The sequence below is a fragment of the Cricetulus griseus genome, chromosome 6 (genome assembly GCF_003668045.3).
Source record: "Cricetulus griseus strain 17A/GY chromosome 6, alternate assembly CriGri-PICRH-1.0, whole genome shotgun sequence".
In the NCBI taxonomy this organism is placed as follows: Eukaryota; Metazoa; Chordata; class Mammalia; order Rodentia; family Cricetidae; genus Cricetulus; species Cricetulus griseus.
The window spans coordinates 59327329-59379419 of record NC_048599.1 but is presented as its reverse complement, the minus strand read 5'-3'; the positions used below and the strand labels follow the sequence as shown (position 1 = coordinate 59379419).

General features: G+C 42.6%; 2 protein-coding genes across 2 annotated transcripts; one reads left to right on the top strand and one right to left on the bottom strand.

Annotated features, from left to right (window-relative positions):
• Window positions 1-1230: 1230 nt before the first annotated feature.
• On the top strand, window positions 1231-24632 carry Rad51 (RAD51 recombinase). The gene is made up of 9 exons (NM_001246757.1): window positions 1231-1317; window positions 5597-5734; window positions 13362-13479; window positions 14640-14731; window positions 17794-17888; window positions 21336-21449; window positions 23533-23662; window positions 23835-23956; window positions 24509-24632. Exons 1-9 carry the CDS (start codon window positions 1231-1233, stop codon window positions 24630-24632), a joined length of 1020 nt encoding a protein of 339 aa, NP_001233686.1.
• A 3713-nt stretch (window positions 24633-28345) lies between these two features.
• On the bottom strand, window positions 28346-50592 carry Rmdn3 (regulator of microtubule dynamics 3). The gene is made up of 13 exons (XM_027422180.2): window positions 50445-50592; window positions 49954-50147; window positions 46702-46894; window positions 46175-46318; window positions 38480-38765; window positions 37504-37606; window positions 34597-34657; window positions 31893-31968; window positions 31673-31750; window positions 30665-30763; window positions 30367-30420; window positions 29766-29846; window positions 28346-29099 (listed from the first exon to the last, which is right to left on the bottom strand). Exons 2-13 carry the CDS (start codon window positions 50138-50140, stop codon window positions 29046-29048), a joined length of 1416 nt encoding a protein of 471 aa, XP_027277981.1. The 5' UTR covers window positions 50141-50147; window positions 50445-50592; the 3' UTR covers window positions 28346-29045.
• Between the last annotated feature and the right edge of the window lie 1499 nt (window positions 50593-52091).

Below are 52091 nucleotides of genomic sequence, written 5' to 3'. Positions count from 1 at the left end.
TTTTGATTATCCACCTCTGATTATGTATGTGGCAAATATTTTTTTCTACTGTTACGATTACGATTTTATTTTATTTTTTATTTTTTTGGTTTTTCGAGATAGGGTTTCCTCTGTGTAGCTTTGGAGCCTATCCTGGCACTAGCTCTGGAGACCAGGCTGGCCTCAAACTCAACAGAGATCCGCCTGCCTCTGCCTCCCGAGTGCTGGGACTAAAGGCGTGCGCCACCAACGCCCGGCTAGAAGTTTTATTTTTATTTATTTATCGAGACAGGGTTTTAGGTAATCCAGGCTAACCTCAAATTTGCTATATAACAGGATGACATTGAATTTCTAATCTCCCTGCCTACCTCCTAAATGCTGGGATTACAGGCATGCCCACCATATCTGGTTTTATACAGGGTTAAAAGCTTAAAGATCTTTTTCGTAGTTATTTAACCTGCTCAGGGACCTGAATTCCATCTTCAGGATGGAATTGTGCTGAAAATAAAATATAGTCAGTTTTTTTCATTTGCTTTGTGGTGCTGAGGATTCAACTCAGTGCCTTGTTCTATTCTATACAAGAACTGTACCACTTGCCATATTGCTAGCCTGTGTTTTCCTACTAGAGTGTTGTTGCTTTGTGTATCATCCTAAGAACATAAAACTATTCTGGGCTGGGGAGATGGCTCAGTTTCTAAGAATACTGGCTGCTTTTCCAAAGGACCCAGTTCAATTCCCAGTTCATAATATTAACTCCAGTTCTTGGGCATCAGACACCTTCACACAGACATACATGTAGATAAAATGCCAGTGTACATAAAAATAAATAAAATTAATAGTAAAAAAGAAAATACTCTGATTTGAAATTTTACTCACTATGTAGTATGGGAAGGCTTAGAACTTGCTGCTTTGTAAAAATATATCTTTAAAAAAAATCAGTTTGAATCAGCTATCCTTGGCTGCATGCAGCCCACAGTTGTTAGACACACCTGACTTTTTAAAGCTTATTTTTATGTGTATGAATATGTTGCCTCTATGTCTGTAAGCATAACGTTCATGTCCAGTGCCTGGAACTGGAGCTATAGACAGTTTATGAATTTCCATACGGTTGCTGAGACCTGAACCTGGATCCTCTTTAAGAGTAGCAGTTGCTCTTTACCTGTGGATAGTGTTTGTTGGAAAACTAACTTTTTACCCAAGAGTATTCCCCTAGTGTTCATTCATACTGATGCCTATCTGTATTTTTTAGTAATGGCTATGCAGATGCAGCTTGAAGCAAATGCAGATACTTCAGTGGAAGAAGAAAGCTTTGGTCCACAACCTATTTCACGGTTAGAGGTATGTTCTTAGTTGCTAAGTATTTATTTACTTACAATGCTGTAATACATTCTTGTATGTAATGGAACAAGTTAACCGTTACAGAAATTTCAGGAGGTTGTCAGTTTCTATGAAAAAGCACAGGATTGTTATATATGTCTTGTCTGGTCAAGTCTCTTTTGACAATTCTCTTCCTACTCTATTTTCTCCCTAAAAGCTGAACTTTAGAAACAAGGGTCTGGGATCCCATGGAATCATACTGCTGCTTACACTAAATATAAAAATGCTGATTAGGGAATTAGTGGTGTAACCCAGGAATGCATGTAGGAAAGAGGAACAGCTTCTCTCCATTGGCTCAGGTGGAAGATACTACTGAGAAGGCTGTTGTAAGTCAGGTTGAAGGGTGTAGGTTGTTAAGATATAAGATCCAGCTCTATGTCAACATTGAGAATATGAAGCATTAGCTGGGTGTGGTGGCTCACAGTCATAATTCTAGCATTTGGAAGGCTGAGGCAGGAAAATCTCTGTTGGAGGCCACCCTGGTCTACATAGCAAGTTGTTGTTTAGTGAGACCTGTCTCAAAAACAAACAAGCCACAAAAAAGGCAGCAGAAAAACCAGAGACTTGGGGAGATGCTCTGTGTATAAAGTCCATGTCATGCAAACAATGAAGACCTGAGTTTGGATCTCAATCACCCATAAAAGCCAGGCAGAATGACATATGCCTGTAATGCTAGCATTGAGGAAGTGGAGACAGGGGGATCCTTGGGGCTTTTTGGCCAGCCAGTCTGGCCAGTCTGAGAATCAGGTGTAGTGATGTTAAACTGCCTGAGGCAGACACTCAACATTGCCCTCTGGCCTCTGCATGTACACTCAAGCACACATGAGCACATGCACATACAACACACACACAAACAAAAGCAAAACGTACTAAATCTGTGCAGTATTTCTTCTGTCTCAGTTTATATACTTTTCCAATCTGCCCAAACTTTTAAGACTTTGGAACTACTTAAATGAGCTGAGCTTGGTGGCACTTGCTTCCATGGTGGAACAGAAAGAATCAGGAGTCCACAGTTCTTTGCTCCTATCAGGTTTGAGCTGCATGAGACCCTCTCTAACTTTGTGGCACTGCTTCTCTCGTTCCACCTTTACTTAAATGGGGTGTGATCACCCTTCAGAGTTCATGGTCATTTCTTTTTAAAGATTATTTGTGTATATTTGGGGCTGGAGAGATGGCTCAGTGGTTAAGAGCACTGCTCTTCCAGAGGTCCTGAGATCAATTCCCAGCAACCACATGGTGGCTCACAACCATCTATTATGAGATCTGGTGCCCTCTACTGGTGTGCAGATATACGTGGAAGCAGAATGTTGTATGCATAATAAATAAAATCTTTTTTTTAAAAAAAAAAAAAGATTATTTGTGTATATTCAGGTAAGCCCATCTAGGTGCTCATACCCAAGGAGGACAGAAGGGGGTGTCAAATCTATTGGAACTTGAGTTAGAGGGGGTTGTGAGCCACCAAACAGGGATGCTGGGAACTGCATTCCAGTTTTCTACAAGAGCAACAAGCACTCTTAACTATTGAGCCATCTCTCCAGCTTCTATAATGTTTTGTTTAAGATTGATTTATTAATTTTTTAATAGGAAGATGAAATAAATTTTCCACCAAGTAATTTTATAGGACTTTTAAAGACACTGGGACTAGTGCTGCACAATCCAAGTTTAGTATATTGAAATGAAGGTTTATTGAAGGAAATGGTGCTAGCTAAATAACTTTAGTTCCTAGCTCTTCATTGTAAATATATAAAATTGTCATTTCTAACAGGTTGTATTATCTCATGATTATTTGATTCATATTTTTTTTTTTTTTTTTGTCCTGCTCCTTTATTATTTTTCTTTTGAAACAGAGTCTCTACCTGGAACTTACTATATACACCTGGCTGGTCTTGAACTCACAGAGATGCCCCTGCCTCTTCCTCCTAAGATTCATTTTGTTTTTTTGAGACAGGATCTTACTATGTGGCCTTGGCTGGCCTGGAACTCACTATGTAGAGCGGGCTGGTCTCAAACTCATACAGATCCACCTGCCTCTGCCTCCTCTGCTAGAATCCTTCTCTGGCTGGAGATTTATTTATTTTCATTTAATGTGTGTGCTGGCTAGCTTTATGTCAATTTGACACAGCTATAATCATCTGAGAGAAGAGAACCTTGATTGAGGAAATGCCTCCAGAAAATCAAGGTGCAGGCAGCTTGTAGGGCTGCAGCAGTTCCTTCCTCCAGGTCTCTGTCTCTGTTTGAACTTCTGTCCTGACTTTTGTCAGTGATGAACAGTGTTGTGGAAGTGTGAATCAAATAAACCCTTTCCTCTCCAAGTTACTTTGGACATATATAATAACCCTAAGACATTATATATGAGTGTTTTGCCTGTATGTATGTATATCTACCACATGAATGACTAGTGTTTGTGGAAATCAGAAGAGGGCATGGGATCCTCTGGAACTGGCGTTACCAGGTAGTGTGAGCTGCCATGTGTTTTCTGGTTACTAAACTTGAGTCCCCTGCCAAAGCAACAAATGCTTTTAACCATTGAGCTACCTCTACAGACCCCATCCCCAACTTGACACAACCTAGAGTCATTTGGGAAGAGGAAACCTCAACTGAGAAAATGCCAGTCCCAATTCTGTGGGGCATTTTCTTTTTCTTTTTTTTGTTTTTTCAAGACAGGGTTTCTCTGTATAGCTTTGGAGCCTATCCTGGCACTTGCTCTGGAGACCAGGCTGGCCTCGAACTCACGGAGATCCGTCTGCCTCTGCCTTCCCAGTGCTGGGATTAAAGGTGTGCACCACCAACACCCTGCTCCTGTGGGGCATTTTCTTAATGATTAGTGTGGAAGAACATTGGGTGGTGTCACCCCTGGGCAGATGGTCCTGGGTTGTATACAAAAGCATACTGAGGAAGCCACTAGGAACAAGCCAGTAAGCATTCCAAGGTCTGTATTTTGATGTAACATGAATTAATAAAGGACCCAGAGACAGATATTGGGGTTTAAGCTGAAGATCAGGGAAGCAAAGCAGCCAAGCTTCCAGAGGGCTGGGGTATTCCTGTTCTCAACGTGGCTGGAGAATGAATGCCTGATACTGACCTTGCTCCTGTCTTACATACTTCGCCAATTCTCGGATTAAAGTTGTGTGATCCCAGGTGCTGGGATCAAAGGCATGAACTGTTTCTCTTAAGGACTGGCTTCTATGCCTGACTTTGCTTTCTGAATCCTCAGGCAAGCTTTAATAAATCATAAATAGAGGGCTGGAGAGATGGAAATAAATACAAAATCTTTAAAAAATAAATCATTAATAATATATCTTTACAGTTCCCCTTTTTTTGTCTAATACAAAAAGAAGGCTACAACTGACATAAGAAAAACTATTTATAGAAAGTACAATATATAGGCAATAGGTTCATCAACAATGTATAGTCCATTTGCATTTGACAAGTTCAGAGAAAATATTTAGTCCACTTTGATTCCTGTCCTGTCTTCCCTCAGGACAGATTATACGTTGTAAGCTGAAATAAACACTTTATCCCAAGTTGCTTTTGGTCATGGTGTTTATCACAGCCTCTATTTATTTTAGTTTTGAGACAGGGTCTCATGCAACCTAGCATGGCCTTGAATTCTCCATGTAGCTCAGGATAACCTTGATTCCTGATCCTCCTGATTGCACTTCCCAAGTGTTAGGCATGTACCAGCATAGCTGCTTTTGTTTGTGTTGTTTTATTTTTTTAGATTAGTTTTATTATTTTATGTATATGTGTCTAGCTTTCATGAATGTGTGCATCATCTATGTGCCTAGTACCCTCAGAGGTCAGAAGTGGGCATCAGATCCTCCTGGAACTGGAGTTATAGGCAGTTGTGAGCCTGTAACACATGTGCCTGGGATAGTACATGGGAGCCAGAGGTCAACCGCAGTATTTTTTCCTCAGGAGCCATCTATCTATCTATTTATTTATTTATTTATTTATTTAAGATACACACTTTTTGGCCTGGAGTTTACTGGTTAGGCTAGGCTGCCTGACTAGTGAGTCTTAGGGACCCAAGTGTCTCAACCTCCTCAGGGTAATAGCAGACACTATCTCCCTAGCCTAAAACTTAGTTTTGATGATGAAAAAGTGTATAGCTTGTTATTTAATAATTCATATGTAGACAAGTTTTTAGAGGCTTTTTGTGTATTAGTGGTCTTCAAATACCTAAGTTGTAATATCCGTTTTAGACAAGAGGCCTAAGTTACCCATTGTTTTCTTACAGCAATGTGGCATAAGTGCCAATGATGTGAAGAAATTAGAAGAAGCTGGTTTCCATACGGTGGAGGCTGTTGCTTATGCACCAAAGAAGGAACTCATAAATATTAAGGGAATTAGTGAAGCCAAAGCAGACAAAATTCTGGTAAGTATAGCTATGTGATGGTGGGGGAGGACAGATGCATTAGTGAGAATAATTACTGCAAAACAGTATATAGTGAATGGTTGTTTGCTGTTTCAGGGTCCTTGGTGGTGGGGCAAGTAGACACCAACAACACAGGAACAAGTTGAAACAACAAAGTGAACAATAAAGCTCACTTTATATGCCTCCCACTCTGCCCCAGGGGGTGGATCCACTGAGCTGGCATCTGCTGAGGATGTAGTCACTGTCCATAGGTCTACATTTTCTCTGGTTAGACTCTGCTGCTGTTGTCCAGGCCCTCTGGCAGCTGTCAGGAAATATCTACTGCACATGCTCTTACTATCTGTCTAGGCCAGCTGTCAGACACATTGAGGCTTAGTTATCCCACCATTTGCCTCTTCCATTCTCTTGTCATCTTTCTAGAAGTGACTGTTGGCAATTTTTGTTTTTCAAGACAGGGTTTCTCTGAGTAACAGCCCTGACTGACCTCAAACTCACAGTGATCCTCTTGCCTCTGTCTCCCAAGTGCTGAGATTAAAGGCAATGCCAACACTGCCTGGCTGTTGGGAGTTTTTATCTTAAATTCAGATTTCCTGTAGGAATGCAATATTGTGGAATTTGATACAAATGCTGCCAAAAATACTGTTTAACATTCCCAGTAGAAGTGATTGGTATGCACCTTACTATTTTGAATATGATCTCTCCTCATAAAGATTTTTCCTCTTTAAAATTATTTTGTTTTATGTGTATGGGTGTTTTGCTTGCATGCTTGTCTGTGCCCCACATACATGCCTTCAGAGGCTAAAAGAGTGTGTTAGATCCCCTGGAACTGGAGTTACAGATGTTTGTGAGCAAACATGTGGGTCCTGGGAATCAAACCTTGGTCTTCTGGTAGCACAAGTGCTCTTAACCATTGAGACATTTTTCCAGACCCCAGAATATGTTTATTATGTATGTAGCCACTAAAACAATTTAGAAGAATATTGACGTCACATCATTAGGTGCAAGCCTGCAGTTCAAACTACTGTGGGGTCTATGACAGGAAGTTGGAGGCCAGTCTCTGACATAGTGAATTCATCAAGGCCAATTTGGACAACTTAATTTAGTGAGACCCTGCCTCAAAGTACAAAGAGACTGGGTATATAGCTCAGGGGAAAGTACTTGCCTGGCATGTGCTAGGCCCTGGGTTAATTATTAGTACTTCTAAAGAAAAAAAGAGAGAGAGGTAATGATATTGATAACATGTTTATATAAGAAGGCAGGTGAGAGTTGGGAATGTAGCTCAGTGACAGAGTGATAGCTTGGTGTGCTGAAAGCCTTGGGTCCAATCACAACAACAAAAAAATCACGTTAACAATATACATTCATATCTCTTCTAATGCTTTCCTTAGCCTATATTAATGCATATTATTACATTTTCATCACGCATATATTTTCATCACACATATATTTTCATCATACCCTATCATCCTCAATTGTCTCCTTCCTACTCTTGATCCCCTTCTTTCCCCTGAACAACTACTTCCGTGGCCTTGGGGGTTGACGTGATGCAGTGAGTTTCATTATACAGTGCCATGGTGAGCATTTGCTCACAGTAGCTACACCACTAAAGAAAACATTTCTTTCCCCCATTAGCCATTAACAGTATATAAATCCAGGAGTGGGGGTAGGGCCCCATTAAAATATGTGTATTTTGTATGCATGTATAGAATGTGCACTAGAATAGATGCACTAAAATATTAATGTTGTTATTCCTCCATGGTAAGAATATGAACTATGGGCTGGCGAGATGGCTCAACTGTTAAAGCTTAGGCTCACAACCCAAAATATAAGAATATGAGCTGCATATTGTTTTGATTTGACTTTTGTCTCTGGGCTGGGAATTGAACCCAGGATTTCATGTAGGCTTTAAGTACATACTCTGCTATTGAGCTGTGCTCTAGACTTCTTTCATTTTTAAATTTTATCTGTTTTATTTTATGTGTATGAGTGTTTTTCCTGCAAGTGTATATGTTGCGGAAAAAATTTTTTGTACACTGTGAAGATGTGCCACTGTTATTGGTTTAATAAAATGCTGCATGGCCAATAGCTAGACAAGATTTGCAGGCACAGAGAACACTGGGAGAAGGGTAGAGACACCAGGAATCGCCAGCCAACTGAGAGGACACAGACATGAAGAAGAAAAGAGGTAAAGCCACAAGTCACATGTAACTGATGAATAGAAGTGGACTAATTTAAGTCAAAAGAGCTAGTTAGAAACAAATCTGTTATTAGCTGAGCCTTCATAATTAATAAGTCTATGCCAATTTTTTGTGAGCTATCGGCCCAAATAAAAATCCATTTACATGAATATGTACACCATGTGTATGCTTGATGTCTGCAGCTGCCAGAAGAGCATGTCTGATCTCCCTAGAACTGGAGTTAAAGACATTTGTGAGCCACCATGTGGGTGTTAGGAAGCAAACCTAGTCCTCTACAAGAACAGCAAGTACTCTTAACCACTGAACCATCTCTAGACTTGTGTCCTTTTTTTAATTTATAATTTTCTGACATCTACATTTTCCATAGTAAGTAGGCATTACTTTCTCCAGGTGGTGGTGGCACATACCTTTAGTCCCAACACTTAGGAGGCAGAGGCAAGCAGATCTGTGAGTTCAAGGCCAGCCTGATTTACAAAGCTACACACAAATCCTGTCTTGAAAACTCCAAAAGCTATTTTATTGCTTGGATATTAAAATCCTATATGAAGTTCCAGTGTGTATACTCTATAGCTTATTTTATCAGAGACAGTGTCTTCCTGTCATGTGCTTAGAGTATTTGTTTGTTTGTTTGGTTGGTTTTCCTAGATAGGGTTTCTCTGTGTAGCCTTGGCTTTCCTGGAACTCACTCTGTAGACCAGGCTGGCCTCTAACTCACAGAGATCTGCCTGCCTCTGCTCCCCCAGATGCTGGGATCAAAGGCATGCACTGCCACCATCACCATTTGTTTTATTTTGAGTTTTTTGTTTTTTAACAAATGACGAATGTTTTTATTGAGATGGGTGGAACATCAATACTTGGAAGGCTGAGGTAGGAGGATTGCCTAGAATTCAGAGTCATCCTGGGCCACATAGTTCTAGGCAAGTTTAGGCTACAGAAAGAGATCTTATCTAAAAGAAAAAAAAATAGAAAATAACATTTAGGTGGGGTGATAGGCATCTATAACCTCAGCACTCAGAAGGCTGAGGCAGGAGAGTTGTCAGTTGGAGGAAGCTTGCTATACAAGATCCTGTTTCAAAAATAAAAATAAAAATCACTGATGGTATTATTGTCTTAGCTGTATATGGGGTAGTAGTTCACTGTCCCTGTTTTAAAAATAGTATTTAATGCTTTCAATACTATCAGATTATTAAAAAACTTTTTGTTGCTGCTGCTGAGCTGTTATTGTTTAGACAGGGTCTTATGTAGCTCAGACTGGCCTCAAACTCAAGGTAACTAGAAACAACTTTGAGCTGGTCATTTTCCTGTTTCCACCTCCCTGGTTCTGGAAGTACAAGGGTCCACCATCATGTCTGTGTTTATGCACTACTAGAGTGAGCCCAAGGCCTCATGCATGCTAGGTGAGCACTCTACTAACAGAGACACATCCCATCCCATCTCTCATATCCTTGTTTTGCCTTTATAATGGCACTACGAAATAACACAGAACCAGTATTTTCTGTTTAGCAAATAAGGAAATCAACCAGGAGTGGTAGTGCAAAAGGTGATTTGAGATATGCAAAATAAAGTAAACTTAGATGTCATTTTTAGATGTCATTTTTCTGTCACCTTTGCTTGTAGACATATGAATTTCAGGTTGGTAATGATTATGGTTTTACTTAATTTTTGACAATAGAAATTCTTGAAAATGAATGACAATATTGGAACGTTAGAGAAGTAATTATATTTTTAGTACACCATTTAGGGTTTGGTTTGGCTTGGCTTGGCTTGGTTTGGTTTGGTTTGGTTTGGTTTGGTTTGGTTTTTCATGACAGGGTTTCTCTGTGTAGCTTTGGAGCCTATCCTGGAACTCACAGAGATCCGCCTGCCTCTGTCTCCCGAGTGCTAGGATTAAAGGCGTGTGCCACCAACGCCCGGCCACCATTTAGTTTTATAGTAAATTATGTTTACAAAGTAAATTTGTCTATTTACAAAGTAAATTTGGGAATGTGTAACTGAAGTATTAGATATGCTTATATAGAAAAGTTTAGAAAATAATACAAGTTGGACAGTGGTGGCACACAGGTAGATCTGTGAAGGTAAAGCCAGCTTGGTCTACAGAGCAAGTTCTAGGACAGCCAGTGCTACACAGAAACCCTGTACCAAAAAAGAAAAATAAAAATGAAAGTAATATTAATATATTTAAATGTGAGTGTGTGTAATTAGTTTTAAATTTACAAGTTTGGGACTGTGGAGATAGCTTGACTTTTAAAGTGCTGTCACAAAAGCATGAGAACCTACATTTAATCTCTAATACACAAAAACCCATGTAAGCCAGTATGCACTTAAAATCCCAGCAGCACTGGGGAAGTGGAGATGAGGAAACCCAAGGTCTAGTGGCCAGCCAGTATATCCTAATTGGTAAGTCACAGGTCCCAGTGAAAGACCCTGTTGTAGGTAGGGCACTCCTTTAGTCCCAGCACTTGGGAGGCAGAGGCAGGCAGATCTCTGTGAGTTTGAGACCAGCCTGGTCTACAAGAGCTAGTTCCAGGATAGTCTCCAGAGAAACCGTGTCTCAAAAACAAAACAAAAAAACCAAAACAGCCCAATGTGGAGGGGCTGGAGAAATGGCTCAGTGGTCATCCTGCATAGGATCTGAGCTTAGTTCCCAGAACCTATGTCAAGCAACTTACAGTTTCCTGTAATTCACACACACAGATTTGTTAGAGCAAGAGACAGATAACATGTACAAATTCTCTGGTGTTTTGTTTGTTTGTTTGTTTGTTTTGTTTTGTTTTTGTTTTTTTGGGTTTTTTTTATGAGAGCTAGAAATATACCCCTTTTTGGCCTGAGGGCAGATGTGTGAGAAGATACTGATAGTTTAGAGCACTTCTATCACGTGTAAGATCAAAGACACTGGCCAAAATAAATCCTACTCCTTTTTTATTTTATTATTTTATGTATGTAGGCGCTTTGCCTTCATGTATGTTTATGTACCCCATTTGTGCTGTGCGTTACAGGTAGTTGTGAACTACTATTTGGGTTGTGGGAATTGAACAAAAGTCCTCTGGAAGAGCAGCCAGTGCTTTCAGCCATTGAGCCATCTATGCAGCCCCAAAATCCTACTCTTGACTCACATGAGAATTTAATAGTGGAGCTTTATGTTTTAGAGTTAATTTTGTTTTCTGGACTAGTAAGCCAGCTGATTGATTCCTTTTCAGACATAAGCAAAACCTATAGGTACCCGAACATAGGAGAAATCAACAGAGGTATTGGAAGAGAAAAGGAAATCGAAGCTGAGTATGGTGGTACATGCCTTTAATCCCAGAGATAGGAGGCAGAGACAGGTGGAATTCAAGGCCAGCCTGGTCTACACAGTACATAGTGAGTTCTAGGACAGCCAGCACTATATAGTGAGACCCTGTCTCCAAAAAAAAAGAACAAAAAGGAAATTGAAGGCAAGCATGCTGATAGATAAATGCGTTATTTTCCTCTCTCAAGTTCATGTTTGACATTCAAATACGTGTATGATTTTGTTCTTAATTTTTTTAAGGATATTTAGTGTTTTGGTTGCGTGTATGTATGTACATCATGCCCACACCTGATTTCCTACAGATGTTGTAAGAGGGTGGTGGATCCCCTGACACTGTAGCTTTAGGTGGTTGTGAGTTACTAGGTGGGTGCTGGAAACTGAACCTGGGTCCTCTTCAAGAACAAGTACTCTTAACTACTGAGCCAGCTCTCTAGCCTGTAGATACATAGTTATTATGTTATAATATATATAATATAATATAACTTACTGCTTTTATATGTATGATTTGTGTGCATGTTTTTAAGTGGTATGTGCTTGCCTGGTGCCCATGGAGGCCAGAAGATGGTTCTGGGTCCTCTACAGCTAGAATGATGGACAGTTGTAAAGCCTCTACGTGGTCTTTTGCAAGAGCAGCAAATGCTTTTCACCACTGAGCCATCTCTTCAGACATCTGAATGTTTAGTTTTATTGTCTCATTAAACTGATTTTAAACTGATTTTATTCTACCTATAGTACAGTTTTTGTTGCTAAGGTGAGATAACAAATGTTATTTGTATGTACTTAGAAAAACATAATTTGTCATATATTTATCACTTTTGCTCTGATATTAGTAGATTCTTTGGTTATTCACATAAATAATAAACTGTAAATGTTTATATGCTAAGCCATATCATTAAATAATCAAGTATTTAAAAATAGAAAATGTGAGGCTCCAGAGATGGCTCAATAGCTAAGAGTACTGACTGTCTTTCCGAAAACCCAGGTTCAATTCCCAGGACCCACATGGCAGCTCACAACTGTAATTCCAAGATCTGACACCCTCACACAGACACACCTGCAGGCAAAATACCAATGCACATAAAATAAAAATAAATTATTAAAAACAAAAACAGACAAGGTGGTGGTGCTCGCCTTCAATCCCAGCTCTCAGGAGGCAGGTGAATCTCGGAGTTCCAGGACAGCCAAGGCTACATAGAGAAACCCTGTCTCCAAAAAACAAAAATGTATACCTGATAGGAGTGAAGAATTAGACATAAATCGGGAAAAGTATGGAATGGCATGTGTATTGTTTTGCAAGGCAGAGTGTTAAGGGATGACAGAAGAGGAAATAAGGTATAAAGACATATTACATTGAGTTGGAAAGATGGCTCAGAGGTTAAGAGCACTGGCTGCTCTTCCAGAGGTCCTGAGTTCAGTTCCAAGCAACAGCATGGTGGCTCACAGCCATCTATAAAGACATCTGGTGCCCTCTACAGGCCTGGGGGCAGAACAGTGTATACATAGTAAATGAAAGTGGATCTTTTAAAAAAGACATTACATTGTCACAAAATAAAAAAGTCACATATGTTAAAATTTTTTTTTTTAAGTTCCTGTGGTATTGCACACCTGTCATCCCAGAACACAAATTTTTTCTTGTCATGTACCTGGACTTGTCTTACTATACATGTAGGTTGATCATCTCTAAAGCAAAAATAAGAGGTGAAAAGCCAGGCGTTGGTGGCACACGCCTTTAATCCTAGCACTCGGGAGGCAGAGGCAGGCAATCTCTGGGAGTTCAAGGCCAGCCTGGTCTCCAGAGCGAGTGCCAGGATAGGTTCCAAAGCTACACAGAGAAACCCTGTCTCGAAAAACAAATAAATAAATAAATAAATAAATAAATAAATAAATAAATAAATAAATGGGGGGTTTGAAATATGCAGAAGTCTGAGGTTTTTTTTTATCAGAAACCTCACACAACATGTTTCAGATTTCGGAATATTCAGTGAATTTTCAGTGAAGGATGTTCAATTGTTAAAGTCTATCCAAGTGCTCAAAAATCTACAAAAGTCACAGTCTAAAGCATTTTGGGTCCCAACTTTTCCAGATACTGGTTTCTTTAATTGTGTTACATTATTGGTTTAATTTTTCTTATTTTTCTTAGGCTGAGGCCGCTAAATTAGTTCCAATGGGTTTCACCACTGCAACTGAATTTCACCAAAGGCGTTCAGAAATCATACAGATTACTACTGGCTCCAAAGAGCTTGACAAACTGCTTCAAGGTATAGTAATCACTTATCCTATTCTGTAAACCCTAATTAACACAGTTTGTAGGTCAGAACAACTCAGTGTTAGTGTAGAGTTCATGTGAGATGTGAGTATGATGTAGAGAAGTATGGACAGTAGATTTCTTCAGGGCCTTGACTGGCTTGTTTTGTAGGTTTGCTTTTATAAATTCTTTTAGTTTAGGGTTTTGTTTGTTTGTTTGTTTGTTTGTTTGTTTGTTTGTTGGCTTGTATTGACATATTCCATGTTCATTTCAATGTATTGTGGATTATAGAAATGCCAGCTTTCTCATAGATGATACATTATAGTTCGGAAGATGTTAACAGTGGAGGAGGCTAGGTGAAGAGTACCTAGAATTTCCTTGTATATTTCTTTGTAACATTCTATAAATCTAACATTTTAAAGATAAGCAGTGATTTTAAGGTTTTTTTTTCCTATTTTTGGTGGGTTTAGGAATTTAATTAGGAGCCAAGGATGTCCTTAAATTCTTGGTCTTCCTGCCTCTACCCCCCAAGTGCTAGGATGTGAGATCATAGGCATGAGTTAGTCATTCTGGCACTGCCTTGTAAGTACTGAAATTGCCTGTAAATTAAATAATTTAATCTTTTCTTTGTTACTGTATTTAGAGCATAAGTTCCCTCTGTTTAAGTAATAAGTATGAGAGAGAGAGAGAGAGTGTGTGTCTGTCTGTCTGTCTGTCTGTCTGTGTGTTCTAACAGAAGATGGAAATTTGATGGCTGGTTAAATACAATGGAAGAAGACAGAAAGCTCAGCAAGTGGTTGCCTCACAACTCTGATGACCTGAGTTAGATCCCTGTGTCCTCCTTATGTGAGCTGTGACACATACCTGCCCAAACTCACAAATATCATACACACAGTACACACAGTACTGATAATAACAAACATTTAAAAACAAAGTCGGTGGTAGCACAGACATTTAATCCCAGCACTCAGGAGGCAGAGGCAAGCAGATCTCTGTGAGTTTGAGGCCAGCCTGGTCTCCAGAGCGAGTTCCAGGACAGTCAGGGCTGTTATACAGTAAAACCCTGTCTCAAGAAACCAAAAGAAAAAATGGGAATTTTATGTGCTCCAAGAACATTCTGTGATTATAGTTTCTAAACAGTTACGTTATATGAGGTACTTTTGACTTTTATAGGTGGAATTGAGACTGGATCTATCACAGAGATGTTTGGAGAATTCCGAACTGGGAAGACACAGATCTGTCATACATTGGCTGTAACATGCCAGGTGAGTTGTTGGTGTTCTGGCTAATCAGATCAGCAGGCATCAGATGAACATGAAAGGTACTTTCTCTAGAGTCCCATAGCTAGTTAGAAGATAATTCCTGAGAATCATTCTACATCATAGAAAGTTTTAAATGACTGATTCGAAACATTTTCCTACTATTTTTTCTGGATTTACCTGCCTTTCTTCATTGGTCTAATTGTATGGATGTATGTGTTGGTGTTTTGCTTGCATACATGTCTGTATGCCATGTTCATGCCCGGTGTCTTAAGAGGCACCAAACAACCACCACCACCACTACCAGTACCCCAAACTGGAATTAACAGTAGTTGTGAAGCCACCATGTGGGTGCTGGGAATCAAACCCTGGTCCTCTAAAAGAATAGCCACTGCACTTAACTGAAAAAGCCATCTCATCTCCCTAGCCCTCCAGTCTACACTTTATGTCTCAAAAAATATATAACAATAATAACCTGACATGACTCATTAAACACAGTAAGTATCTGGTCTTTTTTAAATAGAAACGTTTTCTCTGTAGTTTACATGTCTGAAGGGATCAAGGGCATGAGCCACCACCACCTGGCCATAAACAAAGTCTTAAATAACAGCCTTTTTATAAATATTCTGAGGTGCTCAGTAGCTATAGATCTTTATTTTTTTTCACAGAATGCTAATTCATTAATAGTTGGAACAATTGCATGTTAGTAGTCTAATAGCTGGAACCAGAAATATGGGAGAGCATTAGTTCACTACTTAAATTCAAAAATTATTTGTTACTATTTTTTTTATTTTCTTAATGAAATGAAACTTCACCGTATTAGATCTCTAATAATTTAAGTTCTTGCCGGGCGGTGGTGGCGCACGCCTTTAATCCCAGCACTTGGGAGGCAGAGGCAGGTGGATCTCTGTGAGTTCGAGACTAGCCTGGTCTACAAGAGCTAGTTCCAGGACAGCCTCCAAAGCCACAGGGAAACCCTGTCTCGAAAAAAAAAAAAAAAAAAAAAAAAAAAAATTTAAGTTCTAGAACATTTCACATTTGTCCAAGAATAAATGTGTGAAGAATTTATACCATAGCTTTATTAAAATAGTAAAAGTGATAAATAGCACGCTTCTCTATAAAATAGAGATAAATTACAATATTAAGTATTTATGGGGGCTGAAGAGATGGCTCAGAGGTTAAGAGCACCGGCTGCTCTTCCAGAGGTCCTGAGTTCAATTCCCAGCAACCACATGGTGTCTCACAACCATCCATTATGAATTCTGGTGTGCAGATATACATGGAATGTATACAGAATGTTGTATACATATAAGTAAATAAAATTTTAAAAAGTATTTATGGAAAAACTTCTAACCTAGCCAATCATGATGGTGCACACTTACAATCCTGGCACTCAGGAGATCATGAGTTTGAGACTAGCATAGGCTCTGCAGTGAATTCTGTATTAAAGCATCACTAGAAACACTAAAAAACACCACCTGCCCTTGGAAGGCAGAGACAGGCGGTGAGTTCAAGGTCAGCTTGGTCTACAGAGCTAGTTCCAGGATAGCCAGGGCTACACAGAGAAACCCCGTCTCAAAAAACCAAAAATAGATAAATAAATGATGTTTGTATCTCCACCTTATTCCTTTTAGGCAATCTTTTTCTGAACCTGGAACTCATGGGCTTTTTGTTTGCTTGTTTTTTTTTTTTTTTTTTTTTTTTTTTTTTTTTTTTTTTTTTTTTTTTTTTTTTTTTGCTAAACTGGCAATCAGCAAGCTCAAATTCTGCCTCTGCTTCTCACAGTACTGGGATTACAAGTGCCTTTGAGCCACTATACTCAGGAAGGATGGCCCTGTTTGGAGGCATTGTCTTCTTATGTTGCCAGGACTGACTTCAAATTACTACATAGCTGACCTTGTACTGATTCACTTCACGTGTGCTGACATCAGACAGATGGACTATCATTGCCTGTTACCAAATGTCTGGCATTTGAACTGATGAGTCCTCATGTGTAGTTTATCTCGTACTTTGGACTGTTACAAAGCAGTACAACTCTGACCAAACACTAGCTTTATGGGCTTTGTGTCTGTTACCAACTTGTATCCTGCTGCCTCTGATTGTCATTTTTATTTTGTTTTAATGTATATTGATGTTTTGCCTGTGCATGTGTGTCTCTGTATGTCTGATGCCCATGAAGGCCAGAATAGTATGGGGATCCACTGGAATTAGAGTTACAGGGTTATGAGTCACCAGCTGGGTTCTGGGAATGAACTTCTGAAGTACAGGCAGTGCTCATAACTGTGGAGCCATCTATACAAGCCTTGCTGTTTTCTTTTTTAAATTATTTATTTGTTTAATGTGCATTTGTGTTTTGCCTGTGTGAATGGCTGTATGAAGGTGTCAGATCTTCTGGAATTGGAGTTATAGACAGCTGTGAGCTACCATGTGGTTGCTGGGAATTGAACTGGGGACCTCTGGAAAAACAGCCAGTGCCCTTAACCACTGAGCCATCTCTCCAGCTCCGTGCTGGGATTTTTTGTTTTTATTTTCCCCTTGTTCAAGGCTTACACTGAAACCCAACCTGTCTTGGAACTTAATTTGTGGTCCAAGCTGGCTTCAAACTCATGGAGATCCTCTTGCCTCTGTCTGCCTCCTGGATAGGAATACAGATAGGTGTGACCGACCATTCCCAGTTCATTATTTTTTAAAGTTGGTTTTTTTATTTTTCTCATTTTTTGAGATTACAATATAGTGTGTATATATTTTCAGGGTTAAAGTGTTGGGTTTTTGTTTGTGTGGTTGGTTTTTGTTTTTGTTTTTTTTTGTTTTTTGTTTTTTTTTTTTAAACAGGGCACTCTGTAACCCTGGGTGTTCTGGAACTGCTCTGTAGACCAGTCTGGCCTTGAAGTCACATAGATCTGTCTGCTTCTGCCTCAGAGTGCTGGGATTAAAGGTGAATGCCACCACTGCCTGGCTTGTTAAAGTATTTTAACCCTTATTTGGAGTGGAGGAAATTAGATTTATCATAGGAACCTTGTATCAGAAGAGTGGTGGTTTCCACTATTCCTTCTTTTTTTCCCCTCTAGCTTCCCATTGATCGTGGTGGAGGTGAAGGAAAGGCCATGTACATTGACACCGAGGGTACGTTTAGGCCAGAACGGCTGCTAGCAGTGGCTGAGAGGTAGGTCACTAAATTAGAAGAATGTGTTTAACCTATTATAGTATTTAGAATGTTCTTGCCTAGAAAGTGTCATTAATCTACATCCCAGTTGTGTGGCTTAAAAGAACAATATTAATAATGTTAGACATTCTTTACTCGACACTCTGTAAGTCCTCACAGGCTGAATAAAAAACAAGATCAGAATCTGGAGAGAAGGCTCAGAGGTTAAGAGCACTGGCTGCTCTTCCAGAGGTCCCCAGTTCAATTCCCAGCAACCACATGGTGGCTGACAACCATCTATAATGAGATCTGATGCCCTCTTCTGGTCTGCAGGCACACATGAAGACAGAACACTGTATCCATAATAAATAAATCAATCTTTAAAAAAAAAAAAAAAAAAGATTCCAGCAACCCCCTCCTCCCAAAAAACTACTAAAGATGAGAAAAACCTCTTATTTTAATGTGTATATTTGTATAGGCATGGACATTCTTGTGTGTGTCTGGTGTTCGTTGGAGGCCAGAGGACAACTGGGAGTCAGTTCCTCCGTCTACTGTTGTGGGTTCCAGGAACTGAGCTCAAGTTTGGTGCCAGTCATGGAGCTATCCTATTTGCCCAGAAGAACATTTATAATTAAAAGATCAGTTCATCAGGAAGACATGATAATTAATATAATTAAGATTTCTTTTTATTTTATATGTATGAGTACTGCCTGCATGTATGTCTGGGTACCGTGTGCAAGGATTACATATGGAGGTCAGAAGAGGGTGTCAGATACTCTGGAATTGGAATTGTAAATGATTTTGAGCCAGGAGTTGGTGGCGACACAAGCCTTTAATCCTAGCATTTGGACACAGAGACAGGTGAACCTCTTTGAGTTCGTGTGCATGCTAGAAACTAAAGCCAGGTCCTCTGCAAGGGCAGTAATTTGTTTTGGTTTTTGGTTTTTTTTCCAAGATAGGATTTCTCTGTGTAGCCATGGCTGTCCTGGTACTTGCTCTGTAGGCCAGGCTGGCCTTGAATTCACATGGGTCTGCCTGCCTCTACCTCTGCCTCTGCCTCTGCCTCTGCCTCTGCCTCTGCCTCTGCCTCCTAAGTGCTAGGATTAAAGGCATGCTCCACCACCACCTGACCCATTATCTTTAAATATACAAGACTACATCACTAAATTGAAATTGTTTGGAATCTATAGATCATGTCAAAATTCTAGCAAGTTTCTTTTCTTTTTTCTTTTTCCTTTTTTTTTTTTTTTTTTTTTGCAAATTGACAAACTCATAAAACTTACGTAGAAAAATGTGGGGGAGATTGTTTTGTATGTATGTATGTGCACCATAATGTGCCTAGTACCTTCAGAAGCCAAAAGAGGGCATTGGATGTCCAAAACTGGAATTTGGTCTATATTCTGGTTGTGAGTTGTTGTATAAGTGCTGGGACCTAACACCTAACATTGAACCTAAGAGCAGCCACTGTTCTTAACCACTGAGCCATCTCCAGCCTGAGGACTCAACTTAAAACTCATTATAAAATGACAATCATCATTACAGATGATAATGACTTAGAAACAGATAAGCAGCTAGGGATATATCTCAGTGGTAAAGTGTCTAGCTTACATGGTAGAATGAGAAAACAGAGTCCTGTGGGTTGTTCTCTGACCTCCACACATGTGCCATGTAGTGTGTACAATAACATGCAAAATATTTTTTTAATTTTTAAATTTAAAAGGTATTTAAATGAAATCTAATGGACTCTAATTCTTTGGGAGCTTGTGTTCATGATTCTATCATGATAAAGAGTATTATCTTGGGGTTGGGAGTCAAATAGTATAGTAACTGGATATATATTTTCTGCATTTAAATCATGGCAATAAAGGAGGAAATACATATAATAATGCTGAGTATGATAATGTATACCCATCATCCAGTATTGGGGAGGCCTAGGCAGGGGAATCTTGAGTTCAACATCAAGTGGGGTTAAATAGACTGTCTCAAAGAAAACCAGGGGCTGGGCATAGTGGCACATACCTTTAAGCCCAGTACTCAGGAGGCAAAGACAGACATCTGAGTTCAAGGCCAGCCTGGTCTAAAGAGAAGTTCCAAGACAGCAGAGCCAGAACTACACAGTTCAGAAACCTTGTCTCGAAAAAGAAAGAAAACAAAAAGGGGGGAGCGTATAAGCCTATAATAATGCCCAATACTTGAAGGTGGAGGCAGGAAGATCAGGAGTTCTAGGCCAAACTCAGCTACCTAGGGCATTCAAGGCCATTTTGGACTAAAAGAATCTCTCAAACAAGGTAGGTATAATAATGCACTCATAATCCAATCACATCAGGGACAGAGAAAAGAGTTGAGTTTCAGGATACCCTGGACTACATAAGAGTTTTAAGCAAGTCCTAAACAACCAAGGTCTGGGCATGTTAGTACAAGTCTTTAATCCCAGCAATTGGGAAACAGAGGCAGGTGGATCTCTCTGAGTTCCAGGCTAGTCTTCGGAGCAGGTGGCAAAACAAGTTTTTATGTCCATTTTTTTCTTCTCTGGTGTTAAGATTCAAGCCAAGTTTTAGAAGTGCAAAAGGTAGAGAATTAAATCTATTTTAGATGTGAGGGGAAGCTGGCAAAGTATGGTATGGCATCTTAGGCACTTGTTATGCAGCTGCTCTGGAGACAGAGTCTTGAAGATTCCTAGAGACCAGGATTTGGGGGCTAGCCTTGGAAACATAGTCATACACCCTCTAAAAGAATTCTCAGAAAAAGTTTTACAGAAGCCATTTAGCTGAGTCCTCACAGATGAATGATCAAACTTAACTGCCTTCAAAGATGGAATTTCTCCTGTTGTTACATATTTAATAAGAATGAAATTGTTGGACCAGGCATAGTGAGGCATGCCCTTTCTTTAGTTCTACCACTCCAGGCATAGAAGGCAGATGTCTGAGTTCAAGGCCAGCTAGTGAGACAACATAGTGAGGCCCTAAAGAGAGAGACTGTCTTACTTGAGCCACCTTGAGCATTTATGTTTTAGGTAGCAGTTACAAAGTTAAGAAAATACAGATCATTTGATGAAAGTAGATAATTTGCTCTTTTTAGATGCAAAAGAAAACAATCTTTGGGACATAAATATTAAGGTGTCATTCATGTACATAACTAATGTTTGAATGGGTTTTTTTTGTTTATCCTAATTCTGCCTTTAGTTCTTGACTCTTCCAGAATATTGTTACCTCATACTTCAAAATTTCTCATTGTAGGTAGGAGGTCAAAAGAAGAAATTTATCCTTAGGTCTTGCTTCTAGTCAATAGTTAATGCTGTCATCTCTATAAATGGTTTGCCTGTACCTCTAGTAGAAAGAGAATCATATTTATGGGTCCTGAAACCACTGGGAACGCTATCTCTTATCTCTTTGGGTAGTAGAAATATTAGGTATTAATTTCACATGTCCTGAGTTTTTTGTGTCTGAAACCTAAAAATCTCTTTTCTAGGTATGGTCTGTCTGGCAGCGATGTCCTAGATAATGTAGCATATGCTCGAGGGTTCAACACAGACCACCAAACCCAGCTCCTTTATCAAGCATCAGCCATGATGGTAGAATCCAGGTATGTATTCAATAAAAGACATTTAAATGTATCCCCATAGCCCTTTCCTGAATCTGCATAATAATTTGAATAGAAATGGGAGACATTTAAATTTTAGGGATTTTAAGAGGGGGCATTGTTTGGTTTGTGGTTTTTGTTTGTTTGGGTTTGGGGAGGTAGTTTAAGACAGGGTTTCTATGTGCAGCCCTAGCTGTCCTGGAACTCCACTCTGTAGAACAGGCTGGCCTTGAGCTCAGAGATCCATCTGTCTCTGCCCCCCAAGTACTGGGATTAAAGGTGTATACCAGTATTGTCCAGCTTTGTTTGTTTTTAATGTAGTGATTTTTTTTTGGTTTGTTTGTTTTTAAGATTTATTTTTACTGATATGTGTGTTTCTGTGAATGTATGCCTCATGTGTGGCAGTACTTACAAGGTCAGAAGAGGACTAGGACCCCCTGGAGCTAGGGTTACAGGCCATTGTGAGCTTCCCAGTATGGTTGCTGGGAAACAAACTTGAGTCCACTGGAAGAGCAGAAAGTGATCTTAACTGCTGAGTCATTCTCTAGCCCCAAGTTCTTTTCTTCTAAAAATATTTTTGTGTGCCTGGTGGTTCAGTGGTGGTGTTTGCCTATAATCCCAGCACTCTGGAGGTAGAGGCAGGCATACTTCTGTAAGTTCAAGGCCTGCCTGGTTTACAGAGCTAGTTCCAAGACAGCTAGGGCTGTTACATAGAGAAACCCTGTCTTGAAATAAGCTCCTCCCCCCACAAAAAAAATTGTGTGTATTTTGTGAAGGACCTGTGTAAGTGTTTGTGTGTACACACTCATATGTGATGTGGGCATGCATATGACTTGGCTCATATGTGCAGGTTAGAGGGCAGTTTTGAATATCAGTTCTCACTATCTCATTTGAGACAGCACCTCCTCATTATCCTCTCCTTGCATACCTGGCCAACAAGTCCACAGGCTTCTAGAAACACTTCCCTTCTTGTTGTAGATGCACTGAGATTACAAACACGTGCTACGTTGACTGGCTTACATGGGCTCTGGGGGCTTAAACTCAGGTCCTCCCACTTATAGACAAGTCCTTTACCCACCATGCCATCTCTGCTCTTCAGTTTGTATTCTGGCACAGTTGTTTATGGTTTCAGTGAAAAATGAAGCTATGGCTGGAGGTATGGCATTTTTTTTCTAAATACATGAAGCCCTTTTTAGTCTCAAGTGTTGTGAAAACCAAAAAACCCCAGAGTTACTTTTGGTCAAGTCAGCTGTGGTAGTTTAAATGTAGCTTCCGGGGGTGGCACTTTTAGGAGGGGTGGCTTTGTTGGAGTGGGTATAGCCTTGTTAGAGGAAATGTGTCTTAGTTCACTTCCTGCTGCCTGGGGATCAAGACTTTCAGCTCTTTGTCCAGCACCAAGTCTGCCTGTGTGACACCATGATGATAATGGACTAAACCTCTGAAACTATAAGCCAATTTCAATTAAATGTTTCCTTTGTAAAAGTTGCCAAGATCATGTGTCTCTTCACAGCAATAGAAACACTGAGACATCTGCCAAAAACAAAACAGAAGATACCCACAAAAGGGCTTCTCAGATAGGACATTTTAATAAAATAAATGTGAATGTTTGCCAGGTAGCAGTGGCACACGTCTTTAATCCCAGCACTCAGAGGGGACAGAGGCAGGTCTTTTTTGTTGTTGTTTTTGTTTTTTCAAGACAGGGTTTCTTTGTGTAGCTTTGGAGGCTGTCCTGGAACTCACCACTCTGTAGACCAGGCTGGCCTCAAACTCACAGAGATCCACCTGCCTGTGCTTCCTTAGTGCTGGGATTGAAGGTGTGCGCCACCACCACCTGGCAGAGAAACCCTGTCTTGAAAGAAAAAAAAGTATGTGCTTGTGTTTAACTAGGAAGTCGGTGTCAGTGGCTCTTATGTTTTATCCTAGCACTTGGGAGACTGAGACAGGAGGATCATAAATTTCAGAACAGCCTGGGCTACATAAGTAACAAACCCTAGAGTCAAAAAAAGTGGAAAATGTGCAATATATGTCAAATTTTAGAGTGGTGGGGAAGGGAGAAGATTCTGACAAAGAATTGTTTTTCTTATAGATATGCACTGCTTATTGTAGACAGTGCTACTGCCCTCTACAGAACAGACTACTCAGGTCGAGGAGAGCTTTCAGCCAGGCAAATGCATTTGGCCAGATTTCTGAGGATGCTGCTGCGACTTGCTGATGAGGTAAGCTGTAGTAAAGAAACCAAGAATTCAGTGGCTACAAATTGTAGGAGCCTCCTGAGGACATTAGTACCTTATATTATTAAAGATGAGCATTAGTTAGCCATTGCTTTGTTGTGAGCATTAATGTTTTGGTATGTCTGTGGTCCCAAACTGACATTCTTTCCCTTATCAGTTTGGTGTAGCAGTGGTAATCACCAACCAGGTAGTAGCCCAAGTGGATGGAGCAGCCATGTTCACTGCAGATCCCAAAAAACCCATTGGAGGAAACATCATTGCCCATGCATCAACAACCAGGTGAGGCTCTCTGGGATGGGTGTCACATACACTATGATGATAGACATAAAGTAAAACACTTCCACTTCAGCCCTCTTAATGTTGCTACAGGATAGACACTTAGGAAGCCTCACTAAATTTGTTGTGCAGATGGAGAGATGGCTCAGTGATTATGAGCATGTTCTGAGCTTATAAAGAACCTGAGTTCAGTTCCCAGCACCTACAAGTGGCTCACAACCTCCTGTAACTCCAGCTCCAGAAGATCCGACAATTCTGGCCTCTGACAGGCACCTGCACATAGCCACATACAGACACAAAGCACCTGCATATAGTAAAATCTCTCACTTGCGAGGAAAATACATGAATATTTGATATGCCTCCTTAATTATATAATTATATAATAATGTTTGCTTCTTCAAGCTTTTCAATAACGGAGTCATGGCAGAAATGGATTCCTCTAAAAAAAAAAATCCTATAAATCCTTTTAGGAAGTTACACATGTCTGTAACAGTTAGTTCTGTCATGGGAATAGCAATGTTTATAACTTGGTGTTTTGGTCTGTCTTTGGGTCAGGCTGTACCTGAGGAAAGGAAGAGGGGAGACCAGAATCTGCAAAGTCTATGACTCTCCCTGTCTCCCTGAAGCTGAAGCCATGTTTGCCATTAATGCAGATGGAGTAGGAGATGCCAAGGACTGAATCATCAGGGCCTTTTTTCTGTGATAATCTTTTAAATGCTAAATAGCCTAATGAAGAGGACTGCTCTCTGGGCTTCTTCAGGGCTCTTCCTGATGTGACTACCGGAACATGGCTTCCAGGAAAAACAATTATTGTATCAGCTTTCTGGTGGCAGAAACAGGAGACAGGTCAGTATTCAAACTGATCTGATATGTTCATTTTTTATAGAGTATATTTCTTATAGAGTATATTAATGTCTGATTTCTTTGGTGTTTGGAGGAGAGATATGAAATAACAGCTATCAGTCTTATGTTTCAAGAGAAGTAAAGCTGGAAAGACCTAAGTTTTCTCTCACTTCTCAATAATGGTAAAATAAAATGCCTGAGATGTTTAACAGTGGGAATTGGTGTTTGCCACATTCTTTTTCTCTATATGTAAGATGCAAACTGTAAAATTATATGACTGAACTCTCACATAAAAAAAAATGTTTTGGTTAAGGAGTCTTGCATGAGGCATCAGCTATATAGTGCACCTTGTAGCATTTATCTAAATTGTTCTTGTATTAATAAAAACTGGGGAGTCAGATATTTGGGTTAAAAACATGATCTAGAAAGAGGCAAAGGCCAAGTATTTTGGCACATGCCTTTAATCCCAGCCTTCGGGAGGCAGAGGCAGGTGGATCTCTGTGAGTTTGAGACCAGCCTGATCTACAAGAGCTAGTTCCAGGACAGCCTCCAAAGCCACAGAGAAAGAAACCCTGTCTCGAAAAACCGTCCCCTCCCCAAAATAAGTCTCCATGGCTAATTCGGTCAGCTAGTGGCTGGCTCTGCCCCCTGATTCAGGGTTAACTTTATTAATAGCCTTGGAGTATCACGGTGCAGTCAGATATCCTGCAAGGTGTTCTTTAAGTTACTAAGCAAATTCATTCTGCAGCTGCTAATAAAAGTAGTTTTGTGTAGTAAATGTGCTTTTTATGAGAGATAGTCTTGTGCAAACTAAGAATTGCAAAATAATCTGCATAATATCTTTGGGTACTGAGTAGTTATGACCAGTTGCTATAGTTTTAAGATTTGAAAACTAAAGAAAGCCTACATTCAGTTTGCTGTGCTTGTATCCTTTTGCCTAGGCATGAGATTGCCAGGCTGATTTACTATGTCATGTCTGTGATCTTTGTTTTTATTCTCTAAGGTCTTGTGTTGCAGAGGTCTACCATTGGCAAAATGATTCTACTTTAGGAATATTTCCAGAAACTGTTCTTTCTTTTTGGGCTCTTGAGTCTCATTAATATAGAATTTCAAAACAGGTTTGGAAGGAAGTTCAAATGATCTGGGAATTTATTCAGCCTATCACTGACCCCTTCTGGGTGTGGTCTGAGGTGCTACTTGTGACTGGTAACTTGGGAGGTCAGAGCAGAAGCAAGCTTGTGCCGTTGTTCATATCTCCCTGGGGCAGAGTGGCGGGTCATGGCAGCTTCCACCTTGTCCAGTTTTCTGTGAGTCTGTATTTCCTTTTGAATCCCATTTCCCTTTGTTGTTGTTGTTGTTTGGGGGCGGGGGACTTCAAGACAGGGTTTCTCTGTATAGCTTTGGAGCCTATCCTGGCAATTGCTCTGGAGAGTAGGCTGGTCTGGAAGTCACAGAGATCCGCCTGCCTCTGCCTCCCGAGTGCTGGGACTAAAGGTGTGCACCACCAACACCCGGCTTGTTGCTGGCTTGTTTTATTTATTTATTTGTTTGTTTGTTTGTTTGTTTGTTTGTTTGTTATGTATACACTGTTCCTGCTTGCACACCAGAAGAGGACACCAGATCTCATTATAGATGGTTGTGAGCCACCATGTGGTTGCTGGTAGTTGAACTCTGAACCTCTGGAAGAGCGGTCAGTGCTCTTAACCTCTGGCCCCTCCCATTTCCCTTTGAATCCCCATAATAAAGACAACTTGTAACTCTCAAAATCTTGCTTTACCTGGCAACCCACGTTGGGCACCAGCTGTAGAGGAAGAATTTTTTTCTGTTGTGCTGGCCCCACTTGGACCAGTTTCTCTGCCCACTGGGTTCGCAAAACCGCTTATAAGATAACCACTCAGACTTTATAATTTTTTGTCCAATGGCTTAGGCTTATTACTGGTTAGTTCTCTCTTATAAATTAAACCATTTCTACTAATCTGTATAGCATACCAGTGATCTTGTATCTGGCCTCCCCAGTGACTACATAGTATCTTCTGACTGATTTCCTTCTCCCTCTTTCTTTGTTTGGATTTCCTGACTAACTAAATTCTGCCTGTCCATTGGCTGAAACAGCTTTATTCATCAACCAATAAGAGAAATACATAATCACAGCATACAGAAGGACATTCTACATTGGTCAAAAGCAATTTTATTCATGTTTAAGAAAAAAGCTGAAAATGCTAGCAGCTGCCAAGAAGTGAAGAGTTAGGGAAGTTGTCATGTTTTTTTAAGTTAGATAAGAGAAACAGTAAGGAGGCCCAGAATGTCATGGAAAACATGTTCAAGTTTTGGGCTGGTATCCAGGGGGAAAATCACATATATGAAAAACCAACACAAGCCTCTGATCTGAATTTGGAGGGCACTGGCTTCATCCCAGGACAAAGGATTACACCAGTGACACAAGGCTGAAAATTGACAATTTGTCAAGGAAGGGAGCTCCAGGGATATGGCTCAATAGTTAAATATCGTCCGATTGCTTGCTCTCTGGAAGGACTAAAGTTCAGTTCCCAATACCCATATCAGGTAGCTTCACAAACAACTTTAACTTCAGTTCCAGAGGAATCTAACACCTTCTGAACTCTGGAAGCATGTCCATTACACATGCTTTTTTTTTTTTTTTTAATGTGTGTGTGTTTTTCCTGCATGTGTATATACATACATTCCATGTATGCCTGCCTGGTACCCATGGAGATCAGAAGTCATCAAATGTTCAGGAACTGGAGTTACAGATGGTTTTGAGTCACTGTGTGAGCCTGGGTCCTCTGTAAGCAGCAAATGCCTATAGCTACTAAGCCATCTCTCCAGCTGCTAATAAATGTTTATGGTGGGGGGACTGGTGGATCTCTGAATTTTAGGACAGCCTAATCTACAAGGAAGAGGAAAGGGGTTTCTCTCTGTTCTAGGCCATCATTTCTGGAATGCAGTGGGGCACCTCTGTGTAAACAAAGGTTTTCCAGGGGAGGGGAAGGATTAAAACATTTGCATATGAAATTTACAAAGTAGTGAGATAAAGATTAGAATTTCTTGTCCTAGCCGGGCATTGGTGGCACACGCCTTAATCCCAGCACTTGGGAGGCAGAGGCAGGCCTGGTCTATAGAGCGAGTTCCAGGACAGCCTCCAAAGCCACAGAGAAATGCTGTCTTGAAAAACAAAAACAAAGTCTTATCCTAAACCCAAGTTTTAATAGTGTTTGATAGAAAAAGACTACTATTTCTTACTGCTGAAGGGATAGCTCAGCAATGAAGAGCACTTGCTGCTCTCAGAGAACCTGAGTCCCATTCCCAACACCCATGTCAAGTGGCTCAGAGAGCTTGTAACTCTAGCTCCAGACCCAATTCCTCTTTTGGCCTCCCTCTCATAAACACACATGTGATATACACTTACACAAGTCAAAATTTTTTTTTACTGAAAACATAAAGAGCCGAAAGTGTTTTGGTGCACTATTTTTGTCAATTTCCTCTGTGGAAGGAAAAAAATTCTGGGATAGCCAAATAATGGAAACAGACAAATTATCCTTCTAATCAAATTTAGTTTATTTCAAATTTGTACCAAAAAAATATTTCAGGCACCTCTTCAGGTCATTTTCAAATATATTAATAAACCCTTTGCTAGTCAGTGCTGTCTTCCCAAAAGCTGCCAGAACTCTGGAAGTCATGTGGTCCAGCCCCTCACCCAAAGAATACAGGTAGAGTCTACATGATGGGTGGCAAGAGGGCAGAAACTGAGCTGTGCTGGCGACTCCTTGTCTTCACAGGTAGGGTATTGACTTTAGGACAATAAATACGTGTTGAATATTAGCAAAAATAGTACAAGTCCTATGCTTTGTCGCCTTGGCTCTTTTGATGTTCATCGCTGACAGTTGGAAGACACCGCCCTCAGCTCTTGACCTTTTGTGCTGCCTCCACAGTTAACCCTATGGCTGGCTATACTGTCTTGATTTTTCAGGAATTCACTTAAGAGGAAGAAAGCAGAAGCCTAAACTGCAAGTCCATCCCCAGTTTTAGATTAAGAGATTATAATAAATTAACTGATAACATAGGAAGTTGGGGGATGATGGTAGTAGCAGTCAGACCTCAGAGGTCAAGACATCCTCTAAACCAATCTTGCTTGGTTTCCTGAACTCAGTGGGGTCACAGGGGTAAAAAAAAAAAAAAGCAACTTGATTTTCTTTTCTCCATTTAAATAGTAGCCCCCAAGTCATTGAAGTGATTATTTTCCTAAAATTACTTCCAATTCTTCCAATTCTTTTTGTAAAGCTGAATCCTAGGAGACAAAGAAAGCAAATCTAGTACAGAATCAGAATTAAGCTTTCCCCTAATCACTAGAACCTGATAAGGGCCCTTACTACTACCAGTCTTCCTAACTTTCTCCACAATGGTTTGGAGTCTATGCAATCTGTCTCCTCCATTTCCTACCTTACATAAGGGAGGAGAAAGATTGCATAGCATGTAGGAAACTCCACATAAAATGGTAAACTTTCTTTCCTGGGAAAGGTGACTCTGTGAATCAGTATTTAAAGGTTCTTTTAAAAATTTTACTGGAGCCTGGGGCTAGTAAAACATCTGCCGTTTTAGCATTAGGATGTAAATATAGTAACACAGCTGGTGTAGCCAGTGATCTCTTAAGTGAGATGAGAAAAGAATATGGAGACTCAATCCCCTGAAGCTCTTTGTCCAGCTAGCTCAACATGCATAGTGGTGAAAACAAAGAGACCCTGTCTCAAAGGAGGTGGAAGGCAAGGACCAAAACCTGAGGGTGGTTCTGACCATGAATCAGGACACACACCATCCCCACACAAAGTATTACCAAGCTAAGTTGTAGTATATTGCTGTGATCCTAGTACTTGGAAGGCTCAGACAAGATGGTCAGATGGAGGCCAGACTAAAGCTACATTTTGAAATACTGTTCTTAAAGAAATTACTCTCTTACCTCATTAGTGACATCTGGCAGCTCCTGAGCCAACTTCATCCACTTTCTAGCTTCAGAGTTTTTTCCTAACTCTCTATAGCACTGAGAAGAAAGAACAATGAAAAACTTAAAAACATGAAGAGATCAGAAAGACCCATGTATATGTGTACCCAGAAGCTGAGGATGACAGTGCACACCTTTAATCCCAGCACTCAGGAGGTACATGCAGATGGTCTATATATCAAGACCATGTCTCAAAAGGGGGGAAAGGCAGGGCAGTGGTGGCACATGCCTTTGATCCCAGAGGCCAGTTTGGTCTACAGAGTGAGTTCCAGGACAGCCAGGGCTACACACAGAACCCTGCCTTGAAAAATCCAGTGGGCAGGGGCAGGGGGGATATGGTGGCTTATAGCTAATAACCTCACTCAACAATCAGAGGCAAGAGGATTGCCATGAGTTAAAGGTCAGCTTGAACTATTGAGAATCTTGTTACTAGAACACTTCTCAATATAAGCTCTCAAAAAATAGGGGCTTAACAGAACGGATAACTCAGTGGCAGAGCATAGACTCTTTGATCCCAGAAATACAACATTGTTTTCACCTATGTTGAAGGTGAATTTACCTTAGAAATATATACTCGTCCAGCTTTTGAAAATCCTGGCTGTAGTTCTTCAACCTGGAGAAAGAAGAAAATCCCTCTATTAGAGGTTCATAAATTCAGTTCAAGCTGACGTTTACATACTAGAAAGCTCTATATAATAAGATTGATTTAGTGTGCCAGGAAATTAGTACTTTTATAAACACTACGTAGTTCTGATTTTCCCTCAAAATAAGGTAAGTACAAAACTATCCCCAACTAGGAAACACACCTTCGAGAACAAAGCCAGTGTGGGCTTCCACCCACCATTCCCTTCTGATACCTTTAGGAAGCTCTGGAGCGCATCCTGCACAGTGGCACTAAGAGGGCTTTCAAACAAAGCTGTAGCTGTTTTTTTTTCCAACCAGCTTAAGTGAGAGACCTGCCACCAAAAAATGATAGTGTGAATAGAAGGTTGTGGGGTTTTTTTGTTTGGTTTTTCTTCCTTTTTATTTATTTATTTGTTTGTTTGTTTATTTATTTATTTATTTTTTGGTTTTTTGAGACAGGGTTTCTCTGTGGCTTTTGGAGGCTGTCCTGGAACTAGCTCTTGTAGACCAGGCTGGTCTCAAACAGAGATCCGCCTGCCTCTGCCTCCCGAGTGCTGGTATTAAAGGTGTGCGCCACCACCGCCCGGCTTGGTTTGGTTTTGGTTTTTCAAGACAGGGTTTCTCTATGTAACAGTCCTGGCTGTCCTGGAACTCACTCTTGTAGATCAGGCTGGCCTTGAACTCAGTCTGCCTTTGCCTCCTGAATGCTGAGATTAAAGATGTGTGCCACCACTGCCTGGCTAAATAGAAGGTTTTAAGACATTTGTTGGGCCAAACATGGTGCCCTGTGCCTCTAATCCCAACACTCTAGATGCAGAAAAATCAGTTCAAAGACAGCCTGGGGTTACATGAACTCAAGTCTCTAAAAAAAAAAGTTTCAGGCTACCAGGATGGCTCTGCAATGTAAGGTCACTAGCTGCCAATTCTCGACCTAAACAGTGCTCACAGGACTGAAGGAGACTTCTCTCAGGATAGCTTTTATAGCAGAGTGTCTATCAAGTGTGACTCCCTATATTCAGTCACCAGCACTGTCAGAAGTTTCTTTAGGAATAGTATATACAGAATGTTGTGCATTAAAAGCAATCTCTAGACATAGTGTCACACCTGTAGGCAGAGAGATCATTAGTCTAAGGCTAGCCTGGGCTACATACAACAGAGACATCTGCCAATAGGATGAACATTGAGGACCGTGCTGGAGATTGGTCTGACAGGAACATCTCAGGCCTTGGACTATAGCTCACCTGGTAGCACCACCTGCCAAGAAGAAAGTGACTCCTAGGATCTTCTGGCTCAAGTGCAATGGCTTTGTCCACATGTTCCTGAAGAGAAAAATACAAACTAACATCAAACCCAGAGTTCCTCAGTAAAGAGCTACAAAGCACCAAGACATTGGGAAAGCCAGTCTAGGGAAGCAAGGAATGGGATTGGGCCAGCACAAGGGAAAGAGAAGCCTGTCCTCACCTTGAAGCTAAAGCCACTCTGGATACGCCTGGAGATGCCCTCATGCTCAGCCAGCTGACCACAAAGCACTGCATACCTGAGGGGGGAAGCGGCAAGCTCAGGGACAAGGACTGGACTATGAGTGCAGGGAATGTGAGTAACACCCATGTGTAGTTACACTTGCCTTCTAAGTAAGTATAATTGAAAATGTGTTTTTCATCTCTAAATAATACTCTCCTCTTAGATTCATCATGTCCCAGTTAATACTTAGTAGTAGACTTACAATAATTCTCCAAAGTAATTGTAAGTTTTGCTTTTTGGTTTTTGTTTTGTTTTTAGGCCCTTTCTCTCCCTGCTGGACAACCCCAGCACACACAAACAAAGTAAATCCCTCCTTTATACTTTAAAACATTTAGCCAGGTGTGGTGGCACATTTCAGTAATTGTATCACTCGAGGCAGAGACAGAAGGCTTGTCTCAAGTTTGAAGCCAGCCTGAGATATTTACATCTATCTATCTATCTATCTATCTCTCTATCTATATCACCAAACTAGAGAGGGCTACCATAGCAAAACCCTGTGTAAAACAAAAACACACAAGGTCTCAACTCAGATCTTTAAATGTCCCTTTTTCATAGAGTATTATGAAAACTTAGAAGAGTAGTTAGGTCACAGCTTAGTGACCTGCCATCATGTGAGGCTCTGGGTTTGACTCCAATCCTACAATTTAAGAAATCATCATGGAAGTACAAGACAGACGTCTAAGTGTGTTCTTACTATTTTACCTCTGACTGTATATTAGAAGGTCTCTAGATTAAGAAACATATAGGTGATGTATCATTAGGTAGGAGTCGTGTTTCCGGCATAGTCGAATGAAATGCTCATGGCCCTTTTTTAACATGGGAACCAGTGAAACAGAGGAACAAATTAGTGTTTGTCTTACAGGAGCTGGGAAATGTAGCTCAGTGGTAAAGTGCTTGCCTAGCATATGTATGGTCTTTGTTTAGTGACAAGTGCCATTTGAGATGCCAGGAGACTCCAAACTTTTTTTTTTTTAAGATTTTATTTATTTATTTATTTATTTATTTATTTATTATGTATACAACATTCTGCCCCCATGTATGCCTGCACACCAGAAGAGGGCATCAGATCTCATTATAGATGGTTGTGAGCTACCATGTGGTTGCTGGGAATTGAACTCAGGACCTCTGAAACAGCAGTCAGTGCTCTTAACCTCTGAGCCATCTCTCCAGCCCAACTCCAAACTTTTTAATGTGTCTGTTTATAACAATGTGCATGTGAGCGGTGTCCAGTGAGGCCAGAAGAAGGCATCAGTTGGGAGCCACCTGACTTGGGACCTGGTAACTGAACTTGAGTCTTCTGGAAGAGTAGTGTGTGTTCCTAGCCACTGAACTATATAAATTTTAAACTTAATGTGTGTTTACAAACACATTCCACAACACAATGTGAAGGTCAGAGGACAACTTTGTGGAGTCAGTTCTCTCTTTACACCTTTATGTATTCTGGGGTTCAAACTCCGGTCCCCAGACTTGCCCTGCCTTTATCTACTTGAGCCACCTCACCACCCCACCTCCAACCCAAACTTCTAAGGGCAGTGGGCAACTTAGTTCAGTGGTAGAGTGCACAGTACAAGACCCTGACGTCAATTCCCAGCACCACACATATACAGAAACCAGAAGGACTTAACTACCTGTCCTTTGCCCCAGTACTAGAAGCAAAGCTAACAGTATCTTCCCATGCCTGAGTTTCTTTTTCATATATTTGCTAAATATCTTGTGGGGGTGGGAGAATATGTTTGTATCAGACACTTGGGCCCATTTCCATGTACAATCCAAATAGCTGTTCCTTGGGAATAACCAAAAAAAAAAAAAAAACCTGCCAGTTTTCATCCTTGAGAGCCCAGGGAGAACAATGACACCTAGAAACAGTTACCTGGCTTCTGAGCAGACCCTTTGCACGGAAAGTTTCAGCCATAGATGGAAAAACACAGCCTCTCAGCTTACAATCTGAGGGTAGAGATTTGAAAAGCAAAGGACAGTGGAAGAAGAATGAACCATTTTTTAACTAAAACAGATGCTGGAATCAGGGCCCGGGACATGAATTGGCCTTCTCACAAGCCAGCTGGCAAAACTTGTCTCCTGAAAGACCACAAAGGACTCATTGGGGGAGTCTTTTGGGTTTATTTTTGTGTGGTGCTGAATGTGGCACCAAGGCCTTACTTATGTGTGCTAGGCAAGCATTCTACCACTGTACTATACCCTTAGCCCAGGAAGCTATTAAGTTCTTTTAAGTTGATCATTGAATTTCTTGGGTATAAGCTCACATCTTTTTCTCATGCAAACCAACCAAAGAAGCCAATGTCTACTACCAGCCAGGGATCACAGCTAGGGAAAAGAGCTTTTGCAGGACAGGAATTGCAGGTTGTCTCAGCTTCCCTGAAGAACTCAAAACCAAGTGTGGCCAGAGTGACTCTTGGAAAGAAACTCAGTCCTGTTTGCCCTAGCAGAGTAATGCTTGTGTTTTCCCTGGCCTTAACCTCCAAAGCATCTCCCAAAGCACACTTCCTTGCCCTGACGACGGGGGTATGGTGAACGTGTAGGAATTCAGACTAGTGCCCCCCACCCTAGTTCTTTACCAAATGCCTCTTGCCAGGGTAGACAAAAAGGTCTATTCTGGCTTTTCTAAAGGCCTACAGGGTGTTCTCACCACTGGTGACTTTCAGCACTCTCATCTCCCTTCTCCAGAGCAGCCTCTGCTTCTTCTTTTCCTGAAAGACAGAGGTAGACCCAGAGTTAACAGGGTGTGTCTAGTTAACACATGAACTAGAAGCAGTGCAGGAAGAATGACCACTTGCTTTGCATACAGCTGCTCCATCTCCATTAGCTTTAACTGTCTCTGTTTTGTTTTTTGTTTTGAGATATGGGCTCCCCATGTAGCTCAGACTGGCCCTGAACTTGAGATTGCCTCCACCCCCAAGTACTGAGATTACAAGTAGTGATGTGCCTGGCTCCAGCCTGCCATCTCTATGCCTACTGGACGTTCTTAAAGTAAATTGTAATATTTAGTATGAGAAAGGAACCAACAGAAACTCTCCAACAGATCTTACTCTGAAGGATCTATAGACAGGCTTAAGGATGCTCATGTTATCAATAAGGTTGTATTGAAATTTAGATAAGATTATATTTTATTTAGAAAAGTGTTCATGATTTAAGATGTTTGTTTTTACGGACAGGGTTTCTCTGCATAGTCCTGGCTATCCTGGAACTTGCTCTATAGACCAGGCCGACCTCGAACTCATAAAGATCTGCATGCCCCAGGGATCCCACCTCTGCTTTCTAAGTACTAGGATTAAAGGCAGACCACTGTGTCCACCCAGGACATGAATGCTGGGGATACAACCTGTGGTCCTCACACTTGCCCAACAAGCACTTTATCCACTTAGCCATCAGCCCTGCCCCTTGCAGATCTTCCAGACTCTTTTTTTTTTTTTTTTAAGACAATCTCACTGTGTAGCCCAGGTAACCTCAAACTCATGACCTTCCTGCCTCAGCCTATGCTCAGACTATTTTCCAATGCTTTTGCTGCCACACTGATTTTCAAGAATTCTATCAGCTGGGTGGTGGTGCACATCTTTAATCCCAACACCCTTAGGCAGAGGCAGATAGATCTCTGAGTTGGAGGCCAGCCTGGTCTACAGAGTGAGTTCCAGGATAGCCTATGCAGAGAATCCCTGCCTTGAAACAAACAAAAACACCATATGGGGAGAAATGAGAAATGGTCAGAAGAAATCTTTTTGGTTGTTGGTACCAAGAGATCAAAACAGCACAAGTACTGATCGGAACCATCACCAAGAAATAAAACAAATCCCCACCTTCCCACCCCCCACCCCCAATCCGGAGATAGAGGTTCTCTGTGTAACAGTCCAGCCTGTCCTGGAACTTGCTCTGTAGATCAGGCTGGCCTCAAACTCAGAGATCCTCCTGCCTCTCCCTCCCAACTACTGGGACTAAAGGCATGTGCCACCATTGACCCAACTAAAACAAACCTTTTAACATCTAGGGGTGTTTTGCCTACATATATGTCTAGTGTCCCACAAAGACCAGAAAAGGGCATCTGAATCCCCAGAACTGGAATTATTGTGAGCCACCCTTGTGTGCTAGGAACTGATCCCAGGTCCTCTGGAAGAGCAGCCAGTGCTCTTAACTGCTGAGCCATCTCTTCAACCCCCCCCCCCAAAAAAATTTTTCTTTTCCTTAAGTGTAGTGTTGTAGCCCTAGGGGATAGAGGTAAAAGAATTGCTGAAAATTGGAGGCCAGTTCCAGAACAGCTATATAGTAAAGCCCTGTCTCCAATAATTAATTTTTTTTATTTTCCTCTTAAATTGTTTGTTTTTGTGCATTGGTGTTTTTGCCTGCATGTGTGTCTGTGTGAAGGTGTTGGACCTCCTGTAGTTACAGTTACAGACAGTGGTGAGCTGCCACATAGGTGCTGGGATTGAACTCACATCTTTTAGAAGAGCAGCCAGTGCTCTTAACCACTGAGCCATCTCTCCAGACCGTTTTTTATTTTTTTTTTAAGACAGTTATTCTGCGTGGACCTGGCTATCCTGGAACTCTCTCACAGAGATCTGCCTGCCTCTGCCTCATGAGTGCTGGGACAAAAGGTGTGCATCATCACCACCTGACAAGTCTATTTTTAAGACAGGGTCCCATATAACTTGGGCTGACCTCAAATTCGATCCTCCTAAATGCTGGGTAGTACTGGTATATGCTACCAATACCTATATAAAAGGAGAAATCTTTAAAGAGAAAAACTAAATAATAATTGAACCTGAAACTCACAATGTAACTTAGGCTGGCCTCGAATTCATTGCATTCTTCCTGACTCAGCCCCTAAGTATTGAGATTACAGGTATGATCTACCACACCCAGTTTATTCATTCAGATTTTAAAGTTCCAAGATTCTCTCTCTCTCCCTCCCTCTCTCTCTGTTGTTTTGTTTTGTTTTGTTTTGCTTTGTTTTTGTTTTTTGTTCTTTGAGACAGAGTTTCTCTGTGGTTTTGAAGGCTGTCCTGGAACTAGCTCTTTTAGACCAGCCTGGTCTCAACTCACAGAGATTCCCCTGCCTCTGCCTCTTGAGTGCTGAGATTAAAGGTGTGTGCCACCACCACCCGGCTTCCCAGATTCTCTTACTTCATGATTGACAAGGCCAAGTCCTAAGGGCAGCATGGTTCAGTTGCATTACATCTTCCAAAGTAGACTTAGGAAACAAATTAAGCCAGCAATAATCTCCCAAACTACTTCTCTTGGGTGCACACATACATAGTACACCCAGTCTCAGAATCTCTGCCCTGCTGACTCCGGTTAAGAAAGGATACCCCTTCTTTCTGGTTGGGAAGTCAAAGCAAAAAACAGTATGACCACAACATAAACAGTAAAAACAACAAGCACCTATGCTACTGTGTCATTAGGGAGTAAGAGGCCTTGGAAGCCAGTTTGTCCCCACTAAGTGACTATACTATTCCTGCCCTGACAGCATCTGGGCCTCAAACAAATGGCCCAGCTGTAGCTGCACAGATGGTAACATTCCCATCAGGTACCTGTCAGCATTTACCATTTAGGGCATATGACTTCTTCTCACTCTCCTCCTCAGTAAGCTCAGACATGTCACTGTAGGCCCGGGCCAGACGCCACAGAAAGTCTTGTCGGTTTCCATACTATAGACCAAAAAGGAGAAATGAGTCTCCTCATCCATGAGAAATGGGGCCCTGGTCTTCTCCCCACACTGTGTGTTTGTTTCCAAGACAGTAGTATAATCACTGACATCTGGCAACCCCTGTGCACAGCCCACTCCATGACAGGCGGCCATGCACAGTTAACTGGATACGTTGTCTCTAGTTGATAGCTTGCACAATCACTGGATAAGAACATTTGGCCTCCTAATCCTAACATTGCCAAGATGGAAGGTCAACTTCAAGAAGATATGATGAGGCACAGCAGAAGTCGTCTTTGGCTGACATATGAAACTGCTCAAAGGGAGAATTCTGCTGGGCATGGTGGCCTGCACCTTTAATCCCAGCACCCAAGAGGCTGAGGAACATGGATCTGTATTAGTTTGAGGCCAGCCAGGGCTACTTACTAAGACCTGCCTCAAGGGGTAGAGAGTGATTTCTAATTTCAGGGAGGAATTTAGAGAATAAATTTGGTTTTATGAGCCTGAGGGAATTGTTGAATGACCTACACAATGTCACTTATAATAGAAATTTCAAGTAGGGCAGGCAGATTCAGGCTGTCTCAAGGAAAATGGAAGAAAGTAGGTGGGGAGCTGGGGGTGGAGGTCACAAGTATTCGGGTCCTTTGCATTAGCCTCTGCAGAGAGAGAGAGAGCTCCTTGGAGTTCTACAGGAGGAAGAAAACCTTGTTGGGCAGGAAGCTGTGGGGTAGGCAGCACTGCTTCAGGACCCTATCTCCTTTCCCATGTGGCTTTGTTGAGTTGGAAACCATGTGGGGGTTTTTGTTTTTTTTTCATTCCCTGGGAGTGTGAGATTCAAGAGAGCACAAAGGAGGAAGGGAAACAGTTGGAGTCTCACCGCCAGCTTATTGTTGAGCAGCAGCTGGAAGCCTTTCCGCTTGTTGTGCTCGCTGCCCTGGTGCAGCTCATCTGCCTGCTGCAGGAGCAGCAGCATGTCCTCGAGGTCTGAGGAGCCACCAGTCTCCAAGGCACCAGAGGCTAGACTTGAAGCTACCTCCACGTCAAGGTCCAGAGAGTCCTTTCTCCCCGTCGTCACGGTCTCACAGCTCACCTCATCTTCACCAGCCTCACTCTCCTTGTCAGAGTCCCGCTCATAGTCAGATTCCGCATTGGCTGTTGTATAACTGCCAGAGAATTAAGTGACAGGATTAAGGAAGGGGATTATTTAGCTCAAAACTAGGATTTGTTCTCCAGAACTATACAGCATTGTTGTCCATTGAGCCAGATCCTTTCTTACATAAGGGCAGAAACTAGTCTTCAGGAGAAAGTTTGAACTATTAGGGAATGATTAAGGAAGAAAGAAGTATCCAGTCAGCTAGGGGATGTGTGCTGGTTAGAGTCAAATATAAGATCCCTCTGTTTAACTACCACTCAAACTGCAGAAAGCAAAAAAGGAGAAAAAATGTTTAAGAATTAGGCTGCAGGTGTTGGTGGCACACACCTTTATTCAGCACCACTGAAAAACATTTTAGAACTCCTGGGCTCTTTCCTCTTGATGGCCTTGGCACAGGGACCCCATAACTACAGCTCCAAACAAGCGGGGCTAAGCTAAGAAAAACAGTGAAGAGCCGGGCAGTGGTGGTGCACGCCTTTAATCCCAGCACTGGGGAGGCAGAGGCAGGTGGATCTCTGTGAGTTCAAGACCAGCCTGGTCTACAAGAGCTAGTTCCAGGACAGCCTCCAAAGCCATAGAGAAACCCTGTCTCAAAAAATAATAATAATAATAAAAATAAAGAGCACTGTCTGCTCCTCCAGAGGTCCTGAGTTCAGTTCCCAACCTCCACATGGTGGCTCACAAGTCAATAACTAATCCCGTGGGACCTGATGTCCTCCTCTGGTGTGCGGATGTACATGCCAACGAAGCACCTATATACATAAAGTACATAAATCTTAAAAAAAAAAAAAAAACTGGGCTGCATTCTGAGTGTGGTGACACAGCTATAATCCCAGCACTAGGGAAGAAGACAAAAGGATTGGGAATTCAAGGTAATCTTTGGCTACAAAGTATCTTTGAAGCCAGCTGGGCTATATAAGACCAAACAAGTTTCTCCAAAACAGGACTGGTGACATAACTGGATGGGTGAAAGTGCTTGCTGAATGCATTTGAAGACCTGAGAGGACCAACTCATGAAAGCTATCCTCTGCCCTCCACACACGTGGCATGTACATGCTCACATTCATATACATGCACAATAAAACTGGGGGGCAGGTACATGTTGTTGCTAGATTACTTAATGGTCATGAACACAAGTTCCTGGGTTCAATCCCCAGCACTGAAACAACAGAGAGACTGGAGGAGGTGAGGAGGAAGTGACCTTACAAACACAGGTAGAGCTTATTGGAGCTATACTGCTGAGCTAAATTTGCTAATCATCCTTATCAATCAAACATCTGCCAGAGCCAACCTAAGTAGGTGGCAGCCTGAGGCATGAGCAGTAGCCACTCATTTCCCAATCTCTTTCTCAAACTTGTACCTGTGACCAAGTCACCCAGACCTCATTGACAGTAGAAGCAGCCTTGGGAATATGGAAGTGTGGCAGAAGTCACTTTCCAGTTGCTAACAACCCCTACAAGATAATGTCTCTGGGGCTGCTATAAGCTAGGTGATTTCTAGGAGCCAACAATACAGAGGAAGCCAAGTGTCTTAAGTTTTCTGTCGGCCATCAGCTCATGAGGTCATTTGCCTAACTGGTAGGCCAAATCAGACAAGAAATGGACCTGGGACAAAGTAGGATTTCCAGGGGTCAGAAACAGAGAGCCCTCCAGAAGCACAGAGAAGATTTAACATTTCATTTGGGAGCAAACCTTCCTGGAGTAAAGAATAAAGGCAGGCTCCCTGTGGCTAACACAAAACCAAACAAGACAGTCTCTGCCATATGAGGCAGCCTAACATCTGGATGAATGATGTAGACAAAAGTGCTGCCGTCTAGAAAGCCATTCAGGTGAGATCCAGAAGGAACCAAGAGAGTAAGCAGAGTTGGTGCCCCAGTCTAAACAGTTGATTGCTGCTGTTTAGAGCAGCTTCTTGTTCTATTTGAAAAGGCAACCAGAGCATCAACTACAAGAACCTGCAGGAACCAGGTGGCCCACCTTTAATCCCAGCACTGGGGAGACAGAGGCAGGTGGATCTTTGTGAATTGCAGGCCAGCCTGGTCTCCACAGCAAGTTCCAGGGCAGCCAGGGCTACAGAGAAACCCTGTCAGGTGGGGGGTGGGGGTGGGAAGACTGCATGATATATAAAGATCACCCTATTATCTTTCCCTTCTAGCAGTTTTCAGTTAGAGATTAAAGGAACAAGGAAAAGTAGCAGACTTCATAACCAATCTGAGTACTGATGAGTGAGACCACACAAGGGCAAGTTGAGAAACTCCTAGAGAGCGTGGACATAACCTGCCCTAATGAGAAGATCCCCAGGGCCAAAGTAAAATGGGTAAGTAATTTAACTGGTATAGAAAGCCTGAAATCTTGGGGGTTCTCTTTGCTAGAGAAGGGGAGACCATATGCTGAGGAGGCTCAAATAGTACGTGTGCCTCCAGCACTCCCACGTGCACTGCTCTGGCTCTGCTGACTTCTCACATAGCCAAGGAGCTGCAGAGGTGAGAAGGGCCCTTGATGCCACCATGGTGAGAGCTAACAGGGCCCCATGAAACAGGAAGGCTAATGGACAGCTTTGCACCTCACTACACCTCAAGTTCTGCCTCAATCATGGCCACAGTCCATGGGCTTCTAGGGGCCTGAAAAGAGATTTGCTGTGTGCCAGGGTTACTCTATTTACAACATTCCTTACCTTCTACCTCCAACCCTGGTGGAAATCTACCAGAGTGGCTTTCACTTGGTTGTCATGCCCCAAGGCTTTTCAGATCAGTACTCAAGAGAAACACAGAGTTCCCACAGTGCTCTGTTCCTAACAGCTGATGAATTAGAAACTAAAGACTCAGCTTCCCACATGTCTGTTCCTGCTGCTATTTTATCTGACCTCCTAGTTCCCATTAGAGAGCTGAGCCTGGTACATTCAGACATGACCAAGCTTGTGACCCAAGCCTAGGGGGCTCTCTGTAGTGGAGATGAGCCACATAAGACCTGAAGTAACAGAGAAAGGGCCCAAGGAGTGAAGAGGAAAATGCTTGGCTGGGATGCCTGGGAAGCTGGTGTTTAAAGGCATGTTGGGTTGCCTGGTACAACGCCCAGGAAAAAAACTCACAAACCTGTACAGTGCTTCTGCCACTTCCAGTCAACAGCTTGGAAGCTCAAATTTGTTACTTGAGAAATAAGAAATATAGGCTAGGTGAGACAATTTGGCAAGTAAAGGCACATGTTACCAAGCATGACAACCTGAGACCCAGAACCCACACGATAAAGGAAGAACAAATTACTGGTACACACTTGTGCATGCAAACACACAAGAAATTAAATAAATGTAAAAATTTATAATAAAAAGAAATTTTAGAAGACTTCAGCTGGGCAGTGGTGGAGCATGCCTTTTAATCCCAGCACTCCGGATGCAGAGGCAGGCGTATCTCTGAGTTCCAGTCCAGCCTGGTCTACAAAGTTCCAGGACAGCCAGGGCTACACAGAGAAACCCTGTCTTAAACAAACAAACAAACAAACAAAAAGAATAAGCAAAGGCATGGAGCAAGAAGCAGAAAGTGGCCTATCTTAGGCCAGTGAGCAGCCAGCACATGAGACAGGCTTGGTCTGAAGCAAGAATGATGAGATTCTAGTGAAGTCATCAAAGGCCACGTACTGGGGGATCTGCAACTCTCAATGGAATAGCCTACCAAGTCATCCCATTTTAGAGTTTATGGCCTCCTCCCAGAATTTCCCCTTGACCTATATGGCACCTATCATGATGAAAAAAATTATTCACCATGGCCACTGCTCCAGATAGCAGCCAGCTAAGCCAGTGTCTTGCACCATCACCAGCTTTCACGTGCCACAGGATCAGTCATGGGGCTGAGCCTGGTGAAGCTATAATTAAAACCATCTATCCCTTTGCTGCCCTATCCTACTCCTTTTGCCATGGGTGCTCCAGTGAGCACCCATGCAGTAAGGCACCCACTCTGGCCCCACTGACACCAGGAGATGAACTTGTTTGTGTCACTTTGAAGACACGGGCTCTTCCGAAGTAGTCTAAACTTGCCTCAAAATTAATACTGTAATTCTAGGCTGGCTTTGAACTTTCAATCATCAGACTCCATGTGTGTACCACTATACTTGGCTGACACAAGTCTGTACCATTTCCTTTTTTCTCTTTCTTTCTTTCTTTCTTTCTTTCTTTCTTTCTTTCTTCCTTTTTTGTTTGCTTTTTTTTCAGACAGGGTTTCTCTGTAGCTTTAAAGCCTGCCCTGGAAGTCACGCTGTAGACTAGGCTGGCCTCGAACTCAGAGATCCACCTGCCTCTGCTTCCTGAGTGCTGGGATTAAAGGTATGCACCACTATTGCCCAGCCTGTTGTTCCCTCTTTAAAAGGTCAACCAGGGACTGAAGAAATGACTCAGTGGTTAAGAGTAATTGTTGCTTGTTCAGAAAACCTGGGTTTGGTGCCCAGTACCCACAAGATGGCTCACAACCATCCATTAACTTCTGTTCAAGGAGATCTTATGCCCTCTTCAGGCATCAGGCACACAAATGGTAGACATAAATACATGCAAACAAAACATTCATACACATAAAATAAATCTCTGGAGAGATGCCTCAGCAGTTAAGAACTCTTACCTAAACTTGCTGACCTTGGTTCAGTTCCCAGCACCCACACAGCAGCTCACAACCTCCTATAACTCCAGTTCCAATGGCTCCAATGCCCCCTTCTAATCCACACAGGCTCCTGTGGATGTGTGGAGCATATAAATTTACACAGCCACAAATACACACATAAAAATAAATACCAATCCCTCAAAAAAAAAAAATCTCAATAGGCTCAATGGATAAGAGTGCTTGCTGCACAATCATGAGGACCTCAGTTCAAATCCCCAGAAGCCAGATGATGTTTGTGTACCTGTAACCCCAGTGCTATGGGAGACAGCTTGCTGGTGCTTACTAGCCACTAGCCTAGCCCCAGGTTCAGTGAGAGACCCTGAGTAGAGAAAAGTAGACTAGTATGACTCGTATGACAGAATAACCTTAGTCCTCCTCTGTCCTCCAGGCACACACATACATAGATCATACACATGAAAAAACTCAACCATCAGTCTACCATCCAAGTGACCGAGTTCATCAGGTTTCACAGAGATGTTCCTTAGACCCAGTGCTCACTATCAGTTCTTTCTTTGCAACCCAAATGCATATCATTTTTGTCCCCACCTCTAATATAGTCAAAGGAAGCACCTCTTGACAGAACACTCATAGATAAACTGAAAAGACTAGTTCTAAGACAGGCATGGTGGAACATGCCTTTAGTCCCAGCACTCAGGAGGCAGAGGCAGGAGGATCTCTGAGTTCGAGGCCAGCCTGGCTCAAAAAAAAAAAAAAAAAAAGGACTAGTTCTACTAGCCCTCAAGTACACAATTAGAAATCAGACATCTAGACAACAACAATAATGAATAAAGGCTTGAATTCTACAGCAAGGTTCACTTGTTTGGGATAGGGTACTCATTAGTGGGCTGGGCTATGCAAAGCATATGTGAAGCCCTGAGTTCAATCCTTGGCACCAGAAAATAAAACAATTCTCATGTTTCAAAAGGCACCTGAGCAGAAATCAAATTTGCCATTAAGCAAGCATAGATGGTACACACGCCTTTAATCCCAGCACTCGGGAGACAGAGAGGCGGATCTCTGAGTTTGAGGCCAACCTGGCCTACAGAGAAAGTTCCAGGACAGCCAGAGCTACACAGAGAAACCCTGTCTCAAAAACAAAACAAAACAAAACCAAAAAAAAAAAAAAATCTGCCATTAAAGACCAATGGCAGGAATATGAGAAGGGATAGTAATTTTACTCTTTTTTTCTTTTTTTAATCCACCAGTCTCTGCCTTCCCAGTGCTGGGATTACAGGCCTGCACCACCACCACCCAGCTAGTAATTTTATTCTTAATTTTTGTAGGAAAAAAAAAAAAAAACCAAATGAGGGACTAGGAATGTAAGCCCATGGCAGAGCACTTGCTTAGCACATGGGAGGTCCTGGGATTGATCCCCAGCATGAAAAGGAAAATAGGAAGAAGCAGGAGAAAATAACAGCCCCCTAAACAAACAAGACTAAAGTAAGAAAACTATTACTGCACCTTGGGCCTTTCCTGAGCTGTGGCATCTCAGTCAATGGGAAGAACTCCCAAGGGCTACATGCCACAAATGTGACCATGGTAGTCCTACATGCCCTGAAGACCAAGCCACTCCCCAGATCACAGACTCAAACACAGCTGCAGATAAACCAGATTGTCAGGACAATGGGATTAGCAGCAGACAGGCTAAGTCTGCCCTTGGTCTGGGTGTCAAACCTCAATAATCTCAAGTTCCCCATCTGAGAAACAGAACCCAGGTCACAGGATTATCATGAGGATTAAGTAAAAAACACCGCTAAGGTGCTTAGCACAGTATCAGAGGAAGTAAACCAATGGTACCAGCCTTACAAGCTGCCTGCTAAAGAGAGGAATCTGCTCGGCAGTATCCTGAGAGGCTGATTTTAACTTCTAGTCAGCTCAGCCACTCTGACCTGACAGATCTTGGCTGTTCTCTGACCCAGTCTATTCCTTGAGGAGGAACAAAGGTCAACAGATCCACCCAGGAGAAAAATCAGCCTTTAAGTCTCGAAGACCAGCTGGGTGACTGGCACCACACTGTCCTTGAGAACAAAGATTCAGAACGGAGCTATGGCTTAAAGTTAAAAAGCCTTTCCCCTGACCACTGCTGTCTCACCTCATGGTAAATCCTATATCAGATCTGCTGAGCACCTGAGAGTCACTTCCCCACTGTACTGATGCAAGGGAGCATGGACCAGACTGCCTGGTGAGGAGAGTGACGCCTGGGGAAAGGGAGGGCATGGCAGGCCTACAGCCTGGGCACACCCTGCTCCACCACTCAAAGAAAGAAATGAAGTCATAAAATAATGTTTAGGAAGCCCTTGTGATGACACAAAAAATGCCCATAAAAAAAATGATGGAAAAGAAAAAAAAAAAAAAGCCCTAGGCTGGGGAGATGGCTTAGCAAGTAAGAGCACTTGCTACTCCTTCAGAGGACCCAAGTTCAGTTCCCAGAACATACATGGATGGCTGCTTACAACCGTTTGTAACTCTGGTTCTAGGGGACCTAGTGCCCTCTTCTGACCTCTGCAGGCCCCAGGGATACAAGCAATGAACTTATATGCATAAAATTAAAAATAATATAAAAAGGCAACTCAGAGAAGTAGTGGATGTACAACGTAACAACTGCTAGCATTCCTGTTTGTCTGAATGGCATAATCAGGGATGTTGTTTCCATTTAGTCATACCCCTACTTTTATTCAAACATTATTTCTGGCACATTGGTTTGGATTTTGATAAATAATCTTTTGACAAGTCTAATGCAGCTGCAGCTGTAACTGCCTCGGGAGAGGCCGGCCACTCACCCTCCTTCACTCTCCGCATCTGTGAATGCAGCCCCTGAGGAGGCGGTGAAGTAGATAGAGCTGGAACCAGTGGAGTCACTCCTCTCCCTGGAAAACGGGAAGCGGCGCCGCCGAGCCACTCTCTGGTTCTCTTCTATATGAGATCTGGAAAGCAGGTCACATCCCAGAGGACACATTAGGACCCATATAGTCTGTCTCCCCTCACTCCTCCCTCAGTAAAGGACCAAGGAAGGAGAACACACTAGGTCTTTACTCTCAGGAGAGCAAGGGAGCCACCTGCTTGGCAGACTAAATTAGGAAGAACAAAGAGGTTGCACTGCTACAGTAGACCAAAGGGCACAGGGGCAGCAGACACTTGGGAAGGAGAAGGAACCAGATACGCAGCTTCTTCCACATTGGGTTAGCAACAATAAAACGGGCTTGTTCCTTAGAGAGACCAGAAAAGGCAGAACACACTCCAGCTGAAAAAGCTGTGGGAGCCAGGAATAGTTGAGGGACTGGGCAAAGCAAAAGACCAGGTCACTCACCGGACTTCCCCAACAATCTCCCCAGCCAGGCCTTGCAGGCCGCTCCGAAGCTCCTCTACCTCCCGCCGCAGTGCCATAAGACTGGTCAGCACAAAGTCCAGGCGGTCGAGCACCTTCTCCTGTCCTTCCTGTGGGAGGCCGGGCAGCACTGCAGCATCTCCAGCTTCACCTGGGATGGCCCGCAACTGCATAACTGAAGCAAGGGGAACAGGAGACAGAGACATCCATGGGATGTGTGTGTGTGTGGGGGGGGGGCTCAAACCTAGAATTCTAGAGCATTTACTTCTCTTATTCTGTTTTGTTTTTAGACAGGGTCTATGTAGCCCCAGCTGTCCTGGAGCTCACTGTGTAGACCAGACAGAGATCTACCTGCCTCTGCCTCCCAAGCTGTGAGTTTAAAGGCATGCAACACTATGCTGGGCCATTTGCTTCTCCTGAAGTTCAATTACAAAGAAGTAATTGAGCACCTAAGAGCATACATTTCACAGCTAAGTCACAGTACAAGTTCCAAGTCACTATCCAGAAGGAAAAAGAAAGAAAGAACGGAGAAGTCCAGACCAACAAGATGACTCATAGGTAAAATTACTTGTTGCTAAGGCTGTTGACCTAAGTTCAAAGCCCAAGTTCCACATGGTGAGGGAGGGAACAAACACTTGCAAGTTGTCCTCTGACCTCAAACAGGAGTGCTGTAGCATGTGCCCACTGCACCCTACCTACACACAGGTGTGCATAAATACACACACACACCCCACCTACACACCAGTGTAGGTGTACATACACACACACACACACACACACACACCACCTATACACCAGTGTAGGTGTACATACACACACACACACACACCACCTATACACCAGTGTAGGTGTACATACACACACACACACACACACACACACACACACACACACCAGTGTAGGCGTACATACATACATACACACACACACCCCACCTACACACAGGTGTGCATATACACACACCCCACCTACACACCAGTGTAGGTGTACATACATACACACACACACCCCACCTACACACAGGTGTGCATACACACACACACACAACCTACATACAGGTGTGCATATACACACACACACAACCTACACACAGGTTGCATGCATACACACACACACACACACACACACACACACACACACACATCCCACCTACACACCAATGTACATACATACATACATACACACCCTGCCTACACACTGGTGTGCATACACACACAAATACACACACACCACCTACATACTGGCGCACACACACACACACACACACACACACACACACCAGTGTAGGGTACATACATACACACACACACCCCACTTACACACAGGTGTGCATATACACACACCCCACCTACACACCAGTGTAGGGTACATACATACACACACACACCCCACCTACACACAGGTGTGCATATACACACACACAACAAGAAACCTTGTCACAAAAAAAAAAAGAGGAGGAGGAAGAGGAAGGAAACTTTAGAACCCAGCAGATAATGTAAAAATGCCTTTGAGAGTGTGGTGCTTAGACAGCAGGACAAGTGCTCTGCTACAATCAAAGAAAAACCTTTGGCCAGGAGTGGTTGTGCTTAGAGGTGGAGGCAGGAGGATCAGGGGTTCATGAGCAGCCTCAGCTAAAAAGTGTTTGAGATTAGCCTGAGCTATGTGATGCCCGGTCTCAAAAATACAAAAAGAAAAAAAAATTGCCTGTGGCTTTATAGTGCCAAATACCAGGCAGTCAATACCAATTCGACAGTAAAACAAAAATTGGGTTTGTTCAAATTCTGATTTCACAATAAATAGTAAACTGCCTTTCTTGAGGCCATAATTAGTACTATCAGTGAGGAGCAAGGAGAAAATGGGCAGACACCAAGAAAAGGTCCATGGAAAAAAACTGACCATTTTCATCAGAAAATATCGTTACCAAGCTCAATCTGCTCAGACTGAGCTCAGACTAATTTAGGGACTTGGTAGTCATTTAAAGCAGCTAGACTGGAATATGCACTAGAGAAGGACTCAAGGAGGCCCACAGAGTAAACCTGCACACACCTCTCAGTAAAGGAAATTAGCCACCTAGGCCAGCAGTACTCACAGCACAGCCGGGAAGATACTAGAATGTGTCTGCTTTCTCCCAACCTCAGGGGAGAACAGATCACTACTAAAAATTACAAATGGGCCAGGCGTTGGTGGCACATGCCTTTAATCCCAGCACTTGGGAGGCAGAGGCAGGCTGATCTCTGTGAGTTTGAGGCCAGCCTGGTCTACAGAGCAAGTTCCAGGACAGGCTCCAAAACAATACAGAGAAACCCTGTCTCAAAAAGAAAGGAAGAAAGAAAGAAAGAAAGAAAGAAAGAAAGAAAGAAAGAAAGAAAGAAAGAAAGAAAAGAGATTACAAATGAGCAAGGCACAAGGAAAGGAGAGAAAGACAGGACACTGGCCATGCTACATTACCGTGTTATCAAATGCTGACAGCTGCACTCTAGGGTGATAGGTCTGGGAACATTCTTGCAGAACTAACATTTCCAGTTAGCAGAGAGTAAGAAGGTACCTGACTATACTGTCTGTCAGAGAAAACACTTTCAATCCGCACAAAATGAGAAGATCTAAGCAAGCTTCTAGTACCCAAATAAGGGGGTGAGATTTGAAGCCCTAAATGTTTTGCTCAATTGAGTTCACCTGAAGGCTTTTTTACGAAATGGAACACATTCATCTGTTCCTGCTGGCTTTCAGTCACTCGGCTGCAGTCGCACGAGAGTGCTCTCAGCCCACGTTGTGGAAAGTACACTGGACTAGCTTTGCCACTTACTCTGTAACAACCTTGGGAAAGTTAAACAATCCCTCTGAATTTCCCTTCATAAAAAGGATTTCAAAAGCTTGGGTTACTCTCCAAATGTCCTTCACATTTTAATTCACAATTTGATAGTCAAGATTTCAGAGCCTTTCGTTTTTACAAGATTATTCCTTTTTCCTTCTTTCAGACGCTCCCTCTGTCTATCACACTCCTCACCCAACACTGCGCAAATCCCTTGGTACACATTCATGAGTGTGACCAGAACTAAAAGTGAAAGCTATATAGTCTTCTTGCACCAAGCTTTCCTGGAATCAGAATACAGATTTCCTTTTCGATACGTTTTCCTCAGAGAGTGAAACTCAGTCCTTCCACTGCCCAGTCCATCGGCTCTGCCAAAGACAGCCCGAGCCCCAGGGCCATCAGTAAGTAATGACCTGTGCTCTTACCCTGGCCTCCGCGCTCTGAAGCCTGCGCACGGTCCAGGGAATCGGGCAGACTGTGGCTTCGGCCATGGCGCCGGGCCCTTTTCCATCGCCGACTGTACAGTACGCACAGAAATCCAAGGCCGGCGGCAGTACCAAGTAACAGTCCCAACCCGGCGCGGGAGCCGCCCAGGGCCCCCAGTCTAGACATGATGCACCTGCAGCCGGCGTGGGAAGAAAAAGAAAAAAACAAAGGGAGCGAACCGAGAGGGAGAGAGTCATCACCTGGTCCTCTACCCCGGGCAGAGCCCTTTGCCCACAGCCTCACCCCGTCTGCTCCCTCCCGAGCGTGCCGCAGCTTCCCGGCGCAGACAGACGCCCTGCCAGGGGACATCAGCTCCGAGCCAACGCGCCCCTGGCCGCCTCCCTGCACTGCACGAGGCAGCCCCGCAGCCCGTTGCACACCACCGGCCTCCCAGCACCCCCGAAGTCACTCTGACCCCAGGACACCTTACCCGGCCGCCAGCCACCATGGCAGCAGCAGCCACACTGGCCTCACGCTGTCAATGATCGTGACGTCCTTAACCCGCGCCGCCTGCTCCGAGCACGGTGGGAATGCGCCTGGAGATGACGCTAAGGCCCCGCCTCCCACCGGGCACTAGGGGCAGGGCCTCAGCGCGGCGGAGCGTCGGGACGCCGGTGCGTGCGGGAGCCGGCGGAGGCCGCTAGGGCGAGGGGGAGCCCGCGTCCGCTGCTGCACCTGGTGCCGCTCCCAGAATGCGCTCCGCAAATCTGACCCCCCCTCCCCGCGTCTTCCTAACACGGCCTCGTCTCCGGCTGATTGATTTAGTCGTTTGCGGATTTTCTATTCAAACCGTTTACTAAACCCTAAGCAACAGCAGCTCCTTTGCCAGAAGAAATTAGAGTAGGTCAGTTGGTTATCCGCATGACGCCCCTGCTTCGCTGGGACCTGACTTCTGCCTGCTGCCTGGCTGCGGCGGGAGGGTAACTGCGAGTTGAGAGCTAGCCAGGACTACATGGTGAATCCCTGTCTCTATTAATAAATAAATAAATAAATAAATAAATAAATAAATAAATAAATAAATAAATAAATATAAAATTTAAAAGCCGGGTGTGGTGGCGCACTCCTTTAATCCCAGCAATCAGGACGCAGAGGCAGATGAATCTCTGAGTTCGAGGCCAACCTGGTCTACAGAGCAAATTCCAAGACAGCCAGGGCTATGCAGAGAAACTGTCTCGGATAATCAAAAAATAAATAAATACATAAATAAATAAAAATAAAAAATCTTAAACCCCTCATATCATCAGGCTGCTGATGTAAGTAAATGGTGGAGTGTTTGCCAGTCATGCAAGCAGATCCTATGCTCAATTTGAGCTGTAATATTTTTCTATCCAGAATAGAGAAAAAATAAATTCATTTACCTGACAAGCTTTTTGTTGTTGTTGTTATTGTTGTGCTTTGTTGTTTTTATTTTTATTTTTGAGACAGGGAGTCTTTGTTAGGGTTACTATTGCTATGCTGAAAGACCATGACCAAAGCAATTGGGGGGTGGGAGGGGTTCACTCACAGTTCCATACAACAGTTTATCATCAAAAGCAGTGAGGGCCAGACCTGAAGCAGGGCAGGAACCTGGAGTGATGCAGAGGCCATGGAGGGGTACTGCTTACTGGCTTGTTCCTCATGGCTTACTCAGCCTGCTTTCTTATAGAACCCAGGACACCAACCCAGGGATATCCCCAACCACAATGGGCTGGGCCCTCCCCCACCAATCACTAATTCAGAAATTGCCTTACAGAGCCAGGTGTGGTGGGGCACATGCTTAATTCCAGCACTCGGGAGGCAGAGGCATGTGGATTTCTCAGAGTTCCAGGCCAACCTGGCCTACAAGCGAGTTCCTGGATAGCCAGGGATAATACACAGAGAAACCCTGTCTCACAAAACAGTTTTATGGAGGCATTTTCTCATCAGAGACTCCCTCATCTCTGATGATCCTATGTTGTGTCTAGTTGACATAAAAACCAGTCAGTACACAGTGTCTCTCTACGTAGCCTTGGTTGACCTGTAACCCACTATGTAGGCCAGGATGCCTGCCTCTGCCTCTCCTGCGCAGGGATTAAAGGCCTGTGCTATCACCCCTGGC

What these genes read in the sequence shown, in the direction of transcription:
- Rad51 (NM_001246757.1), top strand. Translation starts at nt 1,231, where the DNA reads ATGGCTATGCAGATGCAGCTTGAAGCAAATGCAGATACTTCAGTGGAA. An exon ending in AACCTATTTCACGGTTAGAG is followed by an intron (nt 1,318 to 5,596) that starts GTATGTTCTTAG and finishes GTTTTCTTACAG; the next exon opens with CAATGTGGCATAAGTGCCAA. An exon ending in CATTGGCTGTAACATGCCAG is followed by an intron (nt 14,732 to 17,793) that starts GTGAGTTGTTGG and finishes TTTCCCCTCTAG; the next exon opens with CTTCCCATTGATCGTGGTGG.
- Rmdn3 (XM_027422180.2), bottom strand. Translation starts at nt 50,140, where the DNA reads ATGTCTAGACTGGGGGCCCTGGGCGGCTCCCGCGCCGGGTTGGGACTG. An exon ending in GAGATTGTTGGGGAAGTCCG is followed by an intron (nt 46,319 to 46,701) that starts GTGAGTGACCTG and finishes CCTGCTTTCCAG; the next exon opens with ATCTCATATAGAAGAGAACC. An exon ending in TGCCAGATGTCACTAATGAG is followed by an intron (nt 29,100 to 29,765) that starts GTAAGAGAGTAA and finishes TTTGTCTCCTAG; the next exon opens with GATTCAGCTTTACAAAAAGA.